General features: G+C 40.7%; 1 protein-coding gene across 1 annotated transcript; it reads left to right on the forward strand.

The window, feature by feature from the left end:
* Positions 1-5,834: 5,834 nt before the first annotated feature.
* On the forward strand, positions 5,835-32,205 carry sqlea (squalene epoxidase a). Its single transcript, XM_034000203.3, has 11 exons — positions 5,835-6,705; positions 8,172-8,433; positions 9,247-9,424; positions 14,892-14,988; positions 15,175-15,288; positions 15,503-15,674; positions 18,774-18,869; positions 20,600-20,742; positions 28,944-29,040; positions 31,129-31,216; positions 31,501-32,205. The coding sequence occupies exons 1-11, from the start codon at positions 6,427-6,429 to the stop codon at positions 31,691-31,693; spliced, it is 1,719 nt and encodes a 572-aa protein (XP_033856094.1). The 5' UTR covers positions 5,835-6,426; the 3' UTR covers positions 31,694-32,205.
* The last annotated feature ends 28,442 nt before the right edge of the window (positions 32,206-60,647 follow it).

Below are 60,647 nucleotides of genomic sequence, written 5' to 3' on the forward strand. Positions count from 1 at the left end.
ACCCATTTCATTGATCATTTTATTTTTTGAAATAGAGAATATAACACAAATTAAAAATAATAACCCAAACCTTTGTTTAATTCCCCATTTTAATGTAATAAACTACAATCATGGAACATGGTTTCCAAAAATGCATTAAAAACTACATCCACATGACAGGATGGGAGGTGGGATTTCCATATTTACATTAAAACTTACAACCATGTTGCAGGACGGGAGGGTAGGACTTTTGGAATTGCTTAAAGACTACTAACATGTGACAGGAACTGGGAGGTGGGACTTCCGGTCGACCCTGATTGGCTAAGGGCACCTGTCAAAACCAAATGCTGTATACCAATGCACAAAAAAAAAAAAAAATAAAAAAATACACCAAGTATTGATAGCTGTCATCAGTTAACAATTCATGCTTTTTAAAAGTAATGACACAAACTGTTTTATTCCAGTTCATGATACAAAATGTATTTGTCCTGTAGTAAACTATATGCATTTGTTGAAATGTAAAGAACGACTAAACATACAGTATTATACACTGCTCTTTAATTCACTGTTTTCTTTTCTCGCACTCGTAATGTGCTGTCCTAGGCAAACGTGAAACTTGATTTATAGCATGACCCGTTTTATATCACGAATTATGCCTGCACGGCAATCATGATATAAATATATATACAGTATACACACAGGGCAGCTGGCAAGACTGAGCACAGCAACAAGACACAAGGTAGTTATACTGCATCAGCAAGGTCTCTCCCAGGCAGAAATTTCAAGGCAGACAGGGGTTTCCAGATGTGCTGTCCAAGCTCTTTTGAAGAAGCACAAAGAAACGGGCAACGTTGAGGACCGTAAACGCAGTGGTCGGCCAACGAAACTTACTGCAGCAGATGAAAGACACATCATGCTTACTTCCCTTCGCAATCGGAAGATGTCCAGCAGTGCCATCAGCTCAGAATTGGCAGAAAACAGTGGGACCCTGGTACACCCATCTACTGTCTGGAGAAGTCTGGTCAGAAGTGGCCTTCATGGAAGGCTTGCGGCCAAAAAGCCATACCTCCGACGTGGAAACAAGGCCAAGCGACTCAACTATGCACGAAAACACAGGAACTGGGGTGCAGAAAAATGGCAGCAGGTGCTCTGGACTGATGAGTCAAAATTTGAAATATTTGGCTGTAGCAGAAGGCAGTTTGTTCGCCGAAGGGCTGGAGAGCGGTACACGAATGAGTGTCTGCAGGCAACAGTGAAGCATGGTGGAGGTTCCTTGCAAGTTTGGGGCTGCATTTCTGCAAATGGAGTTGGGGATTTGGTCAGAATTAATGGTCTCCTCAATGCTGAGAAGTACAGGCAGATACTTATCCATCATGCAATACCATCAGGGAGGCATCTGATTGGCCCCAAATTTATTCTGCAGCATGACAACGACCCCAAACATACAGCGAAAGTCATTAAGAACTATCTTCAGCGTAAAGAAGAACAAGGAGTCCTGGAAGTGATGGTATGGCCCCCACAGAGCCCTGATCTCAACATCATCGAGTCTGTCTGGGATTACATGAAGAGAGAGAAGCAACTGAGGCTGCCTAAATCCACAGAAGAACTGTGGTTAGTTCTCCAAGATGTTTGGGCCAACCTACCTGCCGAGTTCCTTCAAAAACTGTGTGCAAGTGTACCTAGAAGAATTGATGCTGTTTTGAAGGCAAAGGGTGGTCACACCAAATATTGATTTGATGTAGATTTTTCTTCTGTTCACTCACTTTGCATTTTGTTAATTGATAAATATAAACTATTAACATGTCTATTTTTGAAAGCATTCTTACTTTACAGCATTTTTTCACACCTGCCTAAAACTTTTGCACAGTACTGTATGTGTGTGCGTGTGTGTGTGTGTATATATATAAATATTTATATGTGTATATATATATATATATATATATATATATATACAGTGCCTTGCGAAAGTATTCGGCCCCCTTGAACTTTGCGACCTTTTGCCACATTTCAGGCTTCAAACATAAAGATATGAAACTGTAATTTTTTGTGAAGAATCAACAACAAGTGGGACACAATCATGAAGTGGAACGAAATTTATTGGATATTTCAAACTTTTTTAACAAATAAAAAACTGAAAAATTGGGCGTGCAAAATTATTCAGCCCCCTTAAGTTAATACTTTGTAGCGCCACCTTTTGCTGCGATTACAGCTGTAAGTCGCTTGGGGTATGTCTCTATCAGTTTTGCACATCGAGAGACTGAAATTTTTTCCCATTCCTCCTTGCAAAACAGCTCGAGCTCAGTGAGGTTGGATGGAGAGCATTTGTGAACAGCAGTTTTCAGTTCTTTCCACAGATTCTCGATTGGATTCAGGTCTGGACTTTGACTTGGCCATTCTAACACCTGGATATGTTTATTTGTGAACCATTCCATTGTAGATTTTGCTTTATGTTTTGGATCATTGTCTTGTTGGAAGACAAATCTCCGTCCCAGTCTCAGGTCTTTTGCAGACTCCATCAGGTTTTCTTCCAGAATGGTCCTGTATTTGGCTCCATCCATCTTCCCATCAATTTTAACCATCTTCCCTGTCCCTGCTGGAGAAAAGCAGGCCCAAACCATGATGCTGCCACCACCATGTTTGACAGTGGGGATGGTGTGTTCAGGGTGATGAGCTGTGTTGCTTTTACACCAAACATAACGTTTTGCATTGTTGCCAAAAAGTTCGATTTTGGTTTCATCTGACCAGAGCACCTTCTTCCACATGTTTGGTGTGTCTCCCAGGTGGCTTGTGGCAAACTGTAAACGACACTTTTTATGGATATCTTTAAGAAATGGCTTTCTTCTTGCCACTCTTCCATAAAGGCCAGATTTGTGCAGTATACGACTGATTGTTGTCCTATGGACAGAGTCTCCCACCTCAGCTGTAGATCTCTGCAGTTCATCCAGAGTGATCATGGGCCTCTTGGCTGCATCTCTGATCAGTCTTCTCCTTGTATGAGCTGAAAGTTTAGAGGGACGGCCAGGTCTTGGTAGATTTGCAGTGGTCTGATACTCCTTCCATTTCAATATTATCGCTTGCACAGTGCTCCTTGGGATGTTTAAAGCTTGGGAAATCTTTTTGTATCCAAATCCGGCTTTAAACTTCTCCAAAACAGTATCTCGGACCTGCCTGGTGTGTTCCTTGTTCTTCATGATGCTCTCTGCGCTTTAAACGGACCTCTGAGACTATCACAGTGCAGGTGCATTTATACGGAGACTTGATTACACACAGGTGGATTCTATTTATCATCATTAGTCATTTAGGTCAACATTGGATCATTCAGAGATCCTCACTGAACTTCTGGAGAGAGTTTGCTGCACTGAAAGTAAAGGGGCTGAATAATTTTGCACGCCCAATTTTTCAGTTTTTTATTTGTTAAAGTTTGAAATATCCAATAAATTTCGTTCCACTTCATGATTGTGTCCCACTTGTTGTTGATTCTTAACAAAAAATTACAGTTTCATATCTTTATGTTTGAAGCCTGAAATGTGGCAAAAGGTCGCAAAGTTCAAGGGGGCCGAATACTTTCGCAAGGCACTGTATATATAAAGGTGGCAGCGTGACCCTCTCCCCTGTGCGTATTTTGTGTTATATCTTGTATGTTGTTTGTATGTATTTAAGTAAGAGCAAGTTTGACTAAGAGGAGTTGTAACTTACAGTAAATATTTGCTTATATGAGTAAAGTCCAGTAAGAAACATGTAGTAAGTATGATAAATGAATAAAAATGATTTCCCAGTAAGAGCAAATACAAAAAAGTATGGTTACCTATAAGAGTAAAATCAGATACAAAATGCAGTTATAGTTAGGAGCAGTAGATGAATGCGGCAAGGCATGGAGCAGTTCAGTGCAAGTACAAGCTGATGCAAGAATTGGTACAACTGGGTGCCATATAGTCCAGTATAGTTGAGAGTTGAGGTGTAGAGATGAACAGGTGTCTTGAGGAGGTGTCGGAAGTACTCATGTCTTTTGTAATTGCTCTTATTGGAATCATTCTCATCCACTCGTCCTACTTACTATGTTCTCATAGTGGACTTTACTCATATAAGCAAATAGTTTTAATTTGATTGGTTTCCACACAGCATTCTGTAGTTGTGCGATCCCATTGAAGTGTGTTGAAAGTATTGTATTGCTTAAGTACTGTCTTTAGCGCAGTTAGCAGCTGTTACCAGTTCCCTTGCAAAGTGAGGGTGGAGGCTACTTAAGCTGAGTGGATCTACTAGTGGTCAGTCTACAGTTAACCATAGTCTGAGACAAATAGGTAAGTGATCCTGCTTCAAGTAAATAACATTAGCTATATTTAAGTAACATTATAAATGTGGTGTTTCAATTAGGTGATATAGTGTTTGATTAGTACCATGTGGGTGTGGTTAAATTGAATAGAGGTTGATTTTCAATTTGATTGGTTTCCACACAGCTTTTATCCACCTAGTTGCTATATTAGTCAGTTAGGCTATTTGTGCGCCAGCACGACGCGGCAGCTAACCAAAGAGCCTCACAACAGAAGAGCAGGGAGTCTAGCTGTGGGAGTCCAGCGAGGGGAGGCCTGCGCCGAGAGGCTGTTGGAAAAGATCCGAACCTAGTAGCGCTCTGGAAGACTCTACTAGTCAGGTCTGTACCCTCCCCCCCACCGCTCCCGCTCCCACTCCCACTGTGCCTATTTGTCTCGCCTGTCTTGCTATGACTTTCTCTCACATCCCTGTTATTCTGTCCTCTCACTCTCGTCCTCTGCCCTCTCTCCGCCGCTGCTCCTGCAACCCCTCTAACCTCATCCCTCACCCTCTCCCCCCTCGCACTCTCTCTGGTGCACTCTGGAACTGTCACTTAAGGGCGTGTGTTAAGAAATAAATAATAAATAACAATAATACTCATTGAGATGATGCCCTCTTATGGGCATTGAGTTTGTGGAGAGAGCAGTTTGCAATACTACAGGAGAAGCGAATTGTACAGTAAATAGAGACACCTGGCAGTGGGTTCCTTTGCAGACACTCTTAAAAGAGAGAAAATATACATTAAGTTCAAACTTCTCCCTCACTAAATATACTGTAAATATATAGCTTTATTAACAGTGTGTTAGGATGAGATTTTTACATGTCAGAATTGGACATGGTGGCACAGATATGTGGACAGGAAGTAAGAACAAAATACTATGCATTTTAATAATTAATATTATTAAATTATGGTTTATGAATGAATAGGTCAAGTTTTTATATCACAACATCTATACAAGCTTTTATATTTTTATCGTAACTTGACTTATTGTTTTTGTCAGAAATAAAGCATAAACAGCCCTTATAAAAAAATGTCTGCACTACAATTTTGCAGTTTACTATGTTTTTGCTATGCAGGTCTGTATTCCCATTTTTTAAGGTTGCTTGCATGTTGTCAGGCCCCTGTATTGTTAGAATTAATGTAACCTGTCAGCATTTGCTATTGATATAAAATCTGTTAATTTTCTATTGGTAGTCTAAAACAGAGAGAATGGATGGATGCCAAGTATAAATTTACAACAGGAGGAGCAAGGTGGAATGATTGTATGATTTTCAAAGTAGGATAAATAAAAGCTTTCAATCATGCTATATACAACTGTTTGATGGATCCACGAATTGTAAATGTGCATGGTATCCTTTACTCAGTCAATATGTGAGGTGCCACGGCGTTTTGCAGTTGAGCATATATTTGTAAAAAAAAAAAAAAATACAAAAGAAAGAAAAAAATGATTTATGCTTGCAGTACTGACGCTATCGCAGGAAACTCCCTTCTGTCCGATGACATCAGATCACACAAGTGCAGCGCTGGCTGTCAGCTATCCGATCGGCAGCACCGGATTGGCCAATGGCCAGATAGCGTGAGCTCTGCTCACCGCATGATTTGCTTCTGATTGGCCTAATACATTATAAAGGGGTGGTAAGTCGTGGCGGTGTACTGCGAGGTAATTTACATAAAATGAGCAGCAGCATCCTGAAAACTTGAAACCGGCTCATAACAAGGGAGTTTGTGCATCACTTTAAATTAACCATTATTACAGTTGAATTGAAAAGCTCTACCAGAAAACAAGCAACGTTTAATGGATGGATGTTTTTGGGGTTTTTTTTTTTTTTTATGAATGAGAAATTAAAATAAAAACGGAATAATATTTTGAGGACAGTTTATATTTTTGTATAAATAAACATTGGATTGCTGTTAAACTTTGTTTTATTTTAACCAAATGTACACTAAATCTGTACAGTACCATCATAAACTATAAACATCTAGTTTATTGTGTCCTTTGATCAAAAGTCGAGCGTATTAAATACTTTTCTACTTGAAAGGACTATTTTATTTAGCGATTTTCTGTAAGATTTTTTGTAAGATAAACTACTATCTGGAATTAAAATAATAATTTTAAAAAAACATTGTAAAAGATCAAAATGTGGGCTTTCCTGGGCATCGCCACCTTTACCTACATTTACAAGAAATGCGACGCTGTTATATCTTATGCCAACAAGGAGGTTCTTTTGACAGTTACTGTTTTTTTCACACTGGGGTCGGTGCTGTCATATTGTAGGTACCGTTATGGACAAACACAACACAAACCATCACACTTGGGTCTGGTTCTTCAACTCATTTCAGCTCTGCCTCTCGCTGGTTTTTTCTTCTCTAAATCAAGTACCCATTCTGACACAGATGAAAAATCTGTATCCAAAAAGGTAGGTTTTACCTAATGAATGTTATTAAAACTAATTAACTCCTTGGTTTTAAATGTGAAAGGTACAATAATATATTTGCATTTATCTGTAATGCCAACACCCTTACCGACCTTTAGGATCCTTTTACGTATATTCATGTTTTTCAAAGTCTGTTTTTATTATTAAAATCAAGTTAATATTCATGGAATGTTCTAAGATGTTGAAACAAAGCTTCATTTTATTTTTCTAAGTGTTCTCATTTAAATTTACCACTTGAGTAGTTATAAATATTAGCTTTCAGTCATTTATTTTTGTTTTTGTATGTCTTGTTTGTTTAATTAATTCATTCATTAATTCATTAATTCATTAATTCATTAATTAATATGATTTGCATTCTATAAAGAACACATTATTCAGTAATTTACTGCTAGGATCAATATTGTATTTTTGCCAAATGGTAAAACCCTAATCTCTGTATTTTATTATAAAATAAAATAAAAACTCAATATGAACGTTGAAAATAAATAAGATATCCACTGAGGGGAGATGGCGATTGATTTAGAGAATGTAATCAAACTGGACTACCAACATAGCTTATAAAATTATAACGCTTATAAAGTGTAGTGAAGGCTAAACGTTCCCTTAACCCCCATCCTGCCCCATTCTTAATTTTGAACTTAAGATAAGGCAAAATAGGGAGGCTTACTCTAAAACTAGCATGTCCACCATTTTAAAGGACTTCTTTACTTATCAAGACAGAAAGTCACCATGTTGCCATTAAAACCCATTACACTGATTTTAAACAGTAAATACATGTCATTTTAGTTCAGTATAAAATCTATTTAAATAATGCTTTACTAATAAAACAAAGTTAATATTTATTAAACTTTTCTAAGCTGTTGTGAAATAAAGCTTGATAGAGGTAAACTTTATTGGTCAGGAAAATTGTCCCAAAAATGTATGTACAAAAAGATTGTAAAATACTTTTAAAAGTGGAAATGCAAGTATGTGTTAACCCCTGTCTTTACACCTGTCACACTCTACATTGCCATGCAGCAACATTTGATAAAGGGACAATTTTCAGTGTGAAGAAATGGCTGCCTTATCAAACAGCAGTTATAATTATTTTCAACTCTTATTGTCCTGATTCTAAAGGTTTGATTTTAAATTGTTTCAAAATATTAATTAGATGTTTAGTCCATTGTCCAGATACAGTTTCTATTAAACATTCTAGACTGTATCTATTTTATTATGAACAGTTACTACTTGTATAACTTGCTTAAGTTATAAGGCCCTTCCTTATTAAACTTCATGTACCCATTACACAGTTTAGAGTAGCATTATAATAGTGTTGCTTGAAGTATAATTATTTTTTTAAACAGAAATGTATATTATATAATATATATTTAAAAGGGTTTGAAATATAAATATTTAATCTTGCACAACACTGTTGCACTTTTCTTAATTGCAATCAATTTTTTTTCAAGCATTGGCGCAAGAGAAAGGAAGCCAAGCTGAGGCACTCTTCTCAGACAGAGAGCACTCCAGGGACTGTAGTCCTTGCCAGTTCTGACCCGGATGTCATTATTGTGGGTGCTGGTGTCCTTGGTTCAGCCATGGCTGCAGTCCTGGCAAGGGATGGAAGAAAAGTTACAGTCATTGAGAGAGACCTCAAGGAGCCAGACAGAATTGTCGGAGAGCTTTTACAGCCTGGTGGATATCGTGCCTTAATGGAGTTAGGACTTGAAGGTAATTGATTATTTTTCAACATGTAATGTCTACACCAGTGCACCAACTCCATTTTTTTTTTTTCTGAATTCACTATATTTTTAAAGTAATGTTTTGTATCCTTGGGGGAATTTAGAGTTCTGCAAAGTCAAGCCACAATCATACTGGCCACATTTAGGCTTGGTGCCATTCAGTCCTGTCCCTCTCGTGCAGAGGCTGCAAATTGTGCCAGATTGTGTGGTGGTTGGTTTGTTGACAAATGTTCACTGGGGGCTACAGTAGTTTGAGACTGCCAAAATTATTTCACGTTTGACTTTAGGTGGATTGTAATGAGGTTGGAATGGCCTGAGGAAAGACCTTTCTGTTAGAATTGAAAAGTATGACTAAGACATGTGAGCAGTGGACCCCCCACTGTTGCAGTATAAATATTCCCTTTCACATTATGGTGTTTTAGTGAAATAAACATAATTGAATTAAAAGAACAGATAGGATGTTATAAACAAAATACCTAATTTCACTGTATTTGTATTGTACATAGTAATGTTAATACATGGATAAATAAATCACTGCTTTAGGAAAACACCACCAGAATTTAAACAGAGTTCAAGGGTGGTGGTATTAGATCTGCCACTGTTTAGATCTGCCACTCTTTAGGCTTCTAATAAGCACTTAATTGGTGCAATTAAGTAATTTAGGGTACAGTTGGAACAAAAACCAGGAGGGACACCGGCTCTCCAGGACCAGGACTGGAGACCCCTGGTTTAGACCATTACAATGTAGTTTCTTACTATTGGAAATAGAAACCAGCTTTGTAATACTAATATTGTGTCCCAGGTTCAGTTGAAGGTCTGGATGCTCACACAGTACAGGGCTATGTTATTCATGACATGGACAGTAAGACAGAAGTGGAAATCTCATACCCAGTGAAAGAGAAGAAGGTTCAGTGTGGAAGAGCATTTCACCATGGGCGCTTTATCGTGGGGCTGCGCGGTGCTGCTTTAAAGGAATCAAAGTAAGTACACATTTTCTTGTTTGTTTGTTTATTTACCAGATGCCTTTATCCAAGGCGACTTACAGAAACTAGGGTGTGTGAACTATGCATCAGCTGCAGAGTCACTTACAGCAACTTCTCACCCGAAAGACAGAGCACAAGGAGGTTAAGTGACTTGCTCAGGGTCACACAGTGAGTTAGTCAGTGAGCCAGTATTCAGCCCATCTTGCTCGTTTGGTTGTTAGTAGCTAATTGATCCCAGAATCTCATCAAGCAGCTTCTTGAAGGTATCCCAGGGTGTCAGCTTCAACAACATTACTGGGGAGTTGGTTCCAGACCCTCACAATTCTCTGTGTAAAAAAGTGCCTCCTATTTTCTGTTCTGAATGCCCCTTTATCTAATCTCCATTTGTGACTCCTGGTCCTTGTTTCTTTTTTTCAGGTCAAAGAAGTCCCTGGGTCGACATTGTCTATACCTTTTAGGATTTTGAATGTTTGAATCAGATCGCCGCATAGTCTTCTTTGTTCAAGACTGAATAGATTGAATTCTTTTAGCCTGTCTGCATACGACATGCCTTTTAAATCCGGGATAATTCTGATTGCTCTTCTTTGCACTCTTTCTAGAGCAGCAATAACCTTTTTGTAATGAGGTGACCAGAACTGAACACAATATTCTAGGTGAGGTCTTACTAATGCATTGTAAAGTTTTAACATTACTTCCCTTGATTTAAATTCAACACTTCTCACAATATAGCCGAGCATCTTGTTGGCCTTTTTTATAGCTTCCCCACATTGTCTAGATGAAGACATTTCTGAGTCAACATAAACTCCTAGGTCTTTTTCATAGTTCCCTTCTTCGATCTCCCATATGATATTTATAATGCACATTTTTATTGCCTGCATGCAATACTTTACACTTTTCTGTATTAAATGCACGTCAGGCACGCCAGGTCTAATTTATTTTCACAGGCGCAGTTAATTTTAGACGCGCTGTTTAAAAGTATTTTTTTTCACAGTCAAACGAGTTTAAATGGCCCTGCATATCAACAAAGCACTCACTAGGCATCTCCAGCCCCACCCCACCCTTTCGTTCACTATAGCTTTCACCTATGTAAGAAATAAATAATAATAATAATAATAACAGTCGTACATACCGATCAATCATCTCCTGATCACTCGTTTTATCACCAAACTCCTCAATAATGCAATCCAAGTCATTATTTTATTAATATAACATCTCAAAAAAGCTCTGCAAATGTCCGTGTTCTCTGTGCGCTGATTCACAGGCATAGGCATGTATGACTATGCATGAGATACGCCCTTTTTTTTTTTTTTTTTTCTCCCCCCGACTTCTCGGCTCCTGTCGCTCCCACTCGGCCATTGAATGGTTTCTCGGCTTTTTCCGGAGAAAAAACGATTAGAAAACCGTTTTTTGCATTTTTAAAATGATGTCGGACAGGGTCCGACAGTGGACCTGATAGGAATAATTGCAATGTCGGACCAGGTCCGACAATGGACCGCAAAGGGTTAAGCTGCAATGGCCCCTCCTGGACTACATTTTTTTCTGCTTTTCCCCCTAGTCTGCCACATTTCCTCCCCCTTGTGCATAGCACACCAGCCATTCCAAGGCCACTTCCCCCTCCTTTAAAACTCCACTACCCTCCCTCTTCATCCTTTCTGGGCGCTTGAGGGTGGGTCGATCCTTGGTCTGCCGCAGGCGATTCTTGTTGTGTTGCAGGCCACACCACTCTTGCCAACACCCTGCAGCTCCAACACCTCTGGTTCCAAGACATCTGGGTCTGGCAACCCCCACTCTTGTCTTTGTACCCCGTTGGCCTCTTGCTGCAGGTGGCTTTTTTAAATCTGCTGGGTCCGTAGGGCTTGATACCGCTGCCACCATATGTGACTAGGGTTGCTGCAATTACTGAATACTGTAGGTATAAACGATATTGAATTCCTACGATACTATTATGTCATTTTTTTAAATACTGTAGGTTTCGATAAAAATCGAAACATTCGGTAACAGTGATAATGAAAAATGTTACAGTCTGCGTTTCCCTCTTTGTCATGTGATTTAATAAAAAAAATTCATGAGATTTAAATTGCTTCGCTTTGAAAAGGATCTGCCTTTCATCCAAAGTGAAAGTTAAGACGAAACATGCAGCGGGGAGCTAGGGCCATGGATCAACCTCAACCCAAGGGAGAGCATGTGAGTGAAGCAGAACTTTCAAATCCTGCAGTTGCAGAGGATGAAGAAGCAGGACTTGCACCTAAATTAAAAAGACGACACTGTCAAGTTTGGATTATTTTGGTTTTAAGAAAAAATGAAAAAGGAGAGCCAATTTGTGTGGCTTGTAAAAAGTGAGTTGCAGTGAAAACAGGGAACACTTCTAACCTATTTGCTCATCTTAGAGAACACCACCCAGAAAGTTACGCTGTTGCAAAATGACAGAAAAAACTGCAAGAATCCAGGAAGAAAACTGAACTGTCTGTTGATCTCCCTATCATGGTGAATAATAATAATGTAAGCGTGGGTATTTATTAAGGACTCCGAGGCAGGCGTTGATCAATTAAATTTTAGTGTTTTAGTTAACCAAAAATTTACTTTTATTCTTGTACAGTTACCATCTCTTGCTACAGTTCAGCTTTCTTTACCTCACCCTCTTAGATCTCTCACGTCAGAATAAAAGGAAGTAACGTCCTGTCAATGTAATGCAGTAAACTAAACAATTCCACTTTTAGAGCAAGTCCCCTTAGCAAAACCCATTAGGCTTATATTACAAAAATAAAAGTTACTGATTCTATTACATATAAAATATGAGTAAAACAAAATAAATGTGGTTCATTCATTAACATAAACTCACTGCTTCTACTCGTTCATAATCATAATCTGCTATACAATAATATTAAACATTCAAATGCAGTTAATTCATATTTGTCATATATGTCAACATTATAATCATTATTATTTTTCACCTAATGTGACCCTGTCACACGGCTGGCTAAGTGGTGCTGTCAGATCCAGGAAATGAATAACACAAAGGACAGATTAAATGAAATGATGAAGACGCTTGCTTGTGCCGGTTTATTATAAATAAAAAGTTTTTAACAAAACACCGGACATGGCACTTTAGCCAAAATAAACAGATAAACAAAACGAACAGACACTAACAAACAGGGACGAACACTAAACAAACAAGTACCGTGCTGGTCCTCCAGCACCACGTAGCAATTGATTATTCTTTACTCTCCTCACTCTCTCCCGTTCTTTCGCCCTGAACACACAACCCCGAGTGAATGAAATGTGCATCTATATATACACTGTTGTGCCGGGATTCAATTACTAATTAATTATTCACTTGAATCCCAGCACGTGAACTAATTATGTGCAACCTCGTGCTCACATATTAAATACTTTAAATGCACGTGAAGTGATAGTGCAATCCCGTGCCTAAATACAATTATACATTTTAAATAACTTGTGCTGCACACACCCATTTATATCCCGTGCAGCCACATCTATACACCAACATTAACACACAACATATAACACACAAATGCACACAGGGGCGGGGCACATTGCCACAGACCCTCTTAAATGTGTGTTAGAATAATTTCCTGGAATGTAAATTATTTTAAACATTCACTTATAGGATTGTCCAAATGTACAAAGTGGTTTTACTTTGGGGCAATAAAAATGTTTGAATTGGCAGTGAAATGTTTTTAGTTAACATTCAAAAACAAATCATAGCCTCTATATATATATATATATATATATATATAATTTATATTTATATAATTACTGCAAGAGTAGATAAAAGGCAGCCTTTCATCTGTTTCAGAGAAGACAATAGGACTTTTGCCATTTTTGAAAGTTTAGGAAGAGGTCAGAAATATGAGTTTAATTCCAAGCAGGCGAAGGAGATCAACAAAGCTGTGGCTGTGACATGATTCCCATTTATACAGTGGAGACAAGACAGTTTCAGAAATCTTTTGAACAAGCTAAATCCCCGATTAAGTCCTTCCAGGTCGTACCCACTTTATTGAGGCAGAACTTCCTCGCATTTATGAGTCATTGAGAAAGGAAGTCAAATAACGGTTGTAACACAGTGCTTACTATGCTGCAACTTCAGATCTGTGGACAAGTCAGGGTGGTGGTGGAGAACCTTACATGAGCTTAACTGTTCATACCATTGATGAAGACTGGTGTCTTCACTGTGATTGTCTTGAAACCGTGCCTGTTCCTGAAAACCACACTGCAGAAAACATATGTGAAGCTTTTGAAGATCTCTTGCAGGAGTGGTCACTTGACAAAAACAAACTTCCAGCTGTCACTACCGATAACGGATCAGATTATGTCAAGCCTTCGACACCATTTTGAAGATTCCAAGACTGAGCTGCTTTGGTCATAATTTAAATCTTGCTGTGACCAAAGTCCTTAAAATCAGGGAGGTGGAAGATGCTGTTAAGTCCTGTCGAGACCTGGTCTCCTCATGCAGCAGGAGTTGGAAAAAGAAGAGGGAGCTCCTCAAAAAGCAAAATGAGCAAGGTGTTGCACAGCATCAGTTAGTTGGAGATGTTGTAACTTGCTGGGGCTCCACCTATGACATGGTGTCACGCTTTGTGCAGCAGCAGGAGCCAATTTGTGCAGTCCTGACAATGGATAGGACATAATGGAAATTAATGCCAAATAAAGACACATTAGACATCTTGGAAGATACTGCCAAGGTTTTGGGGCTAGTTCACAACTTTACAGGCTCTCCTTCCTCAAACATACATTCAACAAACGAAGACGATCGGCCTTTAGTGTTACAGATGAAAACTTCCATCCAAGAAAATCTACTTTCCAGTTATATAAATGCCAATGCTGAGGTTCGTTTTGTGCTTTTAAAATACAGACCCAGACACAAGATTTATGAATTTAGCACGTTTGCGTACTTTTATTATTTACAATAATAAAAAATAAAAAAGCACAAAACAAAACAAAAATCTAACTCCCACATGGAATACTAACTGAACTTTTGCTTTTCACTCACTAACCGGTTTTCTAACCAACAGGTTTCTTCACCGTGACAGCCTCGCTTCAGACAGACTGGAGACTGCCCAGAACAAACTTTTTTCCTGGTTTAAATACCTGCCGGCAGGTGGCATTCATTCATTATTAGAGCCAGGTGAACTTCCTGACTTTCTACCATGGCATTCTGGGTGATGTAGTCTTTTGGCCCCTACTGGACTACATTTTTCTCTCCTTTTCCCCCTAGTCTGCCACACTCAACCAACTGCTTTATGACCAGCATTTATTGCCCAGCTTTGGTGAGGAACAGTATACTGTATATGTTTATGAAAGCGAATGAAGTGCTCCATAGAACAGGGAAATACTTTTAACATTTAAAATTCTAGTTCCATCTTTTTTTCATTTTTCTCAACAGGCTATTAAACAAAACACACTATTTAAATTGCATTACTAACTGCTGGTTACATTTTCACAGTGTAAAGTTAATTGAAGGAACTGTGACTAACCTGCAAGAGGAAGAAGGCTGTGTTACTGGTATCCAGTATAAAGATAAGGAAACTGGAGATGTAAAAGTAAGTTCAATATTATACTGCATACCGTAACAGTAAAACTGAAAACTTACATTTCAAAAGTAGCCTGTGGTTACCTTGAATTGTGTGTGGAATAGGAAATTTTCTTTTGTCTCGTTTAACAATGTCCTTTCTTTTTATTTTAATATTACTAATCTTATACTGATGAATATACTTTTAATATTACAGGAGCTTCATGCCCCATTGACAGTAGTTGCTGATGGATGCTTTTCCAAGTTCAGGAAAAACTTAGTGACAGACAGTGTCAGCATTTCATCTCATTTTGTTGGCTGCATAATGAAGGTAAGAAGGCCCTCAGTTGTAATATGTTGCCAAGCAACAGGAAAATGTAGCCTTATTAACAATCTAAAAAAAGTCTTCACAGCGCTCTGTTTTTTTTTTTTTACTGAAAGAGCTGGCCGTTTTTACGTCGGAGCAAAACATTTACTTACATTAGATTAAATTGTAGCTTTAGCTTTTTTCATGTGATTAACAGATAAATATGTTCTGTTTGTAGGATTCACAACAATTCAAGCCAAACCATGCAGAACTGGTTCTAGCAAATCCCAGCCCAGTTCTTATTTACCAGATATCTTCCACGGATACCCGGGTCTTGGTAGACATCAGAGGCGAAATGCCAAGAAACATCAAAGACTACATGATTGACTACATCTACCCACAACTACCAGGTACAGGCACTGACTGGAAATTAGAACTGCACATAAACTAGGGCTGTCAAGTGATTTAAAAAAATGAATCGCGATTAATCTTGTGATTAAAAAAAATAATAATCTTAGTTAATCTCAGTTTTAATCGCATATTAAATTACAATTACTACATCCATCTCATTTTAAATGTGTTTTATTACTGATGTTGTTGTTAATAATAATAATAATAATAATAATAATAATAATAATAATAATAATAATATCCTTAACTGTAAATAAAATCTTTTAAAATGTATTTGAGACTGAACGCGGTACCCAGGTGTACCCCGTGCAAATTCACCATCTTTGTCTTTTTTTTTTTTTTTTTTTTGGAATTGGCCCAAATACGTAAAAGCAAAACCATTTAAAAAATGTATTACCAGTATGTAAGTTTTTTGATTGTCACATTGCCTGCAATGTTGGTTGGTGCAAGTACATATTAGTACACATGGCTATAGTTATAGCTATAACTTGTTGAAACAAACTCAAGAGAACAAGCAGGCAATCCTAACTACATAAAAAATAAATACAAATCAAACACTAGGATTAGCCATTTCAATTTTTAATCACTGGAAACAATTTACAAACTACCTCAGTTATTGTGTGTTTTTGCTTTACCAAGGACAAACTGCAGAATGCTGGCCTGTTTGGGCTCTCTTGAACTTGCGGCAGTTTTTTTTTTTTTAGGTCATCCAACAGGTCTCTATTTTTAAATGTGATTGTAGCTACAATAAGCACTTCTAGGAAATTAACTGTTCATTGTGAAGAGAACATAAACAAAAAAAAACTTTGTCATAGCCAAAAACTGCAAACTAACAAGAAAAAGGCTGTACATACTACGTGCAAAAAACAAAAAAAACAACAATCTTATATTATCATATATTTAGCTTGATTCATGGGCTTGGAGCGATCCTAAATTTCTGTCGAAACTGGTGGGTGTAATTTGTTCTTGTATTGTTGTTGGCTGTAGCAGAAGAGCTGCTGCTAGTGTGTTTTGAGAAGTGAAGGCATGTTCAGCACGCAGCAGACTAGATGTACTCATGTGTGATACTGTGTGTGATACTGGAACTCACTTTGACAGTAGACAAGTAAGCGTCTTTCTGTCCAATGCACCGTCAGAACATTTTAGAAAAACAAACAAAAACCTCCCATTCATTTTTAGTGCTTTGCTCCATTACGCGGTTCAGTGACTAACTTTCATAAGAAAGAACATAAGAAAGTTTACAAACGAGAGGAGGCCATTCAGCCCATCTTGCTAGTTTGGTTGTTAGTAGCTTATTGATCCCAGAATCTCATCAAGCAGCTTCTTGAAGGATCCCAGGGTGTCAGCTTCAACAACATTACTGAGGAGTTGGTTCCATACCCTCACAATTCTCTGTGTAAAAAAGTGCCTCCTATTTTCTGTTCTGAATGCCCCTTTATCTAATCTCCATTTGTGACCCCTGGTCCTTGTTTCTTTTTTCAGGTCAAAAAAGTCCCCTGGATCAACATTGTCTATACCTTTTTAGGATTTTGAAGCTTGAATCAGATCACCGCATAGTCTTCTTTGTTCAAGACTGAAGAGGATTTCTATTTAAACAATAACTGCACTCAGACACTCAATCCAATGTTGCCGTGGCCGGGATTGAAGTACGGTGTGCCGAAAGGCTCAAGACACAGCATTGCAATTAACGCACGTAAAAATAATTAATCTCCAAAAACATTAACACGTTAATCAGAAGTTGACTGCGATTAATTGACAGCACTAATATAAACAGATTGTCACTGGGTTTATTATTATTATTTATTTCTTAGCAGATGCCCTTATCCAGGGCGACTTACAATTGTTACAAGATATCACTTTTTTTTTTATAAATTTAGTCGTTGCCAATTATTTTTATTATTTTCTCCCAATGCCAATTATTTTTTAAGCTCAGCTCACCGCTACCACCCTGCGCTGACTCAGGAGGGCGAAGACGAGCACACACAGTCCTCTGAAGCGTGTGCCGTCAGCCGACCGCTTTTTTTCCCACTATGGACTCACCATGCAGCCACCCAAGACCTACAGCGTTGGAGGACAATGCAGCTCTCTGGCAGCTTACAGGCAAGCCCACAGGCTGCCCTGCCAGACTACAGGGGTCGCTGGTGCGCGGAGAGCCGAGTACACCTTGGCCGACCTAGCCCTCCATCCCCCCGGGCGACGCTCGGCCAATTGTGCGCCGCCCCCAGGGAGCTCCCGTCCACGGTCGGCTGTGGAATAGCCTGGATTCGAACTCGCGACGTCCAGGCTATAGAGCGCCACGTGGAGCGCCTTTACTGGATGCGCCACTCGGGAGCCCCTTATCACATTATTTTTACATAGAATTACATTATTTTTTTTACACATTATTTTTACATACAATTGCCCATTTATACAGTTGGGTTTTTACTGGAGCAATCTAGGTAAAGTACCTTGCTCAAGGGTACAGCAGCAGTGGCTCCCACCTGGGATTGAACTTACAACCCTCCGGTCAAGAGTCCAGAGCCCTAACCACTACTCCACACTGCTGCCCTGTACTTTATGCTGTACTTATCTGAGTATCTGAATGGCTTCCTTAACAAAAAATCTGGAAATTAAATCAATGCCATAGTAAGTTTCACAGGTTTAAAACTATAAACAATAAATATTATACATATTCAAGTTTTGTGAATAGGACTTACTATCCCAGTTCTTTCTGCACTAGTTCTGCAAAACACGAACAATTTGGAAACTCATTATTAAATGAATGCAATGAGTTAAGATTGTAATTCCGTTGAAGAATCTAACTATTTGAGAGAGCTTAATGGAAAAGGTTCAAGGAATCCCAGGCTCAAAACTGTTTGGTAAAAAACAATTACTTGAATGAATCCCTGTACCTGGTATTCATATGTAAGATTTATACTTCTACTCCAGATTGTCTGTCTGTCTGTCTGTCTGTCTGTCTGTCTGTCTTGTATTAATTGACACGTTAATGCTATAACAAATATATTTCTTGAAATGATGTACAGGTGAGTTTGGAATATGAAGTGTTCCATTAGCTTTCTTATTTACAGTTGTAACTGTCTGTTTATTTACTTTCACAGAACACCTAAAGGAATCTTTCCTAATTGCACTACAGAATGACCGGCTAAGGACCATGCCTGCAAGCTTTTTGCCACCCTCCCCTGTGAATAAACCAGGTACAGTGTGCGAGACAATATTCATTTATTATTATTATTATTATTTATTTCTTAGCAGACGCCTTTATCCAGGGCGACTTACAATTGTTACAAGATAACATTATTTTTACATACAATTACCCATTTATACAGTTGGGTTTTTACTGGAGCAATCTAGGTAAAGTACACTTGCTCAAGTGTACAGCAGCAGTTTCCCCCACCTGGGATTGAACCCACGACCCTCTGGTCAAGAGTCCAGAGCCCTGACCACAATCTATTCCAGTTGGTCACCATGAACTAGATCCCTCAGAACTTGTGCTAATGCATTTCCATATAGCCATATGATTTTTCTTCACAACTGAACAAATGTTTTTCAAGGTACAACTAAAACTTTAAGTGTGACTGTGGCAGGGCGGCTTTGTGGTGCCGTCTCCGACCAGGAAGCCGTCAGACACAAACACATTCAATACAAAAATAGATTAAAAAAAGGACTGACAAACGCAGCTCACAGAGCCAAAATAAAAGGTTTTAACAAAAAAAAATTACTGACACCAAACTAGTACTGTGCTGGTCTTAACCCAGCAAGCATAGCAATTGTTATTTTCTCTACTTTCTGTTTTGCTCGCTCACGTTCCTCCTTCCTGAACACCCACCCAACTCAGCAAACGCAGGTTTTTATACATGTGGTCATCTCCAGATTAGCAAACACTTAATCAATCTGGAGGACCGCATTCTGCACAAGACTTGTATATGCGTGGTCAACAGCCAATCTGTCAATAATTCATTTGCTGCCGACATGCATTCTCATGAGATGTAGTCTGGCAGAGACGAGCTGCAAACATCGCCCCTGCCAGACTACATTACACTATAACCATTCATACTAATAACAATAAACTATTCTGTTTTAAATACACACAAAACAATACATTAAATAACCAGTTCTTAAACCCCAAGCACTACATTTAAATCAACCCACAATATTAAACACACCCCAAAATAATACATTTGTTGCAGGGCTTAGCCCTTCCCCCTATTTACTTTCAGGGCTCTGCCCCGCAACAGTGAGATACGCACAGGTGCTTACTTTTACAGTACAGTGTCTACTTTTTTGTTCTGGTCTTAGCATATGAACACTATACAATACCTTGGGAACTGCTAGCCTGAATTCCATGAAACTTTGCATATAGACATACAGAATAATGTATAGGGTGCTGTACGATACAAGATGATATCCACCCCATGAAAGGTCAGAGGACATCAGCTTGAATCTTACACAGCACCTTATATTTTAATATTTATTAAATTAGATTTTAATGTGATATAATTTGTATCTAATTCAACCAATCTGATACAAACAAATTTCAGATGACAGTATAACAATATCAGGGTCTAATATAGTATATATATATATATATATATATATATATATATATATATATATATATATATATATATATATAGATAGATAGATAGATAGGACATTCTCTTTTGATTAAATCATACATGGGCATGTGTAAAGCAATTCTTGCAACATGCTATGATTGTCACTAGAACTGACACCTGTAGTATGCATTGTATTTGGAATAGTACTACTAAGAATTAGGAAACAATTACTACATTTAGTATTACTAAGCCTCATTAATCCTATTTCAGATTAAAAATGTATAATTTTTATATGCTACAAGCGTAATTGGTACAATAACACAAGTTATCGAGGACATTTTTCAGGCAAATGTTATATATTGTCCTAGGAGTTCTTCTATTGGGAGATGCCTACAATATGAGACACCCTCTGACTGGAGGTGGAATGAGTGTTGTTCTGAATGATGTCCAGATATGGAGAAGCCTTCTCCGAAACATTCCCGATCTTTATGATGACATTGCTGTGCTTGAGGTAAGATAGACATATACTTTATCACTTAGTGTCTGTTGACTGGCTTGGTGGTTTTTATTCAAGTGTTGCCATTCAACCCCCCCCTGATGGTCATGCTGGTCTATGCAGCCACTACATTGCCACTTAAGCAGTTACAGAGATCCTTCTGCGTTCCTTATATTGTAGAAGCCTAGTGAGTTCTACATTTTATATATATATATGTACAGTGTATATATTGTAATAGAATCGCACTCACCGCGGTTCGTTGCCCCTTTAAAACACGACCCAACATACACAGGAATGGATTTTTTTGAAGCGCGGTTGCGCAATTTTTAATAAACACAAAAACAAAAATAAAGAAAACAAACACCTAGCTCTTCTTTGAGCAATAACTAAAACAAAACAGGAACCTAAACTGAAAACAGGACAGCTAAGCTGTTTACCTGTAACAAAACAAACAAACAAAACAGCACACACACAAAAAGGATTCACTCTACCTTTTTCAAATTATGGCTGTACCCACACACCAGCACAGTCAGGCTTCTGCCCTCTTCAGCAACCGCCCAGAGCAGACTGACTACTCTCCTTTTAAACCCTGCACCTGGCTCCAATTTTCAATAGTAGCCAGGTGCAGGTAATGATTAATAATAAAACAATTAACAAAAACAATTAAACAATTAAACAAAACAAACCAAAATGTGCCTTACGCACATGTTTTTCTGCAGGGAGGTTTTAACCCCCTCCCTGCTGTCTCACAATATATATATATATGTGTGTGTGTGTGTGTGTGTGTATATATATATATATATATATATGTATGTATATATATATATATATATATATATATATATATATATATATATATATATATATGGCATGGAAAAATAACAATCTCTGGTTGGTTAAATAGCATCACATGACCGTGCATATACAGTACTGTGCAAAAGTTTTAGGCAGGTGTGAAAAAATGCTGTAAAGTAAGAATGCTTTCAAAAATAGACATGTTAATAGATTATATTTATCAATTAACTAAATGCAAAGTGAGTGAACAGAAGAAAAATCTAAATCAAATCCATATTTGGTGTGACCACCCTTTGCCTTCAAAAAAGCATCAATTCTTCTAGATACACTTGCACAAAGTCAGGGATTTTGTAGGCATATAGTCAGGTGTATGATTAAACAATTATACCAAACAGGTGCTAATGATCATCAATTCAATATGTAGGTTGAAACACTATCATTAACTGAAACAGAAACAGCTGTGTAAGAGGAATAAAACTAGATGAGGAACAGCCAAACTCAGCTAACAAGGTGAGGTTGCTGAAGACGGTTTACTGTCAAAAGTCATACACCATGGCAAGACTGAGCACAGCAACAAGACACAAGGTAGTTATACTGCATCAGCAAGGTCTCTCCCAGGCAGAAATTTCAAGGCAGACAGGGGTTTCCAGATGTGCTGTCCAAGCTCTTTTGAAGAAGCACAAAGAAAACGGGCAACGTTGAGGACCGTAGACGCAGTGGTCGGCCAAGGAAACTTACTGCATGCTTACTTCCCTTCGCAATCGGAAGATGTCCAGCAGTGTCATCAGCTCAAAATTGGCAGAAAACAGTGGGACCCTGGTACACCCATCTACTGTCCGGAGAAGTCTGGTCAGAAGTGGCCTTCATGGAAGACTTGCGGCCAAAAAGCCATACCTCCGACGTGGAAACAAGGCCAAGCGACTCAACTATGCACGAAAACACAGGAACTGGGGTGCAGAAAAATGGCAGCAGGTGCTCTGGACTGATGAGTCAAAATTTGAAATATTTGGCTGTAGCAGAAGGCAGTTTGTTCGCCGAAGGGCTGGAGAGCGGTACACGAATGAGTGTCTGCAGGCAAAAGTGAAGCATGGTGGAGGTTCCTTGCAAGTTTGGGGCTGCATTTCTGCAAATGGAGTTGGGGATTTGGTCAGAATTAATGGTCTCCTCAATGCTGAGAAGTACAGGCAGATACTTATCCATCATGCAATACCATCAGGGAGGCATCTGATTGGCCCCAAATTTATTCTGCAGCATGACAACGACCCCAAACATACAGTGAAAGTCATTAAGAACTATCTTCAGCGTAAAGAACAAGGAGTCCTGGAAGTGATGGTATGGCCCCCACAGAGCCCTGATCTCAACATCATCGAGTCTGTCTGGGATTACATGAAGAGAGAGAAGCAACTGAGGCTGCCTAAATCCACAGAAGAACTGTGGTTAGTTCTCCAAGATGTTTGGGCCAACCTACCTGCTGAGTTCCTTCAAAAACTGTGTGCAAGTGTACCTAGAAGAATGGATGCTGTTTTGAAGGCAAAGGGTGGTCACACCAAATATTGATTTGATGTAGATTTTTCTTCTGTTCACTCACTTTGCATTTTGTTAATTGATAAATATAAACTATTAACATGTCTATTTTTGAAAGCATTCTTACTTTACAGCATTTTTTCTCACCTGCCTAAAACTTTTGCACAGTACTGTATATATAGCGTATACCATGGCTTGCATTCTAATGAGCCACTTCACACTTTATAAATCAGTATGCACCACTACATGACTGGCTTAAAGAAAAAAATATTGAGCTCCCCTCCTGGAATTTGCAGTGGTAGCCCTCTGGAGTCGCACCCACATGGTTCAGGATGGCAGCTTTCAGCATGGGGTACTCCATCCTTGCCACCGGATCCAGGGTCCTCGCCGCCGCCTGCGCCTCCCCCGTCAGCTGGGGCAGGAGGTAGCTAGCCCAGTGCTCTCGCGCCTATCCGGCAGAGATCGCCATAGCCTCAAACACCTCCAAGTATGCATCTCCTGCGCCAAACCTCAGTCAGGGTTTGGCGCAGGAGGTCCATCATAGCAGCGAATTGCTGCGGGTCCATTCTGCCTCTTTGCTCTTGCACTGCTTTGTGTGGGCAGTGCCAGTGAATCCCCTAGTAACACCATGTGTGGAAGGTTGTGGGCAATTCACTGACACACACGGCAGACAGAAGGTTTTATTTGTAACGCTGCTCAGGCACACTAATTTATTTTTACCAGCAGAGGGCGCTGTTGTCCATGGCCCGAGTACCAGCAACGGTACACAGGACCACAGGAATACCAATACTGGTAAACAGTTAAAAGCTGGCGCACTCACAGGTGCTTAAAATAATAATGAAAACAAAAGGCGAAATGAAAAGGGAAAATAAAACACAGTAATAAAACTACAAAATAAAGGTGCTGCTTACGCAGTGCCCCCCTGCCGCTAAGCCTGTCAGCTCGGGTCTCCATCCTACGCTGTTATGCACTATACACTGGGGTGGTCAAGGTTCCCCTATCACTCAGGGGTTTCGCTGTCACACGTCACTCTCGTAATTTGCAATGTTTTTTTTTGTTTTTTGAAAGTGACGACAAAAAAAAGTGGAATCGTCACTAGTGACGATCGTTTCTGTTTGTACTATAAAAAAAAAACCCTTTTGTTAGTCACACACAACGTCTCTTTCTTCAAAAGAAGGGACCACTAAACCATAGTCGCTGCTGATCAGATCAGCGCCTCAGCCTCTCGATTCATTGGCTCTGCAACGTTCTCATGGCGTGGTAGGCGACGTAAATGCAGTCAGCCATTCAGTGCCTCAGTTTCATGTTGTGTGTCAGTTACCATGGTAATTGAAAAAATAGGAGCACACTAAAAGAGCAATGTTCTTGTATTGACGGTGTGCTATAGACTCAAGTAAATATACAGAATGTCGTAAACAGTCAAGCGCTCACCAAGTATCTGCTGTTAAACTTATGTATTTATTATTAGAACATCATAATCATAAAAAACAATGAAGCGAATTCATGTAGACGCGTTGCGGCCACTGGCCTTCGTCAGTGCAGTAATAATTTAAATCAAGCACATACAGACCAACACCAAAATATGTATATCCAAGTATAGTCTATTGTAAAATTACAAACTAGAACACAAAATCATAACGGACCACTAGATGCAACAACAGATATGATTATAAAAAAGGTGTAAACAACAGCTCCTCGTTCATGCCACCAGGAGATTCAGTTTGCAAAGTATGTATCCAAGAGGCTTCCCTTGTAGTAACAGTTTATTACGATCTCCACCTTGAAGTGGGGTATTAACCACTTCAATCCCCATAAATCTGTGTATAAACGCTATGTTGTTGTTCATTAAAATGTCTCGCTACAGGTGATCGTATATCATTATTCTTAATAGCGCTTTTATGTTCACTTATACGCGTTTTCAATTCCCTAATGGTCTTACCCACATAGCACAGACCACAAGGGCACTTCAACAAATAGACTACAAACTTGGTAACACATGTGATCCTACCTCTTACTTTAAACTGCTTATTAGTTTTAGGATGGGTAATTGTATCGCTTTTTATCATTGCATTGCAACAAACGCAATTGTGACAATTAAAGTTACCTTGTGGTATCTGTGTTAAAAAGTGAGACGGTGGAATAAAAGTGTCTGCTTTAACAAATACATTTCTTTGTCTTTTAAATGTAAAACATGGAGGATACTGATCTCAACCCTTAGCGGTCCATTTATTCAACACGTCTCAAGTGCGTCAGGTCCAATTTATTTTTACATGCGCAGTTTATTTTAGATGCGCTGTTTAAAAATATTTTTTTCACAGTAAAACAGGTTTGAAAGGCACTGCATATCAACAGGACACTCAGTACTGCATCTCCAGCCCCGTCCCACCCCTTGTTCGCTGTATTTTTCACATACCTCTTCATAGTAATGCATACCGATCAATCATCTCCTGATCCCTCGTTTTATCACTAAACTCCTCAATAATGCGATCCCAGTCATTATTTTATTACTATAACATCTAAAAAAAGCTCTGCAAATGTCTGTGATATTCTTTGAGCGCTGGATGCAGAAGCAGCGATCTTGTTTGTTTATGTCCGTGTTATCTATGTGGTGCCGGGGCTATCTGTATTCATGAGATATGCCCCCTTTATTTTTTTGTTTCCGGCTTCTCTCGGCTCCTATCGGTCTCACTCGGCCATTGAATGGTTTTCTCGGCTTTTTCCGGAGAAAAAAACGATTAGAGACCTGTTTTTTACGTCTTTTTGATGATGTCGGACAGGATCCGACATTGGACCGGAAAGGGAAAATTGCAGTGTCGGGCCAGGTTCGACATAGGACCACAAAGGGTTAATTTGGTTGACAATATGCCAATGAGTCTGTATTATGTTTTTCATTGTATTTGAAATAGGTGAGTAGGTAGAAACAAAAGTAACAGTGTTTAGTCTTGGCTGTCTTAAATTGATGTGTAAGCAACTGGTCTCTATTAAGAGACATGCATTTAGATAAAGCTTGATCGACCCAAGTATGTTTATATCCTTTCGTCAAAAATCAGTTTTTCATTTCATTAGCTTGTAATACAAAATCATCCTCAGAATCACAGATCCGTCTTAATCTAAGGAATTGACTATATGGCAAATTGCGTTTCAAAGAAGGAGGATGATAACTAGAAGCATTTAAAAAACTGTTACGATCCGTGGGTTTCCTATATAAAGTGGTTATCAGGCGATGCCCCACCTTCACAACTTGAACATCTAGAAAAGTAACCATACTCAAGCTAATCTCTGAAGTAAACTTGAGTGTAGGTTTAATGTTATTGACATATTCTTCAAACTTACTCAACATATCTTTAGATCCAGTCCATATAAAAAATATATCATCAATGTAACGTAACCACAACTTTAGATAAGATTTAAAAGGATTATTGTTGTAAATGTAATCGTGTTCAAATTTACCCATATATAGATTGGCATAGTAAGGCGCCATTACTGAACCCATTACTACACCCTGAATTTGGAGATAATAAATATTTTCAAATCTGAAATAATTTTTATTTAAAATCAAAGAAAACAATTCTATCAAATATGAACTAGGGGGCATCACCTGAGAACCACGGTACCATGTTACCACCATGGTAACCCAGATCGCTTTATGAGGCTGTACTAGGTGCTGCTGTAGCTTTCAGCCTCACATTATTCTTTGCAATCTGACAGCTTCTGCTGTTGCGCTTTCACGACTACAGAGAGTTCTGCTCAAACCTTTGCATCCGCAGTGAAAGCGGTAAGCTTGTGTGCGCAAATTAAAAAACAAAACTGTTAGCCAATACTGTAAAATGTCGCAGAAGAAAATCCACTCGTTTTTTCAGCAAGAGTGAAATAGAACAAACAGAACAACAAGTTGTAGAAGATGAAGACTTGGATTCGGAAAACACCAGACAAAAAAGAACAAACAAAGTTCACAAGCGTCAGATAAAAGAAAGAAAACAAGCAGCAAAGTTTCAGCCTTATTGGAAAACTCTGTATCCATGGCTTGTATATAATACTCGAACAATGTTTTTTTTCTTTTTATTGTAAAAGACATATAAGTACACGAAAACACTCAGTAAACAATTACATTTTTAATGTTATTGTATACCATAGACTGGTAGATTTTAGCTGAAGCGTTAACAAAATTCTGAAATATTGTACTTTTCATTTAGGAAACCTGAAATGAATATAGAAATATTTAAACTATAGAGCATTATTAAAATGGTTAAATTAAATAATTGTTTTGGTCAATACAGTGATTTAAGGTATAAAATAAAAACAGGATTCATAACACCCTTGAAGACTTGAGCTGTGCGCCAGTAGTGACTACTGAATAACTGGAGTGACTAATGTTTTTAGAAAGGATTAGTCACTAGTGACTACAAAAATCTAGAACCCTGGGGAAACCCTGCTATCACTACACACGTCCCCTCGGGTACGTAACAACAGATTTTAATAAATTGTTTATTTATTGCTGGCTGTCTTCCTCAGCCGTGCTTGCCTGTTTTGGTGTCTCGCGCAAACCACTGGCCTTCTCAGCCAGTGTCTCTGTGTTTTCCAATCACGGCCACCCGAATGCATAACCCAGCACAGCACTTATGGGCCGAGCAATCCCCCAAGGCCCGCCTCTCAGCCACTCAGAGAGAGGGAAAGCCAGCACACCCTCTTCCCCATCTCTCCGTGTCACTGCCATGACTGACAGGTGGATCTATGAGGCTGCTGCCCCCTTCAGTAAACAATACAATAAGGCTCTACCAAGCTTTGTGAGTCATAGATGGAAACATTTTGTGAAACTGGGTGAATTTTGTTGTGATATATTTTCAACTGAGCAGTGTATATGTTAAGGGTCTGTGGCAAAGTGTTGAATAGTGTACAGGTGCAGGTGATTAAAGAACAGACAGACAATTGTAATCCAGGTGAATAGGTTTGTTTTTATTAGTTGTTTTTGTCCAGTGCCTGACTGCGAAACAAACAGGAAATAATAATAATGGTAAGTAATACAGTGGTATGTATCACTTACATGTATAATCACCCAAGCTGGTCCGGAAATAATAGTCCTATTCTTGTATCTCCACATTAAACACAACACATACACAAGTCTGGTTAGTGCGTGAATTAGTGATTGTGGTGCAATACAGTTTTACAGTGATACAAGTGAAGTGCTGTTCCGGGTTTGTGCTGGCCTCTGGCGACAGCTCTGGAACGTGTTAGCTATCTAGTGATTACACTCAACAATAGACCGTATAAACAAACACTTATCATTTCACCGACAGTACGGGTCCTTCCAGGTCAATGACACAACCAAAACGAAGGAACAAATAACATTGCTTCGACCCCTATTTATACCGTCACTCATGACCCCTTGGTAAATGACTGCAGCTGCTTTTTATGATCTGCAGCTGCCACATCATTTCCCTTCCCGGTCAATGAGTTAGTGTACCGAAGCTCCATCTCTTTTCTGCATGACCGACTTCCTTTTAACCCTCGGAACGAAGTGTCAGGCAATCTAGTCCAGAGTGCTCTGTTCCCGTTACTTAGCACCCTCACAGGTCGAGAGAGAGATTTACCACCAAGAATCTTTCTGTCACAGGGTCTTATGAACATTGGCAAGAAATATGAAAATTAGGGAAATTAAATAGTAGGACAAATTTGTATTGTATAGTTCCTTACCCTGTATGATAAATGCAGTTCATTTTTGGTGCTACTTTATATTATTTATCTTAAGTTGTTGTTTGTTTAGCTTGCCTTGAATTACAGTAAATTATCCTGTACAAGTGTGATTTAAAGTATAGGAGATTAGTAAATCTTTAAATGTGTGTACTGTATGTGTTTCTAATGTTTCTTTATGCATAAAAGGGTTTTCCTGTTTTTTACAGGCTAAGAAAAAGTTCCATTGGGCCAGGAAGAAGTCCCACTCCTTTGTTGTGAATATTCTGGCACAGGCCCTTTATGAGCTCTTTGCAGCAACTGACAGTAAGTTCTGCCTCTCCTAGTACAGTTTTTCACACAATAATGGGAAATGTCTTACATATTTTACACTCCTTTCAGGGAAACTGCAAATACACTGCAATGACAGGCACAATACATAAAAGAACATGCGCTATGAATAGAATGCTGCACACATTTGTTTAGAAAGGATTAAATGTCTAAGAGACACAAATGGCAAAATCATAGACGAAGAAAAAAAATAGCAAATATATTAAATGATTACTTTTCACAGGTTTTTACAAAGGAGGACACGGACAACATGTCCCACATGTCGACCTGCTCCTATCCAGTTTTAAATAACTTAAGCATAACAGAGGCAGAAGTGTTAAAGGGACTAGGAGCTCTTAAAATAAACAAATCCCCTGGGCCGGATGAGATCCTTCCAATAGTACTCAAAGAAATGAAATAAGTTATTTACAACGCTAACCAAGATCATGCAACAGTCTCTTGACACAGGGGTTGTACCAACAGACTGGAAAATTGCAAACGTAATACCGATCCACAAAAAGGAGACAAAACTGAACCAGGTAACTACAGACCAATAAGCCTGACTTCTATTATATGAAAACTTATGGAAACTATAATAAGATCTAAAATGGAAAATTACCTATATGGTAACAATATCCTGGGAGACAGTCAGCATGGTTTTAGGAAAGGGAGATCGTGTCTAACTAACCTGCTTGAGTTTTTTGAGGATGCAACATTGACAATGGATAATTGCAAAGCATACGACATGGTTTATTTAGATTTCCAGAAAGCTTTTGAGAAAGTCCTGCATAAAAGATTAATTCTCAAACTGAACGCAGTAGGGATTCAAGGAAATGCATGCACATGGATTAGGGAGTGGTTAACATGTAGAAAACAGAAAGTACTGATTAGAGGAGAAACCTCAAAATGGAGCGAGGTAACCAGTGGTGTACCACAGGGATCAGTATTAGGTCCTCTGCTATTCCTAATCTACATTAATGATTTAGATTCTGGTATAGTAAGCAAACTTGTTAAATTTGCAGACGACACAAAAATAGGAGGAGTGGCAAACACTGTTGCAGCGGCAAAGGTTTTTCAAAATGATCTAGACAGCATTCAGAACTGGACAGACACATGGAAAATGACATTTAATAGAGAAAAGTGTAAGGTACTGTATGCAGGCAATAAAATGTGCATTATAAATATCATATGGGAGATACTGAAATTGAAGAAGGAATCTATGAAAAGACCTAGGAGTTATGTTGACTCGGAAATGTCTTCATCCAGACAATGTGGGGAAGCTATAAAAAAGGCTTGGATATATTGTGAAAAGTGTTGAATTTAAATCAAGGGAAGTAATGTTAAAACTTTACAATGCATTAGTAAGACCTCATCTAGAATATTGTGTTCAGTTCTGGTCACCTTGTTACAAAAAGGAAATTGCTGCTCTAGAAAGAGTGCAAAGAAGAGCAACCAGAATTATCCTCGGTTCAAAAGGCATGTCGTATGCAGTCAGGCTAAAAGAATTGAATCTGTTCAGTCTTGAACAAAGAAGACTACGCGGTGATCTGATTCAAGCATTCAAAATTCTAAAAGGTAAAGACAATGTCGACCCAGGGGACTTTTTCGACCTGAAAAAAAGAAACAAGGACCAGGGGTCACAAATGGAGATTAGATAAAGGGTCATTCAGAACAGAAAATAGGAGGCACTTTTTTACACAGAAAATTGTGAGGGTCTGGAACCAACTCCCCAGTAATGTTGCTGAAGCTGACACCCTGGGATCCTTCAAGAATCTGCTTGATGAGATTCTGGGATCAATAAGCTACTGACAACAAAACGATTCAAGATGGGCTGAATGGCCTCCTCTCGTTTGTAAACTTTCTTATGTTCTTATGATATATTTTGTATGTGTATTGCACCCTTTTGGTTTGCCAATGTCACCTTGATTGGTTAACAAAGGGGGTGTTGTACACCCATGGACCTCCTATATCTCTTATGGCCTATTCTGGGTCTCTTTGTAAAATCTTTTTGTAAACTTACTATGGTCCATCTGCCAGGGCCGTTCTCAAGCTGGATTTATGATGTGTTTTTTACTTACATTTCAGATTCCCTCCATCAGCTGCGAAAAGCCTGTTTCCATTACTTCAAGCTGGGTGGAGAGTGCGTGACAGGGCCCATAGGCCTCCTTTCTGTGTAAGTTTATATTTATTAATTAAATATTCAATCATAATATATGTGTAAGATTGCTGATATGCACAAGGTTATACAAAAAAACATACATTTACATAATTTATACATTGATTTTCCCAGTTTTAGGATAGTTATTAGACAGCTTTAAGGGGTGGACACATTTCACAAGTAACTGGGCTAACACAATCAAAATCCCATTCACAGACTTAAGTCTAGCCACTGCAGGGCTTCGTTTGATAAAACACTTAAACATTTTTCTCTCTTTTTATTTTTTTTTTACCCGTCAGGCTTTCTCCAAACCCGATGACGCTGATTGGCCATTTCTTTGCCGTGGCTCTTTATGCTGTTTATTTCTCCTTCAAATCTGAACCCTGGTTCACAAAGCCACGAGCCTTCTTCAACAGTGGAGCAATTCTGTACCGTGCTTGTGCCATCCTCTTTCCTCTTATCTATTCAGAACTGAAGTATCTGGTTTATTAAAACCTAGCTGTATAATGCATAGGCAGGAATTGACACTTAGCCTTTTAATTTATTTCTATAATTTGTATTCCCTGTTTTGCACCTTTCTACATATATAGTATATTCTACAGTAAAGAGTGACCAACTTACATGCTTATGTTACTGAAGGCTTGTAACTTACCTGCATTTGTCTCTTTTTCTGCAAGGCAATCTGTATCATGTCTTCCTAAAATAGAGTTCAGAGTTTGGCATCACAAAATGTTGAAAATCCATTTGATAATATTTCATTATTTGTTCTGGTGTACATAAACTCTGAAAGTGATACAAAGTGCTTGTGCTATTGTGTGAAATTGCATATTGTATTTGGAGCAGAGAAGAAACCTTGTACTTTACAGAACAAACGTTCTTAAATGAAATTGTGAACTTGTCAGCCACTATGCTGCTAAATATGTAATTCTAATGCACCTGGTATGTTTTTTAAATGGCAAAGTTATTCAGCAGATATTAAACAGAAATTGTTTTAATCCTTGAAATGATTGTCCTACATCAAAGTGTTCCATAGCACATTGTGACTTTTTTAAAACATGCACAGTAATATGAGGTTTTGTGATGTAAAGACATAATTAAAACAATCATAATGAAATCCAACACGTAACAGCGACAACAAAAGAATGTAGTTTAAATGTTGTAAAGCTCATATGGTATTGTCTCAAAGCAGTAATTCATCATTTATTGTTTTAGATCAATGCACTGAGATTGTAATTCAGTGGAAAAATCCAAATTTTAGAGAAATGTTCAACAAGAAAAATATGTATGATACTGAGCATTTTACTGTTTCCATTGTTAAAGCTTACACAGCAAACTTTTTAAAGATTCATTAGATGTATTTATTAGCAGCCGTCCTTTGTTTTTTGTTTTTTAATTAAAATCTGATGTTATTACACTTAGTTACAGTTGAATAATTGTTAGTTTTATCAACTGTTTTAACACTCCCCAGTTATGTCCCAACAGAAATGTCTGTTAATCTCTATTTAAACTCCAAGTCTCACTCTTATTCTCTGTCTTGCTTTTTCATTTCCTCTATCATAAGAACATAAGAACATGTTCATAAGAAACATGTATCATAAGAAAGTTTACAAACGAGAGGAGGCCATTCGGCCCATCTTGCTTGTTTTGGTTGTTAGTAGCTTATTGATCCCAGAATCTCATCAAGCAGCTTCTTGAAGGATCCCAGGGTGTCAGCTTCAGCAACATTACTGGGGAGTTGGTTCCAGACCCTCACAATTCTCTGTGTAAAAAAGTGCCTCCTATTTTCTGTTCTGAATGCCCCTTTATCTAATCTCCATTTGTGACCCCTGGTCCTTGTTTCTTTTTTCTGGTCAAAGAAGTCCCCTGGGTCGACATTGTCTATACCTTTTAAGATTTTGAATGTTTGAATCGGATCACCACGTAGTCTTCTTTGTTCAAGACTGAATAGATTCAATTCTTTTAGCCTGTCTGCATATGACATGCCTTTTAAACCCGGGATAATTCTGGTTGCTCTTCTTTGCACTCTTTCTAGAGCAGCAATATCCTTTTTGTAACGAGGTGACCAGAACTGAACACAATATTCTAGGTGAGGTCTTACTAATGCATTGTAAAGTTTTAACATTACTTCCCTTGATTTAAATTCAACACTTTTCACAATATATCCGAGCATCTTGTTGGCCTTTTTTATAGCTTCCCCACATTGTCTAGATGAAGAGTCAACATAAACTCCTAGGTCTTTTCATAGATTCCTTCTTCAATTTCAGTATCTCCCATATGATATTTATAATGCACATCTTATTGCCTGTGTGCAGTACCTTACACTTTTCTCTATTAAATGTCATTTTCCATGTGTCTGTCCAGTTCTGAATGCTGTCTAGATCATTTTGAAAAACCTTTGCTGCTGCAACAGTGTTTGCCACTCCTATTTTTGTGTTGTCTGCAAATTTAACAAGTTTTGCTTACTATACCAGAATCTAAATCATGAATGTAGATTAGGAATAGCAGAGGGCCTAATACTGACCCCTGTGGTACACCACTGGTTACCTCGCTCCATTTTGAGGTTTCTCCTCTAATCAGTACTTTATGTTTTCTACATTTTAACCACTCTCTAATCCATGTGCATGCATTTCCTTGAATCCCTACTGCGTTCAGTTTAAGAATTAACCTTGTATGCGGGACTTTGTCAAAAGCTTTCTGGAAATCTAAATAAACCAAAGCAATAAAAATGTGCATTATAAATATCATATGGGAGATAGTGTCAGTAATCTGTAAGGCATCAGCTGTCATTGTTTTTACTGCCTCATCTACATTTTTTTCACTCCCAAAAGCAAGTGTTTTGAACCGTGGGTCCAAAAGGGTGGATATGCCAAGAAATCTGTAAAACAATGAGGGAAAAAAGAACAATTCATGTCTTCATTATAACAGTTACTTACTTGTTACATGCCATGTTGCTTTGTGACAGAAATCAAATGATTCTTGGTGTTAGAGCTCCCTCCCGATTTGTGAGGGCGCTGTGTAAAAGGAAGAGGAAACCCACCATGTGAGGCTCAAGGAGTACAAGAGGTCCACAAATACACACCCCAGGGTGCTTGCGCAACAGCTTTCTGACCACATGGTACAATGGCTCACCCCGGCGCTGAAAACAAGTGCACAGATGGGTGAGGCTATTCTGATTGAGCAGTTTTGCCATGTGGTGGCGTCGAGACCCAGGCATGGATACGGCACCACAACCCCAACACCAACACCCTGGACCAGGCAGTGAAACTCGCAGAGGATTTCGAGGACTCCCTGGTGTCAGCCCAGTCCGGGCTACTCACTGCTCCAATACCGCAGAGCATCCAAGCACCACCTCCTCTCTCTGCTCCTCCACCGGGACCGGGTCAACGACCTCCTAGATCGCTGGCCCCAATGGGCAACCTTGCCTCCCCTCCATGGAGACCAAAGTTGGCCCCAGCTGGGGTAGAGGTGCTGCTCCCGTCCCGTTGCCATACCAGCAGCGGGACAGATATTTAACCTCTGTGCCCCCCGACTGGCCAAACTATAGAGAATTGGTGAAATTAATGGCAGTCCCGACCGCACACGTAAACATGGTGGAGAGAAGCGAAAGGGAAATGATTGGTAATGTTTTTCTCTTTCTGATACAGGACAGCCTGTAACACAATTATTGGTTCCCCTGTCTTGTCGACTGGAGGTCATGAGGCTGGCGCATGATATCCCTTTTGCGGGGCACCTCGGAGCTGACAAGACAAGGGAGCGGATATTGGCTCGATTTTATTGGGTAGGACTTCATTAAGATGTGTCGAAATATGTAGCCACATGCCCAGACTGCCAGCGAGTAGTGTCGGGTCGAGTGCACCCCGCCACTTTGGTCCCACTGCCGATTATTTCTACCCCCTTTGAACGCATTGCAATGGACATAGTCGGCCCTTTGCTGCCTTCTGACTCCGGGTATATGCATATATTAGTGGTCATAGATTACGCAACACGATACCCGGAGGCAGTTCCATTGAGGTCCACAAGTGCCTCTGCGATAGCCAAATAACTAGTGCAGGTTATGGCTAGAGTAGGGATCACCAAGGAGATCTTGATTGATCATGGAACTAATTTCTTGTCTAATACGTTACAGCAAATACACAAAATTCTAAAAATACGTCCCATCATAACGTCTGTTTATCATCCACAGACGGACGGTTTGGTGGAACGCTTTAATCACACCTTGAAGGCGATGCTGAGACGATTTGTAAATCAGGAGCAAAAACATTGGGCATCGCTTCTTCGACAGGGTTCTCCCCCTTCGAGCTCTTGTACGGCCAACAGCCTCGTGGCATTCTCAATCTGTTAAGAGAGGGGTGGGAGGAGCACAAGGGCTCATCCAAAAATGTAGTGCAGCATGTGCTCCTACTTACAGTGCCTTGTGAAAGTATTCGGCCCCCTTGAACTTTGCGACCTTTTGCCACATTTCAGGCTTCAAACATAAAGATATGAAACTGTACTTTTTTGTGAAGAATCAACAACAAGTGGGACACAATCATGAAGTGGAACAAAATTTATTGGATATTTCAAACTTTTTTAACAAATAAAAAACTGAAAAATTGGGCGTGCAAAATTATTCAGCCCCTTTACTTTCAGTGCAGCAAACTCTCTCCAGAAGTTCAGTGAGGATCTCTGAATGATCCAATGTTGACCTAAATGACTAATGATGATAAATAGAATCCACCTGTGTGTAATCAAGTCTCCGTATGAATGCACCTGCACTGTGATAGTCTCAGAGGTCCGTTTAAAGCGCAGAGAGCATCATGAAGAACAAGGAACACACCAGGCAGGTCCGAGATACTGTTATGGAGAAGTTTAAAGCCGGATTTGGATACAAAAAGATTTCCCAAGCTTTAAACATCCCAAGGAGCACTGTGCAAGCGATAATATTGAAATGGAAGGAGTATCAGACCACTGCAAATCTACCAAGACCTGGCCGTCCCTCTAAACTTTCAGCTCATACAAGGAGAAGACTGATCAGAGATGCAGCCAAGAGGCCCATGATCACTCTGGATGAACTGCAGAGATCTACAGCTGAGGTGGGAGACTCTGTCCATAGGACAACAATCAGTCGTATACTGCACAAATCTGGCCTTTATGGAAGAGTGGCAAGAAGAAAGCCATTTCTTAAAGATATCCATAAAAAGTGTCGTTTACAGTTTGCCACAAGCCACCTGGGAGACACACCAAACATGTGGAAGAAGGTGCTCTGGTCAGATGAAACCAAAATCGAACTTTTTGGCAACAATGCAAAACGTTATGTTTGGTGTAAAAGCAACACAGCTCATCACCCTGAACACACCATCCCCACTGTCAAACATGGTGGTGGCAGCATCATGGTTTGGGCCTGCTTTTCTCCAGCAGGGACAGGGAAGATGGTTAAAATTGATGGGAAGATGGATGGAGCCAAATACAGGACCATTCTGGAAGAAAACCTGATGGAGTCTGCAAAAGACCTGAGACTGGGACGGAGATTTGTCTTCCAACAAGACAATGATCCAAAACATAAAGCAAAATCTACAATGGAATGGTTCACAAATAAACATATCCAGGTGTTAGAATGGCCAAGTCAAAGTCCAGACCTGAATCCAATCGAGAATCTGTGGAAAGAACTGAAAACTGCTGTTCACAAATGCTCTCCATCCAACCTCACTGAGCTCGAGCTGTTTTGCAAGGAGGAATGGGCAAAAATTTCAGTCTCTCGATGTGCAAAACTGATAGAGACATACCCCAAGCGACTTACAGCTGTAATCGCAGCAAAAGGTGGCGCTACAAAGTATTAACTTAAGGGGGCTGAATAATTTTGCACGCCCAATTTTTCAGTTTTTTATTTGTTAAAAAAGTTTGAAATATCCAATAAATTTCGTTCCACTTCATGATTGTGTCCCACTTGTTGTTGATTCTTCACAAAAAATTACAGTTTCATATCTTTATGTTTATGGGCAGCCCTGTGGAGTAGTGGTTAGGGCTCTGAACTCTTGACTGGAGGGTCGTGGGTTCAATCCCCGGTGGAGGACACTGCTGCTGTACCCTTGAGCAAGGTACTTTACCTAGATTGCTCCAGTAAAAACCCAACTGTATAAATGGGTAATTGTATGTAAAAAACGTCTCAGCACCGACAACAGCAGCATTACAATCAAAATGCATTAATTCAAACCTTTCGACCTGGAGACACGGTAATGCTGCTGTTTCCCTCATCAGAATCAAAACTATGTGCTAAATGGCAGGGGCCATATGAAGTGATTCGGGCTATAGGAAAGGTGAATTATGAAATTAGACAGCCCGATTGCTGTAATGAAAAATAATGTAAATTTATTAAAGCCCTGGCAGGCAAGGGAGGCCTTATTTATAGCCCCAGGCAATGTAGAGGATGATTTGTGCCCCCATCTGGAGACCTCTAGCACAAAGAACATTTCGATGGGGGAACAATTACTTCCTGATCAGCAACATGAGCTGCGTATGTTAATTGAGGAATTCAACAATGTTTTTTCTGAAGTGCCTGGGAGAACTAACTACAGCTAACTTGTGAAAATGTGTGTTTGCCAAGAAAGACACAATATTTGGGATTTATAATGGGGAATGGCAGCGTGAAACCCATTGTCACCAAGGTCCAGGCCTAGGTGGACGCAGCAATCCCCAAAACCAAGGCTCAGATGAGGTCTCTACTGGGGTTAGCCGGATATTACCACTGCTTTATCCCTGAGTATGCCATAGTGGTTAATCCCTTAGTCGACCTCACCAGAAAGAACGCACCAAATTCAATTAAGTGGTCAGAAGAATGTCAGGGGGCGTTTGATATTGTTAAACAGAGACTATGCCAGGCCCCCACTCTCATCACTCCAGACTTCACCAAGAAATTCATCCTCCACACCGATGCGTCGGATGTCGGTTTGGGTTCAGTCCTGTCCCAAATGGTAGATGGAGTACAACATCCCATTCGGTACATAAGTAAAAAAATGCTCCCTTGGGAGCGCAACTACTCCATTGTCAAAAAAGAATGTCGAATGGGCTACTCACTCTTTAAGATACTACCTGCTGGGGCACTCATTTAATCTCGTCACTGACCACTCCCCACTCAAGTGGTTAAGCATAATGAAGGACAGCAATGGCCGATTAAGTCGGTGATATCTGGCATTGCAGCCCTTCATGTACCATATGGTACACCGTGCGGGGAAAGACCACCAAAATGCAGATTATTTTTCCCGGGAGGGGGGAATAATGGGAAAGGTAAATTTAGCCGAGTGTACCTTTGGCTCCACTGAGCGGTGGGATATGTGACAGAGATTGAATGATTCTTGGTGTTAGATCTCCCTCCCGACCTGTGAGGGCACTGTGTAAAAGGAATACCCTTGACTAAATGGCATGATAATTTATTCCTTATGATAGGTGGAAGTCGGTCATTTAGTAAGAGGGTGGAGCTACGGTACCCAAACTCAATGACTCTGACGGGAAATGGCGTGGCATCCGAGGATTGGAGGAGCGGATGCGTTTGTTAACCTAGGGGTCATGCGCAAGTATATAAATAGGGGTTGTAGTCTAAGTGATCTGTTCCTTGGTAAATGGTTAGTTTTCAAACCTACAAGGAGTCTGTGTTGCAGTATCGTGAACCGTGAGTTTTGTCTTGTGTTTGTTAACCGTTGTCTGTTTTTAATAGACTACCAGTAACATGATCCGGAGCTGTAGCAGAAGCCAGCATAAACCCGGACATCACTTTCACCCCTGCATTTCACAGAGAACTGTAATACACCACTTGCACGTATTCACTATCACTAAGAACTGTGTTTGTGTTTTGTGTTTAGTGTTGGTGTGTAAAACTGGACTTTTGGTTGCGGGTCAAACCCGGGGATTTACAAATACCGAGTGATACACGCTGCTGTATCACTCCATCATTATTATTTACAAGTGTTTGCATTAAGGCTCTGGACATTGTTCAATAAATCAATAAACACCCTTGCACCTGGAAATCATTGTCTGTCTGTTTTGTATCCGTTCTGCACTGCACACACCTGTAACCACTCACCACTTTGCCACATGCTTGTAAAGCGGAAAGATGGTAATTATAATGTTTTCATATTATTAAAGGTTATATCTTACCCTGTTGATTCATATGTTCCACACCTATTAAACAGACATTTATTAAGAGCATCAGCCAAGCTGTGGGCACTGGTTCCTGCAGCATGCTGCTGGGCTTCAGTGGCAGTGATTCTCTGCAAATTCCTCACCAAAAGAATTACATTTCTCTCTGCAGACATCTATTCAATGACAGCAAAGAAAGGTTTCAGAATCTAAAAGACATACAAATATATATTGTCTGCAATTAATGATGAGATTGAATTTCACTCAATATAAATGGTTTCAGCAGCTATAGATTCATATTTAGGGTAAAGGTAAAAATTTGTGTATATTTTTAAAAAATGTACAGTTAGAAAGAACTTAAATTGCAACATTTGCTACTAATGGTGCAACTGAATTTAAAACTTTTGAAGTTCTGGAAAATGTAACTCAACATGAAGATCCTCAATATATTTTTCAGTGCTTTCTGTTTAAAATGTACATACCTTAATAGCCTCTTCAATGGTAGCCCAGTCATTGTGTAAAATTACAGGAAGAGATGTGTCAAGAGAAGCCAGTGCTGCTGAAACAGGCTCCCTAACTAGCATAAACCGCTCTAGCATGAGGTAGGTTGAATTTTGCCTGGTATCAACCTCCTGAATGAGTTTCAGATCATTCTGCTTCAGATCCCGTTGTAAAGCTGCAAGCTTTTCTTTTGCAACTGTACTGGATTTAAAATATCCAACAGTCTTTCTGACTTTCTCCCTGATCTCGTCCAAATCCGGGACTGCTGCCAGGCTGTCTTTTACCATTAAGTTTAGTCTGTGCGCAAAGCATGGCATATGTCACAGGTTTAGTTTGCAAAAGGCAGCTACCATATTTGCTCCGTTGTCAGTTACAGCACACTGTACTTTTCCACTAAACCCCCAATGCTGAATAATGCCATGAAGGCACAATGCAATGGCATCAGCAGTGTGGCGCTCTGTGAACCTGAAAGAAGATTTGTTTAATATGTAATTCAAAGATTTTTCATGGGTCAAAACAGCAGCAGGTCAGGAATTTTAATAAGTGCCTAATAAGACAAAAAGAGTTTCATTGCAAAGTGTCTTTCTAAATTAATACATCCAGCAGTTTAGTCATCAACTGGCTGTCTGGAGAGATATAATGACATGTTAAAGCCAGGTATGATTCCATATTAACTGAAGTCCACATATCTGTGGTGAGTGAAACATGGGATGCTTCCTACAAAAAATAAAAATATACAAAAACACATTAATATTCTTATAACAAAGCATAAATATTGAATGACATGGATGGTATTTCTCAAAAAAATGCTTCTCAAAAACTTGAGAATATCGAATGTTTCAGGGCTTGAAATATGAAAAATTTCTGGATGGAGATTGGAATTATATTTCTAGTTTTAAAAAGTGCAGGTAATAATAGATTAAATTAATAGCTTGCTTTCATTCTATAACATCGAAAATGTTTAGATGCCCGACTGAGGCATGTAAGTATTATTTGTACATGCCCAGCCCAAATTTGCTCAATATAATTTTCAAACACTGCTCTAAAGGTGTACCGTAAACAACTTTCTAAGACATTTAATCACACATCCATCACCAATAATCATTCTGTCTCTGTCACACGCTACCATTCCTACAGACAGACCTGTCATTTTGCAATTCGTAATTAATTGCAATCACCATGTAAATTGTAACCGTAGTTGTATATATACAGTGCCATGAAAAAGTATTTGCCCCCTGTCTGATTTTCTGCATTTTTGCACATTTTTCACATTGTATTTGGTCAGATTTTTTTGTGGGTTGTAGTAGTATATAGAGGGAGTCAGAGAAAAAATGACACCAAAGTTTGGTGCTTCTTTCATTTGTTTGGTGTGCAAGGTAATCAAACATGCAATCTTCAGGTGTGAAAAAGTTATTGCCTCTCCTAGTTAACTCAGCCCAATTAAAGGGATAATTAGGGTCAGCTGTTTGAGTACTATGGTTAACAACCAGGCCTGATTTGGGCCAGCCCTGCCCAATATAAATCTGACTAACTTTGGCCCTTACCATCAGAGTTAAGTTGTCAGCACACAGGTTCTAGAGGCACATCATGTCACAAACAAAAGAAATTCCTGAAGACCTCTGGAAAAAAGGTTGTTGATGCCTATCAGTCTGGAAAGGGTTACAAAGCCATTTCTATGGCTCTGGGGCTCCACCGAACCACAGTCAGAGCCATATTGTCCAAATGGAGAAAGTTTGGGATAGTAGTGAATCTTCCCAGAAGTGGCCATCCTGCTAAAATCTCTCCAAGAGCAAGGCGTAAAATCGTCCAGGAAGTCACAAAGAACCCTAGAACAACATCCAGGGATCTGCAGGACTCTCTCGCCTTGGCTAAAGTCAGTGTTCATGACTCCACCATCAGAAAGACACTGGGCAAAAATGGGATTCATGGCAGAGTAGCGGAAAACAATGCTCACTAAGAAGAACATATAAAGTCATATAAAGAGCATTTCAAGTGGAGTGATAAAGTGGAGCGATAAAGTGGAGCGAAGTGATCAAAAAAAGGTGCCAAGTTAGAAGCAAGAATTGTGTGAATCTTGGGCCCCAGCACCTTTCCAATTGGGCCTATTTGCTTGATGCTTGACAAGATTGGCACATCACTGAGAACGTGGACAGGCTCCTGGAACGAACAGGAGACGACCCGATAGTAGTTGTCCACATCGGTACAAACAACATTGGAAGAGACAGACCAAGACAGACCAAGATCACTGCAAAACAAATTCGGAGAGCTAGGAAGGAAATTAAAAGACAAGACCAAAACTGTGGTATTTTCTGGGATACTGCCGGCACCTTGCAAAGGACCATATGGACAGCTGGAAATACAAAATCAAAATGCATGGCTAAAATCGTGGTGCACACAGGAAGGCTTCACCTTTCTTGAACATTGGAGCACATTCTACAACAAGGACTATCTATATAGGTGGGACGGACTGCACTTAAACAGAAAGGGAACCAATCTACTCGGAGAAAGGATCCTTGAGGAGGTTCAGAAGCATTTAAACTAGAAAGGAAGGGGGGGAGAAAACAAAGAAACAGAAGGGAGACCACATCAAAACAAGGGCAACAACTCAGGTAAGACAACTATTAAATGTATTTATCTTAATGCTAGAAGTCTCAGAAACAAAATGTTAGAACTTGAAGCTACTGCACTAACAAGTAACTACGATGTGAAAGGTGTTACAGAAACTTGGCTGTCTGAGAGTGATGGAGACAAATATAATAATAGTGGGTACACACTGTATAGGAAAGACAGGCAGGACAGAAGAGGCGGAGGAGTAGCGCTATACATAAGAAATAGTCTTGAAGTCCAGGTGTTAAATCAGGACAAAGAAAACAATTCAGAATCAATATGGGTCAGAATAATGGACACAAATTCAAAGGGCATAATAATAGCATGCTATAGACCGCCAAATTCAGACACTGAGCTAAATAATCTGTTATACAATGACATTCGAAATGTGTGTAGAAAAGGAGAAGCCATACTAATGGGGGATTTCAACTTCCCGTGTATAAAATGGGAGAACCCAGTGGGGAGCATGACGGATGAAATTGAAAAGGTGGAAATGACAAATGACTGTTTCCTAACGCAATTTGTCAAGGCAACGACTAGAGGGGAGGCATGCCTTGATTTAGTCTTTTCAAATAATGAAAACAATAACTAAAACAGAGGTCAGAGAACCATTGGCAAACTCAGACCACAACATGGTCTCATTTGATGTATTTTTTAAAACCCCAAAAGAAATGACAAAAGCTAAGGTTAACAATTTTAGAAAAGAAAACTATGAAGGTATGAAACAAAGACTACCAGAAGTAGATTGAAGTAAAATAGAGAAAACATCCACAAAAAAAGGATGGCTGTTTTTTAAAAAAAATGTAGTAGTAGAGGTGCAAAACAATTACATCCCAAAAGTAGACAAATCTAAATCTAAAACAAAATGGCCAAAATGGTTTAATAGATCAATTAAAAAGAATATTCAGCGAAAAAAGACACTTTACAGAGTGTTTAAAAGGGACCAAAAACAAAGTACACAGAAAGAGCACTTGGAACTGCAAACTCAAGTCAAAAAGGAAGTTAGAAAGGCCAAGAGAGAGATAGAAATGAACATAGCTAAGGGGGCTAAAACCAATTCCAAAATGTTTTTCCAATATTATAACAGCAAGAGAACATTCAAAGAGGAGGTTAAATGTCTAAGAGACACAAACGGCAAAATCATAGATGAAGAAAAAAATAGCAAATATATTAAATGATTACTTTTCACAGATTTTTACAAAGGAGGACACGGACAACATGCCCGACATGTCGACCTGTTCCTATCCAATTTTAAATAACTTTAGCATAACAGAGGCAGAAGTGTTAAAGGGACTGGGAGCTCTTAAAATAAACAAATCCCCTGGGCCAGATGAAATCCTCCCAATAGTACTCAAAGAAATGAAAGAAGTTATTTAGAAACCGCTAACCAAGATCATGCAACATTCTCTTGACACAGGGGTTGTACCGACAGACTGGAAAATAGGAAATGTAATACCGATCCACAAAAAGGGAGACAAAACCGAACCAGGTAACTACAGACCAATAATTCTGACTTCTATTATATGTAAACTTATGGAAACTACAATAAGATCCAAAATGGAAAATTACCTATATGGGAACAATATCCTGGGAGACAGTCAGCATGGTTTCAGGAAAGGGAGATCGTGTCTAACTAACCTGATTGACTTTTTTGAGGATGCAACATTGAAAATGGATAATTGCAAAGCATACGACATGGTTTATTTAGATTTCCAGAAAGCTTTTGAGAAAGTCCTGCATAAAAGATTAATTCTCAAACTGAACGCAGTAGGGATTCAAGGAAATGCATGCACATGGATTAGGGAGTGGTTAACATGTAGAAAACAGAAAGTACTGATTAGAGGAGAAACCTCAAAATGGAGCAAGGTAACCAGTGGTGTACCACAGGGATCAGTATTAGGTCCTCTGCTATTCCTAATCTACATTCATGATTTAGATTCTGGTATAGTAAGCAAACTTGTTAAATTTGTAGACGACACAAAAATAGGAGTGGTTAACTATCTATAAGTGGTTAACACTGCTGCAGCTGCAAAGGTCATTCAAAATGATCTAGACAGCATTCAGAACTGGGCAGACACATGGCAAATTCAATTTAATAGAGAAAAGATGTAAAGTATTGCATGCACGCAATAAAAATGTGCATTATAAATATCATATGGGAGATACTGAAATTGAAGAACAGAACTATGAAAAAGACCTAGGAGTTTATGTTGACTCAGAAATGTCTTCATCTAGACAATGTGGGGAAGCTATAAAAAAGGCCAACAAGATGCTCAGATATATTGTGAGAAGTGTTGAATTTAAATCAAGGGAATTATCCCGGATTTAAAAGGCATGTCGTATGCAGACAGGCTAAAAGAATTGAATCTATTCAGTCTTGAACAAAGAAGACTACGCGGCGATCTGATTCAAACATTCAAAATCCTAAAAGGTATAGACAATGCGACCCAGGGGACTTCTTTGACCTGAAAAAAGAAACAAGGACCAGGTATCACAAATGGAGATTTGATAAAGGAGCATTCAGAACTGAAAATAGGTGGAACTTTTTTACTCAGAGAATTGTGAGGGTCTGGAACCAACTCCCCAGTAATGTTGTTGAAGCTGACACCCTGGGAGCCTTCAAGAAGCTGCTTGATGGGATTCTAGGATCAATAAGCTACTAACAACAAAACGATTCAAGTTGCGTACTAGCTAGTACGGTACTATCTCAGAATCATCCCCAGCTGCGTTCTAAGTTTGTACCAATTGCATCGAAGAAACAAGCGGAACAAAGTTGGACGAGCGGATCCCCAGATTTAGTACGGTACTAAGGTTCAAGCATTGTTGTTGTTACCAAACAGGAACTGAAGGGGGCTCTGAATCATTCTTTCATTCATTTATTATCAGAACCACTTTATCCTTTTATAGGGAGCCAAACAAAGTGCAAGGCGGGATGGCTCTGAATCAGAACATTTGAAATATTTGTAACAGTAATGTATGTATTTTACTATATTATGAGCTAATAATCATTTTTACAATGTTACAAATAGGCCGACATTTATACATAAATATGAATTAGTCTCTAACATATATTTATATTGTAATAATGTATTTTTTTATTTAAGATATAAATGCATGGTAAAATACTCCATATCAGGGCAAACGGACTGCCTATAAAATATTCAACCAAGTGCAATGCCATGAAATAAACTAGCAAAACTGGTTTAATTTTGAATTTTGTTTTTGATTACAACATTAGCTTTATACATGATACAGACAGTTGCAGCTCGTGCAATGCAGCCCAGGCTGTTTTAAAGGGAGTAAAGGATAACCGTGGTCAAGATACACGGGCTGTTTCGACACCTTTCAGGGAAGGGGTGGTATTCTGAAGAAGTATCACAGATAATCATTTCTAAAAACACCCTGAGAAGAGCACTGTTTATTTTATTTTTCAATGTGCCCCCAGGTCCTACTACGTAAAATGACACTTAACTCACATTCTACCCACTGTGTCCCTACTCCTCAATATCCCTGCTCACCCCTAAGAACCATGTCGAGTCCCCTCAAATTAAAGGGAATGAAAAGACTTGCTGCCCTCCTCCTCCCCCCACCCCCCAAAAAAAGTACGTCTCTCAAATGTGAATCCTACTATCGCATACTACAGGCTCTGCATGCATGACTGTAATGCTGCCGACACCTTCCTTCCTTATTAGTAGTTAACAGTATTGTAGTCGTAATTTAAGTCGTAATGTTATTTTACTATTACAATATCCGTACAGGCAGCAGATGCTTCAAATATACTATAGTAACGACATATACATGTATTTTATATGCACACATTATTATTTCAGCAAAAATAAAATGGCAGTACATTCTGGGACTGTCACATGTCTTCCACTTAGTACAATACTAAAATTCTTAGTCCATAGCAATAGTTATACTAAGTCCCATACTTAGTATCCTCTAGAGCAGGGGTAGGCAACCCTGGTCCTGGAGTGACACAATCCTGCAGGTTTTATAGGTATCTCTTAATTGTCAATTGCTTAATACCTGGAACACATTTTTTGAGGAACACATTTATTGACTTTTTTGAAGATGCAACATTGAAAATGGATAATTGCAAAGCATACAACATGGTTTATTTAGATTTCCAGAAAGCTTTTGACAAAGTCCCATATAAAAGATTAATTCTCAAATTGAACGCAGTAGGGATTCAAGGAAATGCATGCACATGGATTAGGGAGTGGTTAACATGTAGAAAACAGAAAGCGGAGTGAGGTAACCAGTGGTGTAACACAGGGATCAGTATTAGGTCCTCTGCTATTCCTAATCTACATTAATGATTTAGATTCTGGTATAGTAAGCAAATTTGTTAAATTTGCAGACGACACAAAAATAGGAGGAGTGGCAAACACTGTTGCATCAGCAAAAGTCATTCAAAATGATCTAGACAGCATTCAGAACTGGGCAGACACATGGCAAATGGCATTTAATAGAGAAAAGTGTAAAGTATTGCATGCAGGCAATAAAAATGTGCATTATAAATATCATATGGGAGATACTGAAATTGAAGAAGGGAACTATGAAAAAGACCTAGGAGTTTATGTTGACTCAGAAATGTGTTCATCTAGACAATGTGGGGAAGCTATAAAAAAGGCCAGCAAGATGCTCGGCTATATTGTGAAGAGTGTTGAATTTAATATTGCTGGTAAAGTTGATCAACCTGTAAGGCAAACTAAAGGACACTTTTGAGAACTTGATGTTTATTAAACATAACAATCAAAACAAGTAAAAATAATAATTGTGCAATATATATATATATATATATATATATATATATATATATATATATATATATATATATATATATATATATATATATATAAATATAAATATATACATATATCTCAATTTCTGTCAGTTTTTCACAAACCTGATCCTGCGGGCTCACTGTGTCTGCTGTTTGTGTTCCAACTGAGTTCACAATTATTAAATTGATCCCCCAATTGAACTAACAATTAGTGACTTAATACAATGTTAGAAATAACTTGAAATATCCAACTCTTTTGGCTACTTTCACAAACCCCGATCAGCACTAATCTTGGACTACCTGAGTTAACATTAGGTAGTCCTAGATTAGTGCTAATTAAGGCCTGTGCAGCCAGCCATTTATACAAATAATTCAAATGCTCTAATTAGGCATTTTATTCATTCAATTGAGGGTTCAATTCATAATTTAAAGCTCAGCTGGAACACAAATTAGCAAACACTGGGTCCTCAGGACCAAGATTGGGAAACACTGTTTTATGTAACTTACTTCCTATATTGGTACATACCTGTTAATGATTATGAACTACGTGATTACTGTGTTTATGTTGTTATTATATAAACTGCTTTCCTTGTGTGTCACCTTGGATAAAGGCCTCTGTCCATTTAGCATTTGTCACATATTTGCATTTGTATTTAGTTTGGTAGTAAATGTATCACATCTGCATTTGTATTAAGCAAATTCGCAAGAACAATGACATTGCCACTGGTCTCAAAGAGAAATATGTGTTAACATCTCTCCCTCCCCCGCACCCCCTCCTGCTCCAACCCCTACACCCACTACATCCCCTACTAACTCGCCCTCCTTCTCCACCTTCTTGCCCCTCTCAGACTCTGACCTCTCCTCCCTGCTCCAGGGTCACAAACCCACCACGTGTGCCTTGGACCCCCTCCCCACTCACCTCTTTCAAGCTGCTGCTCCTGCTCTACTCCCCTTCATCTCCTCCCTCCTCAACACCTCTCTACTTTCTGGTATCTTTCCCTCTGCCTTCAAAAAAGCCTCTATCACTCCCCTCCTCAAAAAACCTACCCTCGACCCCACCTCCCTCCAGAGTTACCGTCCTGTCTCCCTCCTACCCTTCCTCTCCAAAACCCTCGAGCGGACTGTACACCGCCAGCTCTCTGCTTTCCTGTCCAACCACTCTCTGCTTGACCCTCTCCAATCTGGCTTCCGCTCTGCCCACTCCACTGAAACCGCCCTCCTGTTTGTCACCAACTCACTTAAGTGTGCCCGAGCTGCCTCTCTCTCCTCTGTCCTAATTCTCCTCGACCTCTCTGCTGCCTTTGACACTGTTGATCACTCTATTCTACTATCATCTCTTGCTGACATGGGGATCTCTGGCACTGCTCTGGCCTGGTTCTCCTCCTACCTCTCCAACCGCACTTACCAGGTAACCTGGCGTGGAGCAACCTCCACACCTCACCCTCTCTTAACTGGAGTCCCCCAAGGGTCAGTCTTGGGTCCTCTCCTGTTCTCTCTCTACACCCGCTCCCTGGGCTCCCTCATCGCATCCTATGGTTTCTCATACCATTTCTATGCTGATGATGCTCAGATTTTCCTCTCCTTCCCCACCTCTGACCACCATCTCCTCCCGTATCTCTACCTGTCTGTCTGCTATTTCCTCCTGGATGCACTCGCATCACCTCAAACTCAACCTCTCTAAATCTGACCTCCTTTTCTTTCCCTCCTCCTCCCCCTCCTCTGATCTCTCTATATCTGTTCCTCTGGAATCTACTACACTCTCTCCCTCTTCCTCAGCTAAGAACCTTGGAGTCACCCTGGACCCCTGCCTCTCTTATTCCCAGCACATCTCCACTCTGGCACGCACTTGCCTATTCTTCCTGAGCAACATCCGAAGAATCCGACCCTTCCTCACCAACTATGCTACCCAGCTCCTGGTCCAGGCCCTGGTACTCTCCCGCCTAGACTACTGCAACTCCCTCCTGGCTGGCCTCCCTGCGTCCGCCACCCGTCCGCTCCAGCTCATCCAGAACTCTGCTGCCCGCCTGGTGTTCTCTCTGCCTCGCTTCGCCCACGCTACTCCACTACTCCGCTCGCTCCACTGGCTCCCGATCACCGCTCGCATCCAGTTCAAGACTCTTGTACTAGCCTACAGATGCCTTGACCAGACTGCACCCAGCTACCTCCAGACCCTCATCTCTCCCTACACTCCCACTCGACCTCTCCGCTCCGCCTGCACTAGAAGACTAGCTCTACCTCCGCTACACTCCCCTGCCTCCAGAGCCCGCTCCTTCTTCACCCTTGCTCCGCAGTGGTGGAATGACCTTCCTACAGATGTCAGGACTGCCCAGTCCCTGACCACATTCCGGCGCCTCCTTAAGACTCACCTCTTCAAACAGCACCTGTAGAACTCCTCTGTTTGTATCCTGGGACACTATCACCCTTCATGTAAATGTGCTTTATTTTGCTCTTATCTGCCCCCTATTTTACTGCATTTAATCCTGTACTTCAGAATACTGTAATATGCCAAGTGTTTAACCTGTAGTACTTTGTATTTAATCATATCCTGATGTAACTATCACTATTTAATCATATCCTGATGTCACTATCACTATTATCTGCTGTATTATTGAATTGTGGTTTGTCACACTTGTACTTTGCTTGAACAAAAGTTATTGTATTTCTTGCTCTTATTGTATTGCTTGTATTGTAACACTTGAAATGTATTTGCTTACGATTGTAAGTCGCCCTGGATAAGGGCGTCTGCTAAGAAATAAATAATAATAATAATAATCAATGGGGTAATAAGGAAGCTTCAAGCTGTTTCCTACTATCTAGAAAACACAAGTATGCTCAAAACCATAACCATCAAATTTAACAATGGAGTCACCCATACCTTTCCACGTTTATGCTCAAAGTTTGAAATCATTGATAGAGGCTACATTGTTCAAGAGCAGTTCCCAGTCATTGGTGCTCATGCAATCACCATTCACAAATGCCAGGGGATGACTCTAAAAACAGTTATGATGGATCGTGGTAACTCCATTTTCCTATGGACAAAGTTTCGTTGCAGTTTCCACAGTTACTTCCTTAAGCGGTATCCACCTTACCAACTTTGACCCCACCTACATCTACGCATGTCAAACTGCAGTTGAAGAGTACCATCGGCTCAGAGAACATAAGAACATAAGAAAGATACAAACGAGAGGAGGCCATTCAGCCCATCTTGCTCGTTTGGTTGTTAGTAGCTTATTGACCCCAGAATCTCATCAAGCAGATTCTTGAAGGATCCCAGGGTGTCAGCTTCAACAACATTACTGGGGAGTTGGTTCCAGACCCTCACAATTCTCTGTAAAAAAGTGCCTCCTATTTTCTGTTCTGAATGCCCCTTTATCTAATCTCCATTTGTGACACCTAGACTCTTTTATCAGGTCAAAAAAGTCCCCTAGGTCAACATTGTCTTTACCTTTTAGGATTTTGAATGTTTGAATCAGATCACCACGTAGTCTTCTTTGTTCAAGACTGAATAGATTCAATTCTTTTAGCCTGTCTGCATATGCCTTTTAAACCCGGGATAATTCTGGTTGCTCTTCTTTGCACTCTTTCTAGAGCAGCAATATTCTTTTTGTAACGAGGTGACCAGAACTGAACACAATATTCTAGGTGAGGTCTTACTAATGCATTGTAAAGTTTTAACATTACTTCCGTTGATTTAAATTAAACACTTCTCACAATATATCCGAGTATCTTGTTGGCCTTTTTTATAGCTTCCCCACATTGTCCAGATGAAGACATTTCTGAGTCAACATAAACTCCTAGGTCTTTTTCATAGTTCCCTTCTTCAATTTCAGTATCTCCAATATGATATTTAGAATGCACATTTTTATTGCCTGCATGCAATACTTTACACTTTTCTCTATTAAATGTCATTTGCCATGTGTCTGCCCAGTTTTGAATGCTGTCTAGATCATTTTGAATGACCTTTGCTGCTGCAACAGTGTTTGCCACTCCTCCTATTTTTGTGTCGTCTGCAAATTTAACAAGTTTGCTTACTATACCAGAATCTAAATCATTAATGTAGATAAGAATAGCAGAGGACCTAATATCGATCCCTGTGGTACACCACTGGTTACCTCGCTCCATTTTGAGGTTTCTCCTCCAATCAGTACTTTCTGTTTTCTAAATGTTAACCACTCCCTAATCGATGTGCATGCATTTCCTTGAATACCTACTGTGTTCAGTTTGAGAATTAATCTTGTATGTGGGACTTTGTCAAAATCTTTCTGTAAATCTAAATATACCATGTCGTATGCTTTGCAATTATCCATTGTCAATGTTGCATCCTCAAAAAAGTCAATCAGGTTAGTTAGACACAATCTCCCTTTCCTAAAACCATGCTGACTGTCTCCCAGGATACTGTTACCGTATAGGTAATTTTCCATTTTAGATCCTATTATAGTTTCCATAATTTTACATATAATAGAAGTCAGGCTTATTGGTCTGTAGTTACCTGGTTCGGTTTTGTCTCCCTTTTTGTGGATCGGTATTACATTTCCTATTTTCCAGTCTGTCGGTACAACCCCTGTGTCAAGAGACTGTTGCTATATATTTGCTATTTTTTTTTATTCATCTATGATTTTGCCATTTGTGTCTCTTAAACATTTAACCTCCTCTTTGAATGTTCTCTTGCTGTTATAATATTGGAAAAACATTTTGGAATTGGTTTTAGCCCCCTTAGCTATGTTCATTTCTATCTCTCTCTTGGCCTTTCTAACTTCCTTTTTGACTTGAGTTTGCAGTTCCAAGTACTCTTTCTGTGTACTTTGTTTTTGGTCCCTTTTAAACACTCTGTAAAGTGTCTTTTTTCGCTGAATATTCTTTTTAATTGATCTATTAAACCATTTTGGCCATTTTGTTTTAGATTTAGATTTGTCTACTTTTGGGATGTAATTGTTTTGCACCTCTACTACTACATTTTTAAAAAAAACAGCCATCCTTTTTCTGTAGATGTTTTCTCTATTTTACTCCAATCTACTTCTGTTAGTCTCTGTTTCATACCTTCATAGTTTGCTTTTCTAAAATTGTAAACCTTAGCTTTAGTCATTACTTTTGGGGTTTTAAAAAATACTTCAAATGAGACCATGTTGTGGTCTGAGTTTGCCAATGGCTCTCTGACCTTTGTTTTAGTTATTCTGTCTGTTATTTGAAAAGACTAAATCAAGGCATGCCTCCCCTCTAGTTGGTGCCTTGACAAATTGCGTTAGGAAGCAGTCATTTGTCATTTCCACCATTTCAATTTCGTTCGTCGTGCCCCCCCATCAGGTTTTTCCATTTTATACGGGAGAAGTTGAAATCCCCCATTAGTATGGCTTCTCATTTTCTACACACATTTCGAATGTCATTGTATAACAGATTATTTTGCTCAGTGTCTGAATTTGGTGGTCTTTAGCATGCTCCTATTATTATGCCCTTTGAATTTTTGTCCATTATTCTGACCCATATTGATTCTGCGTTGTTTTCTTTGTCCAGATTTAACACCTGGACTTCAAGACTATTTCTTATGTATAGCGCTACCCCTCCACCTCTTCTGTCCTGCCTGTATTTCCTATACAGTGTGTACCCACTAATATTATATTTATCTCCACCACTCTCAGACAACCAATTTTCTCTAACACCTTTCACATCGTAGTTACTTGTTAGTGCAGTAGCTTCAAGTTCTAACATTTAGTTTCTGAGACTCCTAGCATTAAGATAAATACATTTAATTGTTGTCTTACCTGAGTTGTTGCCCTTGTTTTGATGTGGTGTCCCTTCTGTTTCTTTGTTTTCTCCCCCCTTCCTTTCTAGTTTAAATGCTTCTGAACCTCCTCAAGGATCCTTTCTCCGAGTAGATTAGTTCCCTTTCTGTTTAAGTGCAGTCCATCCCACCTATATAGATAGTCCTTGTTGTAGAATGTGCTCCAATGTTCAAGAAAGGTGAAGCCTTCCTGTGTGCACCACGATTTTAGTCATGCATTTTGATTTTGTATTTCCAGCTGTCCATATGGTCCTTTGCAAGGTGCCGGCAGTATCCCAGAAAATACCACAGTTTTGGTCTTGTCTTTTAATTTCCTTCCTAGCTCTCAGAATTTGTTTTGCAGTGATCTTGGTCTGTCTCTTCCAATGTTGTTTGTACCGATGTGGACGACTACTATCGGGTCGTCTCCTATTCGTTCCAGGAGCCTGTCCACGTTCTCAGTGATGTGCTTGACAGAGGCTCCTGGAAGGCAGCACACTGTTGTAGTAAGGGGGTCCAAACTGCAAACTGAACTTACTGTGTTTCTCAATATGGATTCCCCAACAATCATGACCTACCTTCTTTTTTCTGCCTGGCCAGCACTGTTTATAGGTTCCTGGATGTTGTTCCTTTCATTCTCTTGATGTTGGTTCTGGTCATCTAAATGTTGAAGTGGCTCAAATTTGTTGGATGTCTGAATTTCTGGTGGTTGTGTTTGACGAAGTTTCTTTTTTTCCCTGCTTCTGCCTATCTGAACCCAGCTGTTTTGACTCTCTTCCATCTCCCGGTGGCTTTCAGTCTGCTAGGGGTGCAGACTTCCATGAATTGTGGGTGTGCCAGCTCCTCAAGCTCCTGTTGCTGTCTCATTTCCTCCAGTTCCTTTTCTAGCAGATTTACTCGTTGAAGCAAGTACTGGATCGTGCGGCACTTTACACACATTTGGTTGAGCTTTTCTCGGATTTCCCACATCATGCAGTTGTCACAGATTACTGGCTTGAATACCATGTTGTTGTTGTTTTTTTTGTTTGTTTTTTTTGGAAGTTCATTTTAGCTTCTGCAGCTGTCAACCTGCTTTCAACTGCTTCTAACTGCGCTGTACTTGTCCACGACTGTACTTCTCCCATTCTGTCGCTTCCACACGCTGTCGCTCTGAACACTGGCTTTTTTTCTTTATGCGTTGTTCTGCGGGCTCCGCCCCTCCCCCGTGTCACAGAATGTCGTGGAATTTGAATCAGCTGCTCCAAGTTTCAGCTTGTTATCAGAAAATTACATGCAGCTGTAAGACTTTAAGCTGTAATGTTTTCTGATTAAAGCAACTCCAGATTTAATTTAAAGATGTAATTCCTCCTTTCTGCTTGTTTGAATCTTTTGGTTTGTATTATTATTTAATAAATTCACTGACCGCAATAGCGTTCATCTTCACCCGCCCATCCACTGTTTTGTTTCTGGTACTTCCTGGTCCATGACGTCACCACACACGCCACTCAACCACACTCGGTCACATATGGTGTCCTGCGTGGGACAAACAACGCCTCCAAGAGCCGGACCAGGAAAGAAAAAGGAAGTTTTTTTGTTTTTTTCAAAAAGTGTTTTTTGTGTTTTTTTGGGGGAAAAAAAAGAAATAATACTGGAGGACCTCCTCGGTGGTCTGGTGGACCAAGGCTGGTGCCTTGCTTGCAGGGTCTACGGGCACACCGTAGTGATCTGCCCCTTCCAGGATGAGAAAGAGGAACCGGCCCAGGAGAGGAAGGCAGGGAGAAGGAGCAGGAAGAGAAGGGGGAGAGGTAAGCTGCAGCAACAGCAACCGCAGCAACAGCAGGAGGAGATCGGGGAGGATGGCTGGGAGGTTTATATTGTGAACCTCATGGCGGAGTTGTGCCCTGGCTGTGGGGCATATGGGCACACGTTGGCCATATGCCCCACGCAATACGAAGATGTGGAGCGTGAGCATCCAGCGCCCAGAAGGAGGGAGCGCAATCATCCAGCGCCCAGAAGGGGGAGCACAAGCATCCAGCGCCCAGAAGGGGGGAGCCCGTGCATCCAGCGCCCAGAAGGGGGGAGCCCGTGCATCCAGCGCCCAGAGGGGGGGAGCCCGTGCATCCAGCGCCCAGAGGGGGGGAGCCCGTGCATCCAGCGCCCAGAGGGGGGGAGCCCGTGCATCCAACGCCCAGATGGGGGGAGCCCATGCATCCAGCGCCCAGAATGGGGGAGCCCGTGCATCCAGCAGGAGCTGTCTCTGCCTCCGTCACCTCCACCACCAGGAGCAGAGCAGCAGGAGCTGCCTCTATCTCCAACACCGCTAGGGGCAGAGCAGCAGGAGCTGCCTCTGCCTCCGTCACCTCCACCACCAGGAGCAGAGCAGCAGGAGCTGCCTCTGCCTCCGCCACCTCCACCGCCAGGAGCAGAGCAGCAGGAGCTGCCTTTGCCTCCGCCACCTCCACCAGCAGAGGGTGAATGCCTGCTGGTTCCACCTCAGTCGCCATGGGAGGACTGCTTTCCCCTCCCACCTCCACCAGCAGAGGGTGAATACCTGCTGGTTATGTCTCAAGCGCCGTGGGAGGACTGCTTGTCCCTCCCACCTCCACCAGCAGAGGGTGAATACCTGCTGGTTCCACATCCACCGTCATGGAAAGGACTGCTCCTGCCCTGCCTCGCACCACCCACGGATGCCTGCCTCGCACCGCCCAAGGATGCCTGCCTCACACCGCCCAAGGATGCCTGCTTCGCACCGCCCAAGGATGCCTGCTTCACACCGCCCAAGGCTGCCTGTTGCTCCGCATCGCCCGGGGCTGCCTGTTGCTCCATATCGCCCGGGGCTGCCTGTTGCTCTTCATTGCCCGGGGCTACCTGTTGCTCCGCATCGTCCGGGGCTGCCTGTTGCTCCGCATCGCCCGGGGCTGCCTGTTGCTCCGCATCATCCGGGGCTGCCTGTTGCTCCGCATCGCCTGGGGCTACCTGTTGCTCCGCATCGCTCGGGGCTGCCTGTTGCTTCGCATCGCCTGGGGCTGCCTTTTGCTCCGCATCGCCTGGAGTGCCACCAGTTACAGAGTACGAGGGGGTAGCTACCAGTCCTAACATGCGGCAGGAAATACTGTGGCTGAAGCCCCATGAAGGGGAGCTGCCGGCCACGAAGAAGGGGGGGGGGGGGGGGGGGGTCAGGAGACCAGCTCCCCCAGCCACACTTTTGCGGCAGGAAATACTGTGACTGGAGCCCCATGAAGGGCAGCTGCCGGCCATGAAGAAGGGGGGGGGAGGTCAGGAGACCAGCTCCCCCTGCAGCAATTTCGCTGCAGGAGAACAAGTGGCTGGAGACACATGGAGGGGAGCTGCCGGCCATGAAGACGGGGGGGAGGTCAGGAGACCAGCCCCAAAATTTCCTTGGCCGGAGGAGCCAGCCTGTGCGCGGTCCACCGGAACGCTACGGCTGTTTGGGTGGGAGGAGGATATCCCACTGTGGCCGCCACCTTTGGCCTGTTGCTGCCCCTGTTCCTGGGCCAGGACTGCTAGCTGGGACTTTGTGGACTAAGGGGGAAGGTGGCCGAGAAGGCCATGTGTGTTGCGCACAAGGGGGGGCATGTGTGGTGGAGTGTCCCGCCCCTATATATTCTTTTATTATTATTTGTATTTTTGTTTGCGGCGCAGTTCAAAGTGCCGTGTATTTGTTATTGTTTTTATAATTTTAAAACTTCATGAGGATGCGTGGCTGATCAGCTACTGATTATTTAACTAGCTGACAGTCACGCATCCTTACTAAACTCAGAGTGCAGACTGTTGGGAAAGTGGTCAAAGTAGCTGATTGGTGTCTGAAGTTACATCGTTTACAGTAAATAGAATGTTGGAAGTCTGGGAGTTTTTAAATAATGGGGAGCTTTAGAATGTTGTAAAAAGTCCAATTAAAGTGAATGAAGATGGACAAAAAAAGGACAAAAAGCTTAATAGTTTAAAAAGTATAAAATATATCAAAAAGCTGTATACAAGCACACTATTCCAGACCGGTCTACACGTTTTAAGTTTGAACAGTGTTTCTAGCTTAAACAGTGTAAGAGGAGTAGTGTGCCAAAGGATAAGAAGAAGAAGAAGAAGAAGAAGAAGAAGAAGAAGAAAAGAAGAAGAAGAAGAAGAAGAAGAAGAAGAATGTCAAAGATTTAAAGTGGGGACTCTTGCTTCGCAAGCCCCACTAAATATGCTACATATGCCAATCGCTCAGCTATTTATTCGCTCTTTATGTATGTATGTTGAATAAGTAGCCTTGCATTTAACGGGTTAAATCACGTTAGGCCGCTGATTTCTCTGCAGGTACCTGGTGAGGGGCAACCCCTCTGCAAGCTACACCTGTATTTAGCCCGGCCCAATGTGGTTTACTGGGGCAGAACAGCGGTTACACTTGCCATATATGCCAATCGCTCAGCTTCATATTCGCTCTTTATCTATCTATGTTGAATAAGTAGCCTTGCATTTAACAGGTTAAACCACATTGGGCCGGCCTAAATACAGGTTTAGCTTACAGAGGGATTGCCCCTCGCCAGGTACCTGCAGAGAAATCGGCGTCCCATAGTGATTTAACCCTTTAAATGCAAGGCTTTTCCAGCGAAGAAGCTGTGCAATTGGCATATGTGGCATGTTTGCCCTCTGTTCTGCCCCAGTAAACCACGTTGGGCCAGGCTAAATACAAGTGGAATTTGTTCTTGTTCAGATTATTTTGTATAGGTTGATTTGCTCAAGTAGCACGATGTTATGTGGTTTAAAACGTCATATATAATTTAGTGTGTGTAAAGAAAAACACAGTTTCGGTTTTGTCACTTAACCCTGTTTTTAACATTTTGTTTTTCAAAGTCAGCATAACGCTATACAACACAGTCCGTTTAATTACTATATGAACATAGCCTAAGTTTTAAATGTTTACAAAACTCGACAATGTTGCCGAATTTGTCATTCAAACTTGTTTTGTTTTAATCAGTTTTGTCTGCTTGTTAATTTTTTCAGTCAACACATTTAAATGACCCTTGTTTGTTACATTTTAAAAGATTGTTTTAAACGTTACAATGTAAATGTTGACTCAGTAGCTACCATTAAATGTTTCAACCTCGGTGACTTTCTTTGATGCGCTATTAATTTTAGCCAACTTGCATTAGAAACTATATATATATTAAATTGTGTATGACTGTTCATTACCTTTCTTTGTCACAACGCATTTCTGCATAGTGGATTTTTTTTGGTAATATACAAAATTTGATGAAAAGACGAGAGGCAGTGATGAGCTCTGCCTTTCCCTACCATTGAACTTGAACGTAAGCCGCGCTACTCAGTCGCTGATGTAGGGGGAAATAAATTCACACCAGTCCGTTGCCTTTGTAGTAAGGAAAAGCTTGAATCACAAAGCTTGAGTAACATGCCCGGCTCTAACAATAGGCAATGAGGTGACCATCCTCGCTTTATCGGGCTGGAGAATTCCCAGTGGGGCTAACAGGTCGAATTGAATGCTAGTCCCAGTCCATGTGGGCCGATGCGCCAGCATAGATTCTCTATGTCCACACACCCATGGGGGAGAAGTGGATAACTCAGGTGCTATTGATTCGAGCAGTAGTGGGTGTATTAGTTGTGATAATAGTTCGGACACTATTCCCTGGAGTTTTAAGGCTAACACTTGCCCCGCCCTCCAGCAATTTTGTTGTTATTAATGGTATGCCCCATCCGCTGTCTACTGGTCCGAGCTCAATCGGAACCCGGCTGGTGTAATTGTGGCATTCGGTAGGTTCCCCTGGCTGTGGCCCCTTTCCTTTGTACTCCCAGGTAAAGATCACTATCGTTGTTTGAGTATTGGTGTTGTCGTTACAAATGGCAAAGTAATTGTGTTGTAAATTATATGCCCCTAGAAATTTGTAACTTCCTGGTTCCACGTGGTCAGCTCTAAGTGTGTTCACTCTCAGTAGGCTACTTGAGTTGTACCTTACCCTTATCATTGTATCATTAATTCGTTCTACATCACTGCAGACAGGTTGACAACATGTTCCCAGGTTGTTACCTGGAGTTGGGTTGTCTGCTGTTTCACTTATGCAAGACCAATCCTCCTTCCACATGCTACCGTAGAACTTTTTGACTTGGGGTACCTGGCACCAGTGTTGCACCGGGCAGGAGCTAGTGATTCAGATGTGTACCTCATTGTGCTCGCGGTGTATGTGGTGGTCGGTGTATGTGTTCAATTTAGTATGAAGGCGTTGTACTGCCCTGTTCTGTCCTAAGGTTAGTTGTAAGTGAATGATTGGCCATACTTCCCTTGAGACATTCCTTGGACGACAGAAGCTGAGCGGTTGCTGGGTTATGCAGTTAAAGCGAAGCACTCAAGGGGGTGGAGGGTTAGTTTGCCAATGCCAGTCAGTCTCCTCACATGAGATCCTCCCTAGATGCATTCCTCCGTGCAGCTCACGCGTCATTGGCGGCCTGGTGTTTCCACTGACTACCAGTGACCCCTTCCAGTTTCACACTTGTGTCGGTGGTCAGCAACACCTGTTAAGGCCCATGCCATTTGTCTCGCAGGCCAGATCGGAGCCCTACCTCTGTGACCATTCCAGGCCAAAACCAATCTCTCTTTAATGTTTTAATCAAACCATCACTCCCTACATGAGAGGGCCCATGGTACAGCTCCAATAGTGAGCGTTGTATGCTCTCAGGAGCCATTACCTGTCCGATGGAGGGGATCCGCCAGATCCCGACCTCCTGCCGGGCTCCTACCTGCTGCCATCTAGTTATTTCGGCTGTCTCGCTCTGAGCGTGTAGTTGATGGATAACCACCACGTCTGGGCTTACTGTGAAGATAGGGGCGTGGGGCTTTGGCACCGGCTGCCGAGCCGCTGCCTTGGCTGCCTCATCCGCCCTCCTGTTGCCAAGTACATGTGGGTCCTACACCTGTCTGGTGAGCTTTGATTTTTACAATGGCTAGTCGAGTGGGAAATTTAGTTGCGGCTACCAGACGCTGCCCATATTCGTAATTCTTTATTACTCCCCTTCCTGTTGTTACATACCCGCGCCTTTCCCAGCTACCTGAATAATCGTGCACCACCCCAAAAGCGTATCGGCTATCGGTGTATATGGTCAAGCTTGAGTTAGCGCCATACATGCAGGCCTGAGTTAACGCGTGTAGCTCCGTTACCTGGGTGGACAGGTGTCTGGGGAGGGGCCCTGAGGCTACCACTTCACCTGACGTCACTACAGCCCACCCCATACGTGGCTCCCCATTCTCAATGCTCCTAGAACCGTCCACATACAGCATCATCCCTTCTTCTAGCAGTTCAGTGTTTATATCACTAGCCAATTCTATCTCCCCCTCCAGGTCGCACTGATGCAGTTCACCTTCTGTTAAAATCCCCTCTGAGTGGTTTGCACCAGTGTCATGCACCACCTCTATTGATGGGGCAGCAAATACGTTTCCCACTTGGCCCACTGCGCATCGGTCACGTGTTTGAGTTGGCCAGAGTTCAGTAGACTGATTATAGTGTGTGGTGTATATACAATTAAACTGCCTCCCATGGTTAGGTGTTCAGTCTGCACTACTGCCCATGCGGCGCAATCGATGGCTGCCATGCAGGCTGGCATACCAGCTGACACCATGTTCTGTTTAGTAGAGTAATAAGCTATAGGTCTCATCCTGCCCCCGTGCTCCTGCATTAATGTAGCATTGTAACACCCAA

The sequence above is a fragment of the Acipenser ruthenus genome, chromosome 4 (genome assembly GCF_902713425.1).
Source record: "Acipenser ruthenus chromosome 4, fAciRut3.2 maternal haplotype, whole genome shotgun sequence".
Classification (NCBI taxonomy): Eukaryota; Metazoa; Chordata; class Actinopteri; order Acipenseriformes; family Acipenseridae; genus Acipenser; species Acipenser ruthenus.

Excerpts from the sequence above, each read along its gene's own strand:
- sqlea (XM_034000203.3), top strand. The coding sequence starts at position 6,427 with ATGTGGGCTTTCCTGGGCATCGCCACCTTTACCTACATTTACAAGAAA. Across the intron at positions 6,706-8,171 it reads AAAAATCTGTATCCAAAAAG|CATTGGCGCAAGAGAAAGGA; the intron begins GTAGGTTTTACC and ends TTTTTTTTCAAG. Across the intron at positions 31,217-31,500 it reads CCCATAGGCCTCCTTTCTGT|GCTTTCTCCAAACCCGATGA; the intron begins GTAAGTTTATAT and ends TTTACCCGTCAG.